Consider the following 72,089-nt stretch of genomic DNA (forward strand, 5'->3'; position numbering starts at 1 on the left):
CAAATTGAGGCTTTTTAGCTACTGTTTTTGGCAGTTTTTTGACAACAAATTGAAGTTGTTTTGTGCAGATTTTTGACACAAATTGAGGTTGTTTTGTTGCAGTTTTGTTTATAACAAATAGAAGCTATTCCTGTGCAGTTTTTTGACAGTTATTTTGCTTGTTTTTGACAGATTTTTCATGGATTATAATCAAAATTTATTGCTCCTTATTGTGGTGTTCTTATATCTTCGATACTTTTGGCCAAGAAATCCCAAAAGAAAAAGAGATAACACTTCGGTTATGTCTGGACACCATTTTACTTTAGAGTTGTTGCAAGGGAATTACACAATGCATTGAACTCCTACGCATGTCACGTGATTCATTTGTTCGACTTTGAACACATTTTAGAGTAAAAGGTTGGTTAAAAGATAGCAACACATCTCCCTTGAAGAAAAAATGGCTATGTTTTTGATGATGCTTGGTCACAATCAACGTTTTTCAATTATTAAGCATAGATTTCAACACTCGAAACAAACAATTCATAAGTATTTTCATGAAGTATTGACAACAATGATGGAATTTGCTAAAGAGGTTATAGTACCAACATCTTTTAATCCTAATCCAGATATTCCGGGGCGTAATAAGAGATTACAACGAGTTTTTAAGGTACATTATACAAGTTATATTGTGATTTCTTTCCATGTATATTATTAACAATTAAATTCTATATAGGGAGCGGTTGGTGCACTTGATGGAACTTTGATACATGCTATTATCCCTGTTAATAAACAACATTTGTATAGAGGAAGAGGAAAAGGCGAGTGTTATCAAAATGTTTTGGCCATATGTGATTTTAACATGGTATTTACTTTTCTCATGGCCGAATGGGAAGGAGTAGCACATGATTCTAGAATATTGTCTGAATCTTTAATAAATGATAATGCACCATTTCCACTTCCTCCTCCGGGTATATATTTACGATCTCAACTTTATTATTTATATTACATATATAGTTTTAAGATGATGCGTGTATTGTCTATTTTAGATAAATATTATCTATGCGATGCTGCGTATGCACACACTCGTGGATTTATGGCACCATATCGAAATGTGAGGCATTGGCTTGGAGATTTTCGCCGAAATCGTGCATTGACCGACAAAGAAAAATTCAACCACGCACATGCAAAACTTAGAAATGTTATTGAACGTTCTTACGGAGTATTAAAGGCGCGTTTTCCAATATTAAAAAAATGGCCCCCTTCTCATTGCTTACACAACGATATGTTACGATTGCATGTTTTGCGCTTCACAATTTTATATGGAAAGAGGCTTAAGTGATGACCTTTTTGATGAATATGATCAACCAAATGTACACCTTCAAGATGGAGAGGAAATTTCACAAGATGGTGGTGAAGAAGAAGTAGCTCGACATGGAAGTGCAGCGGACCGTGAATTCATGAGTCAACGTCGAGATAAGATAGCACAAGAATTAATGCAAAACAGTGTACTTTGAGTTTATTTCACTATGTTTTGCGTTTTTAAACTTGGTTTTATTATTATATTTTTTTATGTAACTTGAATGTTAAATGACTTCTTTCCAACGAGATAAGTTTGGCAGTTACATATTTTCAATTTATGCAGACAATGCCAACTTATAAAAACAAACAGTCTTATATTTTCAGCTTGCAGAGCTTCAGATCACATCTTCAGTTGCAGACATGAAAATAGATGAAATCAGCTTGCAGACAGTTTATGTCTGCAAAAACAAACAACACCTTAGTCAACTTAAAAAAATGAAAATTTTTTTGAATTTTGAATTCTAAAAAAATATTTAATGAGGTTGATTATAGAAATTAATTCAGATTCCTTAATAAGTTATGAAATTTGACTATCAATTTAGTCTTAAGTATAACAAATTTAGATCCTATTAAATATAAAAATTGACAAATTTAAAATATTTTTTATAGTTTCTAATCCCAACTATCAATATTAATGTCTTGAATCTCAATAAACTTTTAATCGTATATATTTGACAAATTGTTAATTAGACATAAATGTCAAAACTTATGTATAAAATTGAAAAAAAATAAATATAATGAAATTGATTGTTAAAGAAGGTACTAATCATCATTATTTATTTTTAATATTAGCAAACATTATTTCACTAATCTCAACGAAAGTTAAAAGATTTTTATACTTTATAAGGGGGTGTTTGGGATTGCTTATTTTCACTAACTTATAACTTATAAACTTTTTGAAAAGGAATAAGGTGTTTGGGATTGCTTTTGATGTGAGAGGAAAAGTTCCATAAGTTACAATGTTGTAACTTATTAACTTAATGAAAAGTCAAAAGGAGGTAAAATAAGGAATCCCAAACACCCCCTAAATCAGTTGTTGTCATTTTCCATATTATTTGTTCGATATATTTTCAAAAACCGCCACAATTAACATTATATTATGATCATATTACCAAAAATTAAATTATTTAAATATTAATGATTTCCAAAATAGTTATGAATCTAATGGTTTTGACTATTAACGCTTTCCAAAACATCCGGGTAATTAAGGAAGTCAAATTAAATCATTTAAACTCTAATTTATTTTAATTCACACTAATAATATTGTTACAAAGATTTTTGTATTTTAAGAATGATTTCAAATATTATAACAACTAACTACCATTTGACCAAAATGATATAATCACAATTAATGATATTATATTTTGCCAACTTCAAAACAATTTATACTTTTTATATATGTAAATCGTTTGTTTTTAAGCTTTTACAATATATTAGGGGTGCAAACGAGCCGAGCTGCTCGTGAGCTACTCGGGATCGGCTCGTTAAAAAGCTCGAACGAGCCGAGCTTAATCGAGCCCGAGCTCAAGCCTAAAAGTAAGCTCGTTTAATAAACGAGCCCAAGCTCGAGCTTCACCTATCAAGCTCGAGCCGGCTCGCGAGCCTAAACGAGTCTGCCATTTATACAATTTTTTAAAATATATATTTAATAATTATTAATTAATATATATATATATATATATTGTTATAAAAAATAAATAAAAGTAACTAAATAATATATATATATATATATATATATATATTATTTTATACAGAAAATTATAATAGAAAATAATATATAAAAATAATTATATTATTTAAAAAATAACTAATAAATGGTAAACGAGCAGAGCCGAGCCGAGCTAGAGCTTGAAAAACTACTCACGAGCCGAGCTCGAGCTTTGGAAATAGAGCTCGAAACGAGCCAAGCTCGAGCTCGAGCTCTGTGTAAGTTAAACGAGCCGAGCTCGAGCCTGGTCGAGCTCGGGCTCGGCTTGGCTCGTTTGCACCCCTCAATATATGTTGACCACTAATTAATTTATTAGTTATGAGTTATGACGTTTCTTTAAAATCAATTTTGGAGAGCATTTATGACACAATTAGACGTTTTACCTTTTCAATAATTCTTAAAACGGACATTTTTTCAGATTTTTCAAACGTTTACGTACTACATATAATAATTTTTAACTTTTATTATATTTTTCATTCGTAGAGAAAGTTTATGTCTCAAATTCCTATGGCTCAGCTGTCGGTCGTGTGTTTATCTATGATTATTTGTTTGAAATTGAAGATTACAAAAACCGGTATCATAAAAACTATGATACTCATTAATTACACACACACATTGTTTATATTTTTTGTCAAATTAGTTATGCAAAATGTGTATAAGACAATACATTTTTATGTTGATTTCATTAGAGTATTATGTTTTAATTAACATGTGTTATTTGTACTCATGGTATAATTTATAAACATGTTTTAAATTTTCATTTATCTTTGATTGTTTTTGTATGTTTTTGTATTTGAATTAAATAACAATGCTACGTCTTGTAATTAATGTAAAATGATCTTTTTTTTAATTTGACATCTACAATTATAATAGATACATATATATAATTTTATAGTTTCTAATATCATCAAACGTTACATTTTATTTATGTGTAAATGTAAATAATGTCTAAATTTCAAGAATTATGCCTTAAATAAAACCCTCATATTTTCAATAACCAATTCTAAATATATATGTTTGAATTCACATTACAAATTATTATCATTATTATTTTTGGTTTGAATTAGCAAGTTGTAACAATCCCAAAAATATGGTCAAATTTTTTTTTAAGAAAACTTATCGCCAATGTGATGTTAGTCGAATTGTCGAATCGAACCGTACGTTAAAGGTCTTGGCCCGAACCGTCAATATAATAACTAATGGGCACAACCCAATGTTTAGGTAGAACCGGATAGAGCTAGAGATAAGCTCAATAATGGTACCATAATATGTAACACGGGCTCAACCAAAATTAATCAAATGAAACCGAAACTCGGTTAACCCGAATGAACCCGATAACTCCAAACATTATACGAACTACTCTATAATTATTTAAATCATACCGGGTATCCAAAATATTTGACCCAAGCGAACCCAAACTTGATAACTCCAACAGATTATATGAACCATCTCATAATTATTTAACACCACTGAGTATTCAAGATATAAAAAAAAACTCAAACATCAAACGATCTCTTATCTTACAACACGGTCACCAAACCAAACGAAACGAGAACCAATTAACGAGATTGATGACATACTATATATTACCCACCCACAACATATAAACTGATGTTTATATAAATTAACCACTTTATTAAATTAATTATTCAAGTTTATAAAAATAACTATAACTAAACAAATCTATAGGAAACCATAATAATATCTTCATATTAATCCATCAAATCCTACAAACACAATTGAACCCCCTGTCACCACCCCTTCCCTCCATTCACATTCCATCTTTTCAAGAGCCAACCAAATCCCTTGCATGGCCTCTTCTCCCAAGAAAATCTCTGCTTCAATATCTTTCATCATATCCTCATAGTCGGTGTTATCTTTCATGTAGCCATCCTCAAAACTCTCTCTCTAAATCTCTGGAAGAGTTCAAGCCAGCCAAGAACACCAAGAAATCTGGCCCGAAACTTCCTGCTATATGTTTGCGAAATCAGTTCAAGAATCGGGTAATTCATTATCATATTATCCAACCTCTATTCAATTCGATTGTAATCTTGTTTGGAAATCCAGCCCTAATCTACCCACTGTTGCTCACGAACTTCTTCCAAGAAACCGACGGACTACTCCCTGTGAACCTTCCAATCGCCTAAGGTATCTATCTACAATCGTGTATTTATCAATCTATTTGTTTTCACTTTATATCATGAACCCTCGCCCTAACCCTATAAATGACCAGACCTACACATGAATAAACACATTCATGTGCAGGCAATAACATCAACCACAAATCCTTACCTGTGATTGTATGTTAAACTCCTTGAAACTACTTTTATTAACTCATAAACGTAACCAGCAAACTAAACATTCGAGATACAAATCTAAAACATTCTTTTTATCTTATAAAGTTACAAGAATACATTCAGAGCCTGACCAGTTAGTAAAACCCAAAACGAACCAGAACTGGTGGTTCCGTATTACCCTAACCACCATGTTCACGTGTAAAATTAATAACGACCATGAAGTCAACTTATCCTCAAGTCATTTTATAACAAGGAACAACATATTAAAATGATCATGAAACTCTAAAAGCTACACAATGTGCAGCCCCCAAAACTGTGGCCAGTTTATAGCCATCTAATAACTCGTTTACGTGTAAACTAGTTCGAAAACAAAACTGATAGGTGACCGTATTAACTTCTGGACATTTTCCAGAAGTTAAACATATTATTTGAAGTCCTTAAACTTGGTGTAACGCAGCCCGGAAAGATACCCTCTAAACCGTGTGTCAAAAGTCCTCCGAACCAACACTTTTGTAACCCGTTTAATTGCGAAACAAACCCAGAAACCTAATTGATATTACAACTTATTTGTACAGCTCTAAACATATTATTTTGATAACTTATTACCTGACCCAAAACCGTGTTACATGAATTATTACTTTTAAAATAGAACTACAGCCCAAACGGGCCAAAACCGGGGCTGTACTCGTAAGAGCAGCCCTGAATACCTCTTTAAAACCTATGAAATGTTAAAACAACTCATTTTAATGTATTACAATAGTCCTAACATGTTTGATAACCAAAATTGAGTTTTGTTAAAAATCTAACATAAAGGTGCTAACGGGCCCAAAACCGAACCGAAGCCATATATAAGTTTTGATAACCAAAATTTGTTTCCCAACACCCTAACGTCAATATATAAGTTTTGGACAAGTCATTACCATAAATTGGAACAGGTTCAAACATGTTCTGTGATGATAAACGAGTCTTAGATGAATATTGGTGGCCAAGGGTATTCTTGGGATTTAACTTTAACCTAAATCAAGTAAGTTACAGGACAAAGAGTTAAGAACAATATATAAAGGAAACTGATATTAATGACTATGAACTTAAAATTTCACAATATGCATCCCTTAAAAACGGAGCCGACTTGTAGGCATTCAGTAACTCGTTTAAGAGGAAACTAACTTGAAAACCAACCCGACATGCAACCTTATTAACTTCTACATAACTAACGAAATTTACAGAAGTTAAGTTTACATATATCTGAGGCCTTAAACTTGGTAAAGACCAGCCCAAAAAAAATTAATAATAAACCGAATACCAGAAATCAACCGAACCGGCATTTTGGTGACACGTTCAATAAGTAATAAGCCGTGCAACCAAAGTAATCATATGATATATCTTTGCAGTGCTAAATATAATATTTTAATGCTATGTAATCTGATTGGAAACATTTTTCATAAATCGTCGCTTTTAAAACCAAACTAAACCCTAAACGGGCCAAAACCGTGTCCGTTAAAGAAACCGCAGCTATGAACAACCTTTCAAAACCCATGAAATGCCAAAACAACCTATTTATATGTATTATGGCAGGTTCTAACTTGTTAGATGACAAAAAGTGAATTTTTGTTAAAAACATACGAAAGGGCATTTTCGGAAACGAGTTATGTCTCAAATTCTGAAAGTATAAAAATAAGTTTATAAAAGAGAAACTTACAAATTAAAATGTCTCAGCGTAAGTTATAAAATGTTTAAGGATAAGTGGATTTAGAAAATGGCCCATTTACAAGCTTAAACTCGTTGTTTCGTTTAAAACCGAACAGGCCGGCTTTTAATGACTAAAATGCATCAAAAATATAAAATAGATATTTTCTCAGAAAGTTATATTTAAAACACTTTATCATAATGGTATAAAACATTTTTGGTAGATACAACATTTCTTTTGTCAAGGATGGTTGTTTAAACGCGGGTTACGGTTGAACCGACATAAACCGAACAAGCATTTTGAAAAAAATACTAGAATATGAGGTCCTGATTTTCAACAGCAAGTATAAGTGTATAAAACCTTAATTTGAGTATTTACTTAATTTACAAAAACTAGCCGAGTCTTTAACTTGATTTTTTTTTGCTAAAATGACGGTAAACGAACGTACGGGGACTAAGACCGTCAAACCCAAACTTTCTGAAACATCGGGCCTGCAAATAACTTATTTTTATAACATATATAGTTTTGGAAAATGATAAGTTTTGATTTCCAGAGTATCCACTTTTATAAACTATTCATTCGAGACATATCATTAAAAATTGACAACACTGGTGATAACCGGTATTGTTAACTTTTCTAATCCCATGACCTTATATTTCAAACAAAAAAATCATTAAGCTACTGGTATAAATAAATTGTATAGCTTTGATGGTCATACGGTAACCCGAAAGCAAACCGAAGGCCCGGACATTCCGAAAATGAAAACTTTATCGAAACCCAACAACTAAATTGAGCTAACTAAAACTACCAGAAGATGAACAATATGTCCAAACACACAACACCTTTATTGTTAAGTTATTTAAGTATAAACTTCTATTAAGGCAACTTTATTCATAGGGAACCAAGTGGCCAACACTAAAAATGAACCGATACATAATACCAATAACGAATTTTACATTGCTGACCAATAATTTATTGTTGATTAATATATATTAGGCGTACTTGGTGATTTCTAGCGTAGTAGCAAGCTCATACGTTGATACTCATATTCATTATTGCATACGGACTGAGGTAAGTTTCGTGCTGCCCTTTTTACTTAAACTTTTTGGGCTGGATGCATGCTGGTTTTACTTATGGTGTGATATTTATCAAGAGGTATTTTACTGCTAAATTTTGTCCCAACTTTTACACAATCATTAGCCCGAGGGAATGGGCCGGATGCTTGTATGGGTAGTACTATTTTGGAGACCCCCACGCAAAGTGACCCTATGTTGGGTAAACCACACTGAGATCTGCGGATCGTTGCGGCATATAACCTACGTGTTTGATTATTGCTTTTAGCAGGGTGATAATCCGGGACGGTTTAACTTCTAGTATGAGTTGGGGATACTTATGCTAGTTGCATGTTTGATTGTGTACTTGATTGATGTGCACCATGCTTTATACTTACATACACGCAAACTTGCGCGCTTTTATAAATGAACTGTTTTGTGTGTATGTGAGCTAAACTCACGAACTCACCAACTTTTTAGTTGACACCTTTTTAGCATGTATTCAGGTACTATGGAGATTAGAAATTTGGTTTAGCTTTGTAATGAGAATGCTTAAGGATAGAGGCGTATGCCGAACATGAATTATGAAGATTAGATGCCAAGAAGATTAGTAGAACCAACCTCGTGATTGTAGCAGTGTCAGAGAAGAGATAGTGGTGTAGTTACACCTTGTCATAAAATACTTAGTGCAAACGTTATAACTTATTTTTATCAATAATATTCCGCTGCTTACACTTGGTACCAATTTGTCCATAAAACTCCCATGCCACCATGGCAGGGTGTGACACAAGTAACTAATGTAACCACAAAACATCTTTGTTTCTATTCGTTTGCTTTCTATGGTAATAATGAAGTTATTTGCCGTCCGGTAACTATTTTTCATTTAATATTACAGTATGACCGGGTAATATTATCATTTATTTATAAATGCAACATTTGCATGGTAACTATTTGTTAGTGTTTGTATTTTTTTTGTACTTGATTCAAATAAGTTATGATATCTTATAATTCATATAAAATTATCATTTATTTATAGATACAACATTTGTATTTCATTAAATTTATATGATGTTATGTATATATTATATTTTTAAATATGTTCTATCCGTGTGTAACACATGTATTATCCTATTATTAAATATGTTCTGATTTTAACTATATGGGTATATTTAATTAGGATGCTATTGTTTTTTATTATTATTTTCAGGTGGTGAATCAAAATTAGTTTCTTTTGATAGAATGTTGAAGAACTTGATGGTGGGTTAATATGAAAGAACAAGATTAGTCTTTGTGAATGTTTTTTTTGGGTTCGGTGTACATTAAGTTATTTTAACTTTGAACTTTTAATATCTAGACAATCTAAATGTTTAACTTTTTAGTCAAAAACTTGTGTATCATATTTGTGTTGCTTGAATATGTTATGTATAATTATTAGGTTTGTTGATATGTTTTTCCACCCGTGTATATTAAACATCGAAGAAGTTGATGGTTGGCTAATATGATGATAACATGTTCATGTATTCGTTTGGTTTTTAAATTTATATGTATAGTAAGTTTGTGTAAGTATTAAGTTTTTATGTACACAATCTAAAGGTTTAATATTTTGGTTACAAACTTATGTTAAATATTTGTGTTGGTTTAATATGTTAGTTATGAAATTTTATGGTTGTCTATATTTATATGGTTGTTTCTATGTTTTCAACCCATGTGTAACTTGGGTTACTATTATAGAAATATATTGGTGGGTTAGATACTTTTACATAAATGAATTTCTGATCATTTATGTCGATTCAAGTTAGCCGATAGTCTTCATATCCAGTTGAGTAAGTTGTGTTATTGTTGTTTCCTGTGTAATATTTCTATTTTTCATGTCTTTAATATCTCGGTAAACACCAAATATAAATAACCTACAATAACAACTTATGTTATCATTATAAATAACATGTATACACGGGTTAATAACCTGGTATAATAATAAAATAAAATAAAGGAAGGGGGCTCCCCCCTCCCCCCCCACAAAACAAATCGTCCCATTTGTAGACCAGAGGGCGGTGTTGTAGCCCCTTTATCGCACCAAAACCATCAAATTTGTCGCTCACTACGTTCGGCCTAAGAGAAACTCTTTGAGAGTTCTACACCGGGGTTAGCAATCTGCGACCACCTAATCATATCAAATACTGTCGTCGTTCTTAGAAAAAAAAATTATTAGTTATTGTTGACCCGTTCGGTATTCCCAATAAAAATACTATTTTGAATCTTGATTTATATGATATTCTTGATCCCGTAAGTCTATCAACATCAACAACCCACACTTCTTTCTTCTAAAACAAACCAACTGTTTGTTGTCAAACAACGCGTGCCACTCATACTCTCAAACTCATACTCTCAGCAATGCAAAACATGATGATGATCATCACCTCCTCAAACTCATACTCTCGTTGACTTCACCAACCATAACCATCTTCTTGAATTATTATTATTACTATTATTTGCATGCAATTGAAGATGTCTTCGATCGATCTGGAATCAATCTCAGAGGCAACATCAGGAGCAATTGGGGCTGTTTTGAGCACAACTATCTTGTACCCTCTTGACACCTGTAAAGCCAAGTACCAGGCTGAAGTTCGTTCCCATGGTCGCCAGAAATACAGGTTTGTTTATAAATTTAGATTTGATTTCTAGATGCTTTGGATCGAAAATGAAATAACTTTTTTGGGATTTAAAATATGTATATATCTGTATCAATTTTAGGTTTGATAGTGTTCTTTGTCTTCAATACTTGTATATATGATTTGGAAGGTGTTTGGATGTCATTTCTAAGATTATTGCTGCTTTAAAATTATAATTATAATCAAATAATCAGTTTTCTTGTAGCTATATTGTTAAACCCCCTGTTGTAATAATCGAGATTATTCGGTGATTAATTTCTAATCGGTACTCTGCTGATGCGATTTCATATAACCGGACCCAAAAATCAGTAGGAAGTCAAAGTCGGTCCAAATTCATTTTTTGGTTTCAACCTGTTAATCCGAGCTTGAAGCATCGACATCAACCTATTCAGGTTTAAGCAACAAGAGATGGTCAAACGAGGGTTTGAAATGATGAGGCTTGTAGAATAGCAACAAAAAATTATCAAACGATTTGAGAAATTACACATAAAATGTGTGTGTGTAAATTAACATATAAATATTTCAATCCGGTTAATCCCTATTGATTGCTAGTTGGTACCCCACTGCCCTACTAGTACCTAGCTAGTTTTACAACTTGGTTATCCATAACTCTGATCGTTTTGACCCTATAAAAATACTTGCAGAGTTGCAGCCTAAAGATTATATTATATGAAGAATTGTAATTAGAGTGTGTACGATATTTGAAAAGAAACTAGTTCACAAATATTTGTGTACACTGATATACCATCAGTCAAATTTAGCTATTTGTTGGTATATTAATATTGAGAATTAGAGTTTAATAAGGTTCTTATGTGGACCCATGCAGGAACCTATCAGACGTGTTGTGGGAGGCCGTTTCCACGGGTCAATTTGTATCGCTATACCAGGGTCTTGGAACAAAGAATTTGCAATCATTTATTGCACAATTTGTGTACTTTTACGGGTATAGCTATTTTAAAAGGTTGTACCAAGTAAAATACGGTACAAAATCAATTGGAACAAAAGCAAACTTGATTCTTGCTGCTTCTGCCGGGGCCTGTACTGCCATCATAACTCAGGTTAGAAATTATCACCTTTTTTCCTTTAATATTTGGGCCAATAACCATTTGCTTTGGATGTGTGGTTTCAAATTGATTATGTGATATTAGATAACGAGTTTAATAAATCTGTTTCTGGTATTATGATACAGCCTCTAGATACAGCATCATCACGTATGCAAACAAGCGCGTTTGGGAGATCAAAAGGGCTTTGGGCTATGCTTACAGAAGGCAGTTGGAGTGAAGCATTTGATGGGCTTGGCATATCTTTACTTTTAACTTCCAACCCTGCAATTCAGGTACGTTAACCGTCTTCTCATAACTCATCATGCGGATCGGGTAACAGGTCAAAACGGGTAAAATTTTTGGGTGACCCATAACATGTGGGTTTTTTTTTTAAGTTATAGTAGTAATCAATATATTATATATAATAATAACAATAAATATTGTTACATTTATGATCAGTTGCTTTTTGTAAAACAATTTAGGAAGGGGGATGAACGATTGATATTGTCACGGGCTACTTTTAAGTTTTAACCCATTTCCCTTTTGAGTTTGGATTTTGAGTTTTACCCATTTGACCCACTAGCACTTTTAAATAGGTAAATTGGTTTGAGTTGACCCATCAAAACTTTAGTTTCTCAAATAGTTAACGTATTAATATAGTTACATAAAGTTAATCCACATAATGATTCAACTTTTTGAAAAAATCAATGTATGAGGTGAGAGTTGGGCTTAACTCAGTCTAGTTATTTTCTTTTAAGATTAATTTTGGATTTGGCCCATTTTGACCGGTTGTAACTAAAATATAAACTTAAATTGGCCTGTTTATAATGTATATATGCAGTACACAGTATTTGATCAGCTGAAGCAAAAACTTTTAGACGGGAAACTAAAAAAAGCAGGAAACGGGACTTCACCCGAGTCACTTTCTGCCTTCTCTGCATTTTTGCTGGGTGCAATATCTAAAAGTATTGCAACGGTTCTTACATATCCTGCTATCAGGTTTGTGAATTATAACATATTTTTGTTGAAAATAATATATTTGTTTATCATTTGTAAACATTTTATATCAATGTTATGCAGGTGCAAAGTCATGATTCAGGCTGCAGACTCAAGTGATGATGAAACCAAGGAAAATAAAAAGAAACCGCGCAAAACATTAATGGGTGTTCTTGATGCGATTTGGAAACGAGAAGGGGTATTTGGGTTTTTTAAGGGATTGCAGGCACAAATATTGAAGACGGTTTTAAGCTCGGCTTTACTTTTGATGATAAAAGAGAAAATAGCTGCTACCACATGGGTATTCATTCTTGCAGTTAGAAGTCATCTTGCGGTCTCACAAGGAAAGTTAAAGGGGTCAGTAAAAAGGTTAAAATAGTTCTCTTTGAAAAGAAAATAAGATTAGAACGCGTATTATTTCACTTGTATAACAAGAATAACAAGTGATGTATGATGATGTACTTGAAGAAGTATTCTTTTAGGGGCTGGATCGTGCGACAATTCACAACTATGAGACATTTTGATTTTTATAAGATTTACGATCATGAATAAAGTTATATTCTTGAGCCTATTCTGGTTATTTTTTTTATTGTTTGCTACTTTGTTATCATCAATAGAAAGTTTGTAAGTAGATCAAAGATTTTAAACCAGCTATTAATTACTACTAGAAAAACATAATTCTAATATGTATTATTGTAACTTGGTTTGTTAGCTTGTTGGAAAATTGACACAACTCTGTTACTCGGGTTGGTAATTTTGGTTTAGAGTTTGAGACGAGATGTAAAACCAAACCATGCGTCTTTTTGTTTTTGGTATTTGGGGTTATAGATGGTAAATAAAAAATGACAATCGAAGGTTCGAAACTACAAGTCTACAATCTAAGTTTTGAGACGAGTGGCGTCTATCTTTAAAACAATGCTTTAGGTTTGTGGTGAATCGTTTCCCAAGATATAGTGAAGCAATGGTTGATATATTTTATCGGCACTATACTGGTAGTGATAAACCGATCAAACTTAAATAAGTTTTCAAAGATTTCAAGTAACTAGAAATTACGTACGGTGCGTATATATTTCGTAACCCCTTGTTAAGTGCGACCGATCCGAACAAGTGTGTTCCATTGATTCAACTAACACAGATTAGTTATATGTTTCATTTTAGGAATTGTTAGGTTGGAAATTTGGTTGTGAAATCGTTAGGTTTAGTGAGCTTAAGTTGACAGAAAATTGTTAGGTCATACCGGACACATATTGATTGGGCCAAAAACAATATATCATTTAAATTCACGTGTTCCATGGTCCATGGACACCACCCCATTATTTGCTTATTACTTGTTACTTGTTAGTCACTTATAAATCATTAATGTTATCACATGTAAATATCACAAAAATATGAACATAAGGTATTCACATGTAACTGATATTCAGTTTAATCACATCACACGTGAATATTCAATATAGTGACATCTGAATACGTTTCGTTCATATGTGAAAGCGATAAACAATTAATGAATTCACTTGGATTAGTACTTAAGGGTACAGAAACACTTAGGTGTTGTTTGTTTTTTTAAAAAGATGTCTGCACATCCTCTTTTTCATTTGCATACTGTTTGTTTTTTCAAAAACGTTTCATTAGAAAACGTCTGCGCAAGCTCTTATTGGTGCAGACTTGGCTCATCCACTTTTGAAATCTTATAAGATCCGCAGAAGGTTAGAACACCACACTCTACCAACACCCACTGTCCACCATCACCAACACCAACACCCACAGTTGACCACCACCACCACCTACCACTACCACTATCACCATCCAACACCACCACCACCCACCACCACTATCCGATGACACCACCGTCTACCACCATAGTCCACCACCGCCTTCTACCACCACCACCATCCACCACCCACAACTACCAATATCACCATCCAACACCACCACCACCTACTATCACAGTTCGTACACCACCACCGATTTATTTTAGCAATCTACAGATGTGGTCTCTCCCTATTACAAATGGTCATGTATTTCCGATAAAGAAATAATGTTATGAGATTTGACGAGAATGAACCAAGGACTATAGGATTGGACATTAGGCTTTAAAATAGGATGAATTGGGCTTGAGTTTTGTTGACATCTAATAATATGTTTGAATATAATATTTCACCCTAAAGCAAGTTTCTTTGTATTTTCATCTTTGTTGTATATTTTTATATGTTAGCAAAAGAAAGAATAGATACAAAAGAGGAATGTTCTCAACTTTCACAATTCACATTCAACATTGTTTTAAGCACAATATCTATGAAATAAGATTGTTTATGCAATGTATAAAACAAGTGATTTAAAAAAAATGTTATTTTGATTTTATAAATATTATTTAAGTGTTATTTGACTATTGTTTAAATTTTATATGTTGAAGGAATCTTTTATTTAAATTTAAGCTAATTTAAAATTTTCTGTTTGATTTTAGCAGTCTGCAGACGTTAAAAAACAAACACTCTTCTTTTTGCAGACTGCAGATGTTTGGTCCACCTCTTCTGCTACAAGTGCTTGCAGATGTGGTCCGCAGATTGCAGACAGTTTACATCTAAAAAAACAAACAACACCTTAGAGCATTCTCAATCCATCCCCTATAATTATATGAGGGCAATTTGCAAATTATAGGGTGGAGTTGTGAGAGCATTCTCATTCAACCCCCCATATTATGTGAATGTGTGTTTTTATAATTTGGAGAGTGATTTAGGGTGTTGTGAGTGAAAAATTTTTATATTTTAGAAAACATAGTGATTGTAAATGGAATTTGCCCTGATTGTTTTAATGTAATTTTGAATTTAGGGATAAAGTGTTGGATGAGAATGCTCTAATTGGTTGTGAACGTAAATTATAGGATAGATGGATAAATGTGGTTGTAAATGGAATTTGCCCATATCTACTATATAATAAAAAAATACCATATTCATCAAAGCTTTTCACTTTTTCTTACCCGTTTTCTAGTATCACTAGGTATACCCGACCCATGTAAAATTATCAGCCCAAACTGTTTTTTCAGCACAATGAACCCCAGCTCTCTCTCTCTGACTGAACGTTTACAAGACCAATAACTCAACTCAGGCATCATCAATTCATCATCCTTCATATTCGATTCCCACCGCCACTACCGATTTGGATCAACACCTCACCGGGACGTTGTCAGTGTTGAAGAACCTGATTGCTATTTGCCTCCTTTGTTCTCCGATACACGCGCGATACCGTTCATCCCCACGCCCGCTGCTGATTTAGATCATGCTTTGTTCTCCAATTGCATCACATCATGGTTAGTAGTTAATTTGATTTGATTATTTTGTTCATTACAAAAACTGTTTACTTTAGGTCTTTTGATTTGCTTTTATGAAACTGTTGATTTATGTGAATTTAGTTACCTTCTTAATTTGAGAACATACTTATATTACGTAGATTGAAATAAATGAGTTTGGAGGATTAAACCTTTGTTTTTACCCGCAAAATTAGAAGTCTTAAATTACATGCACATAAGATGCTCGATGAAATGCCTCAACTAAGTTTTTATGATAAAGTTTAGGATAATTCATGTAGCGAGTAAAACTAATATGAGTTTTTGTATCCTTTAATTTACATTTAGTAGCCCATTTGCAATATGAAGATGTGAGAAAAATGATATTTATTTGAGATTTATTATTATAACGGGCCAAAACTTCATATGACTCGTATGGTGAATGAAAAAGAATTTACCAAGGCATAGTGCATCTAAAAGATGTACCAACTCCCAAAAGAGATTTTGATTTGATTATGAAAAATATTTTGATTCAGTTATGAAAAGATTGTGTTATAAACTAATTTAGTGATGTAGATCAATATTTTGAATTCTACTTTAAGGTTTTAGTCATGTATGTACTATTTTGTTTTATAAAAAAAAAAATTGGGACCTAAATTCTGCATTGATCTTTGTTCAAAAATGCATATCAAGACTTGGTAATTTCATTGATGGGGAGCCCGGCTTTGTCAATCGACTAGAACTGATTTTAAACTGGCCATTCTTAAAAGACTTATTTATTTATGGGTCAACTATAAAGACAAAACCTTCATCTTGAATCCATTTACAAAACACAAAAATTTTATTAAAAACACAGTTAAAACCTTTATCAAGATTGACACCTTACTTATTATTTTGTTTCTGGAAAAATAATCTAACTGATAGTATGTATTTTTAACAGATTCTCTTCGATGACGCTGCATTGAGACGATTTCGCGGTCATATATGGTCTCGGGGTGGGCTTATCGATTACTTTCTTTGATTTCACATGCTTTTTCATTTGTTTTTTATGGTCTAGAGTCTAGACCAAAATTCTTGTGTATAAAAATTGTGGGTGAGCCTACCTATTGACTTTCTTTATTAATTGTGAAATCGTGTGTATAAAAAGTTATATAGACCAACAATTACCTACAATATGGTTTGGTTTTACATCCTTTAGATGTAACGGTTGTGTTTTTTGCGAGTCATGTGATTGAATGTTCTTGCTACCAGTTTTGATTGTATTTTATTTTTTTGGTTTGTAGGATGATGAAGATGACTTTGAGGGCACATCCTTTGCTGCAAAAAGTAAGATCAATCTACGTACTATAATTTGGACATTTGAATGTTCATATACTTTGTATGTCAATCTTGAGTAGTGTCAAACTTTAGTTTAGAATTTTTTTAATATTAAGAATTTAAGATACTTTTTATGTCAATCTTGTGACATTAATATGACTTAAATGAAGGGTTGCGACATGTGAATGATTCTTCAGTCATTTGCAAGAAAGAATAAATTTCACACTGTAAGGTTCTGTTCATTGATGCATGTCATCATTCTTTTGTTTTGTTTTGTTTTTTTTTTTTAATTTATTTTTTCATGTCTAGACGACTTTGTAAAAGATGCAGTGCTAACTATGACCAGATGGATCATTAACGGATAATCGTATATATTGCTTATGTGCTAGACATGTCTTAAAAGTTTATATTTTTATATCATTGTGTATTTTTTTCCATGTTAAATAATAATATTAATAATGTTATAGTGCTTGTGTAGGTTTTGGTAGACAATGGTGATGATGAATTTGCTGATGAATCTGCATTTAAAGACACTGTTGAACCCAATGAAGGCCCGAAACCAGTTGACAAGAAAGTGATCGATCATTATGTTTATTTTCTCATATGTGGGAAAACTTTAATTTGCTTTGTTTGATATTTTCCAAGTGCTCTTTACTTCGTTTGATGTTTTGAATTTGCTATGTTATGTGTTTGTCAAGTTGGCTGTTTGGATTTGCAAGTGTTTTCAGTCATTATTTTTTCTTATCGCTTTATATTGTGTTTGGGTTTTGATTATTTAGTAATTCTTGTGAAAGTAATTCAAAAATAATTTGATTGCTGTTTCACTATGTAGTAATATCCAAATTACCTTCCTAACTTGACTATATCATCTTTCATACCAGTTTAGACCAGCCCATTTAAATACCAACACTATTCAAAGTACATAAACATTGATACTTTGAAATTTCTTATATGGGGCTTGACACGTGAAATTTCTGGAGAGTCATACACTCATCCTTTATCTGATCTCTATAGTCTATTTGTCCTTAATATAATCATCTTTCCTTTCGATTTGGTTTTGAATTAGTTAATATGACATGCAAATAGCATTAAATTGTTGTCATTTTTTCCCACGTTGTCTATTTTAAAACCGTGTTTATTTTTGCACCAATGACGAGTGTATCTGCTTTTTTGCTTACTAAAAGTTATTTAATGATTTGTTTTACCAGTGTATGTGAAGATAATTGATGTTAAGTTTAGCTTTTTTATACCCAACCCCGTGTATCACACGGGTTTATAACCTAGTTTTTTTTAATATTTATTGAATTGGTGAGTAGAGGAAAGAGAAAACTATAATGATAAAGATATACAAAAATATTATTTAATTAAACATGAGAATGAAATATAGTGTTTTTTTAGTATAATTTATAACGATATTGATAGAGGACGGGCTATGAATAAGTAGTTGAGTTGAGTCAATATCAAGTTATCAACTCAAAACCTGAGTTTATAATAGTGTATGAGTTACCTCTGTTTATAACCTTGAAGTTGAATTCATATTCGACTCAATATAGCTCGTGAATTGATGAGGTTATAGACAGTTTGTTCATGTTTAATTGTAGTAATATAACAAATTTATTAATCTAGTAGAAGTAAAATAACATTTCATTAATTGTTTCACTCTTTTATAGATCAAATTTTGTTTCTAATATAAACAAAATAATATGTAAAATACCATGCACGTATTAATAATATTAATTTTATAATATGAATGATTTTAATTAATGTTTGTAATCACGCGTGCCGACACTTGCTCCGCGACTTCATGACCCTTTTTCTACTTCTATGGCACTCAATTCTAATATTTAATTATTGTTACATCAATTCACATGTCACGTTAGTTAGGTTCTTTTTACGAAACAGATCGATCGGAGTTATGTTGATATTAAGGTGTGTACATATTTATTTTCATCCTTACATGTTAAGGTTCCAGTTTTACGATAGATACATGTGTATGTTTATTAAAAAAGATTGGTTGTTTTAAACAAAATAGTTAGGTATTCCCACTAGTATTTTTAAATAAAACATATTATTTTCTATTATTTATTCTTTAAAAAATATATTTTTGCAATATTTGACAAATACTCATACGTATAAAATTAGCTCAATTTGTTTTCAATAATCAATCAATTAGTAATGATATAGTGAGTTGTAATGGGCATAGTAGTTAGATAACTGAATGTTGAGTGGTTTAGTGTCAATTTTTTCATCGATGACTAAAGTGATAAAAGAACATTAAGACCGTTAATGAAAAAACGAGACATGTTTGTGAAATGTAAAGAAATGTTTGATAATAAGTTAAAGTGAATGGGAAAATGCATAATTAATTATAGTTAACTTTTGTGACAAGCAAGATATATATACACTATTTAACCCACAAGTAATCCTATGGTTAGGCTAAATATAAACGTAATTAATCAGTAGTAGTCTTCTGGTCGATGTCATGGTTCCAGTTCCATCTATCATCCATCATTTAAACAAATTTGAAGAGTAAAACAAAACGACAAATTCAAGTTTACCTCAACAACAACTGAAGACGAACACAAATCTTTAAAATAATAAAGTGAAAAATGAAATAATCACTCTCAAAGCAATCTTATAAAACCCTGTAATTAAAACTTTTAAATGACTAAATCTTATAAACGTAAGGTTTATAAAAAAAATAAGTCAAAAGAGTTTTTGAATAATCTTCTTCAAAAAGTTTTTAAATTACAAACTAAATTACGTCACGTTGATTCAGGGGCGTAGCTTTACTTGGGCCAAGGCCACCCCTCCGTTTTTTCGCTCGGTAGTGTAAAGTTATCATTTTCGGCCGAAAATTTGTATATATAGTGTAAATTTACCCATTTTCGACCGAAATTTTGAGCCCGGCCCCCTCGGTTTTTTGCTCGGTAGTGTAAATTCATCCACTTTTTGCCCGAATTTTTATACATAATGTAAATTTTACCCGTTTCCGATCGAAATTTTGAGCCCGACCTCATTTTTTTCACTCGGCGGTGCAGATTTATCCTTTTTTAGCTGAAATTTTTTATACATTGTATAAATTCACCCGTTTCCGACCGACATTTTGAGCCCGCCCCCCTCTAGTCTATGAATTTTTTTTATACATATTGAGTCTGCCCCCTCGACGTGTATGTCCAAGCTTCGCCACTGCGTTGATTTGACCAAATGATAACGTAACCAATTTCTATGAGAGTATAGTCAAATTCATTTTTGACTAACTGTAACAAACAAAGTTACATGGGAGAGAAAGTCGAAGGTCATCTGTAGTTAAGAGGCTACATCTGAATCGATAAAATGTGCAGCGCGTTTGATTTATTAAAAATGCATTTTTTAATAGTTCATAGAGTCACTTAATGAGCTGTTTTGGTAGCCTCTTACATTAAGAGGCTATCTTTGAACCAATAAGAGGTTCAACTGTATTGTTTAATGATTCCTCTTGAATGATTCTTTGGTAGAACATTAAACTAAGATCTCATATGAAAAGATAGAGTAACCTAAGCTATAATGCTCATATCTGATCACACAGTCCATCTTAAAGATGATAACTTTCATAACACTAAGAAACTAGTTGTTATTCCTTTCATATTTTAAAAATATAGTGAAGTAGCAATTATACTATAGAGAAGTTATGATGTAATTTACCATCATAAAGAGAATTGTGTACATAAGTTTACTATTTAGGAAGAAGATCAGTGAATAACTACTCCTGATGGAAGGCTAAAAAGTGGGTGTAAGGTAGATATGTTAACTAGATTTGCTATCATCCATCCATATCAACTTATTAACTATACATTGTCAAGTTTGTATGGTGATACTTTTTATCCCATGCTCATTTTAATTGATAACAGGCTAAGAAGTGGGTGTAAAGTCGGGCCTTATGTTTTTGCTCGATTATAAGCCAAAGCCCAAACAATGATCCAAACTTAGGCATGTTTTATTATACTTTTAAATTGCATTGTTTTTTATAATCACGAGTCTTGAACCCTTATCATCTAACAAAAAAAAACTTTATCCAACATCTTGTTATCGTAGATGAAAAACCCTTTAGCGGCTATATAACTATTTGAAGAAATAAAAATAAATAAATAATATTAAGCTAGTAAGATAATTTATACTAGTAACGTTTTAAAGAATATAAAGTTATATTTCAGGAAAAAAATTAATATAGGCATTTTCGAACTATATTTATCAAAAATTAGTTAGGAAATTAAAAACTAACAAACATAGGCAAAACCAATTGAACAATGACACCTAACTCACTTATGTACTATCAGACACCACTCTAACCCCCAACATAATTCAATTAAAAATGAGATGGTCAACACCTTATCTTGCCATGTATCTAAAATGGGCTACGAATATGCCAAGACGTGAATGCAAAGGCTACAAACATAACTTGTCTGCCAAGGCTCGAGAGATGCCTAATAAGCCCTGCCAAGACACCTCGCTATCCTTGTCTGCTTAGGCAAGAAATGTTGTAACATAGCAAGTCAGATACCTCTAGAGTCGTTACAGACAAAACACATATGTAGCTCCTTTATTCACTTTTAACCTAAGCGAGATGCATGTCAGGCTACGGTGTTGCCAACTCATTTTTACATAAAATTTCGTTCAGGCTATGTTAGTTCCTAATAATATCTAAAAAGGGGTTATATGTCATTGCTTTATTGATTTTTACCTATTTTGATTAGTCTTTGGCAATTTAGACCCGGACACCTTATCGGGTCAAAGGTCGAACCGACCCGAGAGGGCGGACCGGTGACCCTAATGACGTCATAAATAAGTTAAAAATATATTCACACACACACACACACACACATATATATATATATATATATTTCATATACATATAGAAAATAATAATAACCAAAAATAATAATAATAACAAACTTTAATGTTTATCTATGTTTTATACATTGTTTTAATATATATATATATATATATAATTTATGTTTGATCAAAAGAGACATCAATGAAACTTGGTTGGTTGGCTTATGAGTAATTATTAAAGCTTCTATCTTCGAAATGACCCAAGTTCGAATCCCAGCATGCACATATCATTTTGGATTTAATGAAAAAATGGGTTTTACCGGTTCACCTGCTCGGTCAACCGGTCCAAGCCGACTGCCCACTCGCAAAACCGGCCGGGTTTTTCAAAACGACCCAAATACACTATCACGACCCGGTATAGAAACTGGGTCCCGGTCGGACAGGGTTTGAAAACACTAGTCATTAGTTCAATGTGTTAATCTTAGGTAAATATTGGTCAAACATCACTATATTTTGGTAATTTTTCCATCATATTTCCCTAATACATCAAAATACAATTACTTTAAAATAAATTGTTATAAAAAATAATATTAAAATTATACGCTTATGAACATGAAAAAAGTTAGTCCACTTAACTTGATAAGACTGAGGGGTGTGGGGCTTCAACGGGGGCGCTAGAGCCCCTCCGCTCGCGCCCTCAGGCACTAACACCACACCACCAGGCGCTAGCGGGGGCGCTAACGGGGCGCTAACGAGAAAAAAAATGCAGGCGTGAGCCGGTTAGCGGGAGAAGAGAGGGATGCACGGGATTTGAGGGTTTTTTGACCGTTGGGAGCCGAACAAACCCAAAAAAAAATTATTTTTCCTATATAATTATACCCCATTTCACCCATTTTTATACCAAAACTTCAAATCTTCACTCAAAATCAATTCATCTTCTCAATTTTTTTTAAAAAAAATGGCTGGAAATTGGTACCCAAACCTTGATTCAGATTATCTTGACGATGATTTATGGTCGTCACCGCACCAACCGATGTTTTATTCGGAGCCGCAAGAATCATCCGGCTTTCAACCATCCAACACACAACCGTCTCCTAACTTTGTTGTTCCGGAGACACAAGAATCACACGGTGAAGCTACGAGACCAAAAAGACGCGTCCACCGGAAAAAACAAGTTGCAACGGACGGGTCGGGACCGGCTTCGACTCCGAGGACGAAACGGAAAGCCACTCCGTGGTCATCGGATGAGAAGGAAGCCTTGTGTCGGGCTTGGATAGTCATTTCTGAGGATCGGCGTTGCGGTAATTGTTTTAACGTTTTTAAAAATGATTTTTAATAAAAAAGTTAAATAAAAAAGTTAAATGGAAATCTAATTTATTTATTCATTTTGCAGCCGACTACCAAAAGAGCAAGATTTTTTGGACAAAGGTTATGGAGACGTTCTACATGCTCGTTGGGAGTACAGAGCGGAACGCCGATATGATTTCGGGTCGGTGGTCCGAAATCAGAAAATTTGTCGGCTTGTTTACTAATCTTTTCAACAGGAACAGCGGTCGTATGAGAACAAGTGGCAGTGATGATTTGGCGGTTTACAATTTCACGGTCGAAGAGTGGAAGCAGGAGTGTTTGCGGAGGTATGGGATGGTGAAGACGTGGGACGATTTATTGTTGTGGGAGAGGTTGAAAAGGTGTTCCAAGTGGGTTGAGCTGGTGGCGCCGGACTTTGATGCGGAAGTAAGGGCGAAACGGACTAAAACTAGTTCGTCTGGAGCGTATAGCACTTCAACCGGGTCGGATTACCGCGTTGGATTCGACCTAAACATTGCGGAGGATGAAACGCTTTCACCGCCGAGGAGGCGGCCATTGGGAAGGGACGCCAAGGGGAAAAAACCGGCTGAGGGGGAAGCCGTAAACATCGCCAATCTTGTTGAATCCCTCAATAAATTCAACAAAACCATAGAGGTGGTCTCTAATGACAAAAAGGAAAAAAGTCGAATGAGAGATTTGGACTTTCTTACTAGAGACTTCAGTAACCTAAATCCGGTCGATCAAATGCTAATGGAAAAGCAAAAGGAACGTATCCGAAAGAGGTTGATCGAAGAAGACCAAGCCGAAGAATAAGAATAATGTTTTTTTTAGTACTTTAATTTTTATTTTATTTTTAGATATTAATGTGTTTTTTTATTAATGTGTGTTTTTTTAATAATTTATGAGTTTTTTTAATAATACGTTGTTTGAATATATTTATAAAAAAATAAAAAAAAAATTCGCTGGAGCCCCTGCTGGAGCCCCTCCACACCAGGGCCAGGGGCTCCAACACCCCCCTTATCCAGTTTCTCTCTCTGCCACACGTCATAATATTATTGGTTGGAGCCCCCATTAAAGCCCTCATTAAAGCCCCCCACATCCCTCAGCCTAAGGCTGAGGGGTGTGGAGCGCGACAGGGGGCGCGTGAGCCCATCCGCTCGCGCCCCGGGGCGCGAGCACCACACCACCGAGGCGCGAGAGGGGCGCGAGCGCGGAAAAAGAGGCAGGCGCAAGAGGGGTAGCGGCTGGGAATAGGCGTGAAGGGGTCTTGGGTTGCGTAAATAGAGCCGTTGGGCTCTTTGTTTATTAAAAAAAAAATTTTAATTCTCTATAAAACCAATATCACATATCACATACCAATATCACATACCATCAACCCATTTTAACCATATCAAACACAACTTCAATCTCCAAACTCATATATAATATCCAAAAACCAATTTTTTTTTAAAAAATAATGTCGTCGTACTCGTCTGATTCCGACTCCTCCGAAGAGGATGATTTGCTTCTTCATGTAGGGGGAGTTTTGACCGCAACCGTGGTCAATCTCTTGCAAAATCAAGCCCATCAACCCCGACTCCCGAGGGTTAGAGCACCACCTCGTGATCGTGATCGATCGGGTGCTAACGATACTTTGATGAGGCATTATTTTAGCCCTCAACCGGTATACGCGGAGTCGGATTTTCGAACTCGTTTTCGAATGAGCAGGCAATTGTTCACGCGTATAGCGAGTGATTTAGAGGCACGGTATCCCTTTTTTCAACAAAGGGAGGATGCTAGGGGTCTTCCCGGTTTTACCCCTCTTCAAACATGCACGACTGCTATCCGTCAATTAGCGTACGGCATCTCGTCGGACGCTTTGAATGAGTATTTACAGATGTCGAAAAGGGTTGCACGTGAATCCCTTCATTTTTTCTGCCAAGGTAAAAAACATTAATTTTACTTTTTATTAAATATTTATTACATTTTGTAATATATATTGTACGTAGGAGTCATATCGACTTACGCTCGGAGATATCTGCGTAAACCTACAACGTATGACATCCAACGCATATGTGAGGTGCACGCAGAAAAACATGGTTTTCCTGGGATGCTAGGTAGCATCGATTGTACGCATGTTGGATGGGCTATGTGTCCAACGGCCTGGCGAGGTCAGTTCCACCGTGGTGATCATGAAGGGCCGACCCTCATACTTGAGGCGGCGGTGTCACAGGATCTTTGGTTTTGGCATGCTTTTTTTGGTGTTGCTGGGTCAAATAACGACCTTAATGTTATCGATCAGTCACATTTGATCAACGACCTTATAAACGGGGTTGAACCACCTCAATCTTTTCTTGCAAATGAAGAACTCTTCAAGTACGGGTACTATCTGGTCGATGGTATTTACAACGAATGGGCTGTGTTAGTTCAAGCTTTTACAGATCCAATCGCCGACAAACGGAAGTATTTTACGAAGAAGCAAGAGTCTGCTAGAAAAGATATTGAAAGAGCTTTTGGAGCTATAAAAAAACAATATTATGTTCTGGCGAATCCGATACGTTATTGGACTCGGGAGAGGATAATGGACGTCGTCTATACGTGTCTTATCCTACACAACATGACGTTAGAAGACGAGGGCAAAGCTATATGCCAAAACTACCAAGGTGACATTCCGCCACAACCGTCCACAATCAGTGATCAACAAAAACTTCATAACATAGCAAATATCAAGAGCCGTGAGATACACGGGGGTCTTCGACATGAGTTGGTTGAACATTTGTGGGCGAGGCGACCAGATGATCTTGTATTAGATTAGTTTTATTATTAAATATTATTGTTTGTTTAATTTTTAGTATGTTTTTTTTTATTATGAATTTTCAAAAAAATGTGTGTTTTTTTAAATAATTTCTTGTTTTTTTAATAATACGTTTTTTTAATACATTTTTAAAAAAATAAAAAAATAAACCGCTCGCGCCCCCTCTCGCGCCCCTCCACACCATGCCCCGGGGCGCGAGCACCACAACCAACACCCATCTTATCAAGTTTCTCTCTCTGCCACACGTCACAATATTATTGGCTGGAGCCCCCACTCGCGCCCCCTCTCGCGCCCCCCACACCCCTCAGCCTAATGATTAGCCAAAATACTCGGTTCATTGACAACACTTAAGACAAAAGAATATATAATACTTAAGTTAACTAATCACATATAAATTAAAAAAAATTAAATTTAGATAAACAAATAAATTTCCTTAAGAAAACTACAAAAGTGAGAGAAATAATGTATAAATAATTATGATCATGTTTTTTTATTACTCTTGGATAGAAGCAATCAATAAAAAATCTAAAGAAGCAATAATGCATGACCTGTACATCATGCTTGAAAACTTGTACGACACAGATACGACAGAGCAGACACATAGTCTGCAATGCTCCCTCAGTCAACACTTGATTGCAAAATGTCAGCCTTCAGATTTCACTTTCTCTATCTCCGATGCAACTATTAATCTTCATCTTCACACTTCAGTCGTAATTATTATTTTTTACTTCAGTTCAGTTACTGTAACGGCATTTGAAGCTCGGTTTCGGTACGATTTACGGTGCATTTTGTAGTTTTTTATCTCGCATTTGTTGATTTAGGTTTAATTGAGCTTAATTATTGCTTCGATTTGTTGTAAATGAAGTTTTGTGATGTTATTTGTGTAATTCAGTTACTGTAAGTGCAATTGGAGGTGTTTTCGGTACGATTTACGATGCGTTTGGACTTGTTTATCTGATTATCTCGATTTTCGCCTCGCATTTGTTGATTTAGCTTTAATTGAGCTTAGTTTTGCTTCGATGTGTTACGTTATGAAGTTATTTGATCTTATTTGTGTAATTCAGTTACTGTAACTGCTTTTGAAGGTGTTTTCGGTACGATTTACAGTGCATTTGAACTTCTTTATCTGATTTTCTCGATTTGTGTCTCGCATTTGTTTATTTAGCTTTAATTAAGCTTAATTTGACATTAGAAGCTGTTTTCGGTACGATTTACGATGCGTTTGAAGTTGTGTATCTGATTCGTGTTTTTTTGCTTTTATCGAGCTGCATATTTGCGCGTTAATTGTCTCACATTTTTATAGCTTCGATTGAGCCTAAATATTGCTTCGATGTGTTATAAATGAAGTTATGTGATCTTATTTGTTTAGTTTACCTTGGATCTCTCATTGTTAGAGTCAAATTAGTATCTCATTGTGTGATTCATTCATTTAATTGCAATTTTGCTACATGAATTTGCAAATGTGGATACCTTGTGGCTTAAATCAGGCATTTTGTGTATAAAGTGGAGTGTTATAGTCTAATAGAGGAACCGTGTGTGAGTTCCTGCTATAATATCCTTAATTACTAGGTCTTCACATCTAGACTATTGTAATTGATGGTTTAGAGGCACATTATGGCTGTAGATTTGAGTATTAACTGTCTTTTGTTGATCCATAGGACTAGGAGTCCAGAGGAAGTATGTCAAACTGTCATATATTCCTTATGATTGTTTGGTTTGTTCATTTTGATTTTATAGATAGTGGATGAAGGGACACATTGTTGCAGGCTAGTTCTCAGTGATACTTGATATTGTCTGAGTTAGGTACTTGATGACTAAATGCGGATGCAGTATATGAATTGTTGAATATGTTCATGTTACTTTTCCTTAGGGACTTATTTTTACATTTCTGTGTTTGAAAATTGATTAGGCATTAGTCTTGCAGCTTACTACAACTCAATTTAGTTCATGCATTGTGATCATTGTGCTTTGTGTGTTCAGATATACAATGTTGTCTTTGTTTTGTAAGTCTGATCTTTCTATATTTGTACTGAGTGTAAGTTAATTGGCATGCCACATTTGTGTCTTAAGTGGCTTGTGCTACCATGTTTTTATGCCTTCATTGTTCTCTTTGATGGAATTTTCTTCTAGTATCTTAATTGTTTCATGTTCAAAAGCTGTTATTTATTGGATATGTAACAGAACGAAGAAACTTGTAGCTCCATAAGTCTAATGCGTTGCTAGCTACATGGACCAATACGAAGTGCTTGAGCAAATTGGAAAAGGGGCATTTGGTGCCGCCCTTCTCGTACGTCATAAACATGAAAGAAAAAAGTGAGTATGAAATCTGAAATTACCAACTTTTTATTTTGTTTCGATGCCTTCATTAATGTATTTCTGCACTTGCTGCATTTTCATAACTTGTTGCATGTTTATCGATGATGATGATAAGTTGCATTTTCATTGACACATATTGACTGTTTCTCCCATTCCATGTAATTCTGTATATAAGGTATGTGTTGAAAAAGATTCGCCTTGCCCGCCAAACTGATAGAACACGTAGGTCTGCACATCAGGAGGTTGGTATCCTTTACTTTGAACATCCTACAATCTTTTCTTAAATCTACTTTTTAGGGCATACACCCTGAACTCACCTAAGTTGATTATTTTTCGCTTTTTCTTTGATAATGAGCTTCATGTTCTCTTTAGGTTAGCTGTTCTTTAATTTTAGTTTTGTTTAGCTGTATTATAATGGCTGTTCTGGGGTAGTTGTCACCTGAGCATATAACATTTGCTATTTATGTCTCGTTTTGCTTGTGATTAATTGCATTTTAACAATATTTATTGATGTCTTTAGATAAGGTTTAACTTTCAAATATTTAGCAGCTAATCTTCTCTCTACTTGTAGATGGAGCTCATTTCTAGAATGCGAAATCCCTTTATTGTGGAGTATAAAGATTCCTGGGTGGAAAAGGTAAGAAGATGACATTTTGATCTTTCTACTATATTCTATGTTCACTATTTCATATTGATTCAATTTGCACTCACCATAAATCATAACAAATGTATATGTGAAAAAGAAACATGTGTGAAAGGTTTGTATGTAGTTGAATGAAACAAACTGCAACTTTTATATGCCTAGCGCCCCAAGGTGGAAAATAAATCTCTTATCATGCACAAACTTGCTATTTTTCTAATTCATGCCTGGGTTCTTTTTTTTTTCTTGAATTCATGTCATGTTGCTACAATAATCTCAACTTTACCCATATTATTGGTACCATTTTTATTTTTTTCTATATGTGCTTATTTTATGTATTTTCTTTCGACAGGGATGCTATGTGTGCATTATTATAGGATATTGTGAAAATGGAGACATGTCAGTACTTTGTAACCCTTCCTCTCAAATTCTAATGATGTGTTAAATAGAGAAATAATGGTCATTGGCATGATTTTTTCAATTGTCTCCTTTTTGCAGGGCAGGAGCTATTAAAAAAGCCAATGGCATGCTGTTTTCAGAAGAGGTACTTATTCTCTCTCTCTCTCTGTATATATATATGTGTGTGTGTGTGTCTGTGTGCCCGCGCGCGCGCAATCTGTTTCTCTTCCCTGTTGCTTATTATACAACCAAAAGGCCTATCCAACAATGAAGATTACTTGGGTTGTCTACAAGAAACAATATTGCTTGGGTACCTAATACTATGAACGTATACAGAATAAATAATAGCTAATACTTTCGATTATTTTGCTCTAACAACAAACTATCATGCAGAAATTGTGTAAATGGCTTGTACAACTCTTAATGGCGCTCGATTACTTACACTTAAATCATGTTCTTCACCGGGATGTTAAGGTTAGCTTAAAAGATTAAATTGCTTTTTGCTGTATTATCAGTCATGTTTGGAATTATTGTGAACCTTCATTTGCTGATCATTATCCTTTCACAGTGTTCAAATATATTCTTGACAAAAGATCAGGATATACGTCTTGGTAAGAAAAAAAATTCTGAATCTTTTCTTGTGTTGAAAGAAAGGGATGATCAATCATCTATAATGCATCTTTCAGGTGATTTTGGACTGGCCAAGATGTTGACTTCAGATGACCTTGCCTCATCCGTCAGTGATCTATTTCTTTAAGATTGCCTTCAAATTTAATTTTAATTATATATAATTTGTGGATATATCTTATTGTTTCTTGTGGTTAATATATTATTCAGGTGGTAGGAACTCCTAGCTATATGTGCCCTGAGCTTCTTGCAGATATACCATATGGTTCAAAATCAGATATTTGGTCTCTTGGTAAGAAATAAATGAAGTATGGTGAATGATCTTTGATATTTTCTTGCATAAGATATATTGTATCTTTCCCCATCGATTTCTTAATATGAACATGCATTAATGATCTCCACTTTCTGTTTCTAGGATGCTGTATGTATGAAATGACTTCCCATAAGGCTGCATTTAAAGCTTTTGTAAGTATTCTCATATGCCTCTTTCAATTACTGTGTGATATGTTCACATCATATGCTACCCAAAGTTGATTTGCTCATGGTTTTCTGGTTTATTTTTTAATATAGTACATGCTTATGATTCATTATATTCACAGAGGATAAGTATCTTCTAAGTGCGAACATTCTATGTGATTAAGGATGTAAAAAAAGTGGCTCTTTCAGAGACGAAATATGCAAATACATATGCAATTTTACTATAATAATCTTTGATAATATTCCTATCAAGATCGTTGAGATGGAAAAAACTTTTACATTTAAAAATACTTTAGCGTGCTGGGAGAAAAGTTATAGTCATTTGTAAATACCAGAACAAAGTTGAAAAGCAAAGTATACTAGATTTTGCACATACAAAATGCATTCTTTGTTACTGCAAAGTATGTTAGATTTTGCACATACAAAATGCATTCTTTGTTTTGCAAAGTATATGAAGTTGCCCCCCTTTTTATTATCATTACCCTTGCAATAGACAATTCCCCAGCATTTTCTGTGTTTATTATCATGATAAACGGTTTCATTTCATTTAAGGGTATATATGTAATTAATCCTTGTTGTAACTTCTTACACAGGACATGCAAGCACTAATAAACAAGATTAACAGGTCAATTGTGGCACCACTTCCAACCAAATACACCGGTGCCTTGTGAGTCATTTTCTTTTCTACTTAAAAAATTTCCTAATAGTTACTTAAGCAATTACAAGTTAATTGTGAAATCTAAGCATTTTGCTCATGTTTGTTTCAGTCGGGGCCTCATTAAAAGCATGCTACGGAAGAATCCGGAACTAAGGCCAAGTGTACATATACTTCTCTTTTATCATATACATTATACTGATCACTCCTACAAAATCAAATCTTGCATCTTATAGATTGGATTCGCTATGTTATAGTCACTCATTCGTTCTTACTTTCCAATGTCACATCATATCAAACCGTCACATATAATTCCTTCATCATAGCTATCACTTATATAAATGGCAAAATGGTTCAAACCATTTCCTTTATAACTATCACTTTTTATTTAAATCATTGAAGTGTATGTTTACTTTGTCAGGCAGGAGAGCTACTGAGGCATCAACACCTCCAGCCATATGTACTTAAGATCAACCTTAAACTGAATAGCCCCAAATCTAGCAGTTTATCAACGCATTGGCCTGAACCTGATTACATGAAGAAAACAAGATTTGTGGAGCCCGTTTATCTTCGTCCAAGATCACGGGACAGGCGGATGTCATATGGAAATGACAGAACTTTGAATCCAAGCATATCTTTAGGTGACCAAGGTACTCCTTGTTCAACCAAGCGGTGTCAAGATTCCCCTCATTATTTGCATAGAAGAGTGGAAAGGATGTCTATTGGAAGCACCTGTGATGAGTCACCAGTTAGTAAGAATGTTTCTTCCAAACCTTCCAATTCTACCAAGAATCTTAGGTTTACTTCATCAAAGACGTCCTCTGCTGTTAGCAAACGAACCGGGTTTTCAAAGGTAACGGTGAGATCCTTATTATTGACCATTACTAGTCACCGTTAACTGTTTGTCATCTAGAGTAGGCCTAGGGGTGAGCAAGGATCGCTTCAGTTATGGGTTAAACCCCAACCTATAACTAGGGCTGTAAAACGAACCGAACCGGACAAGGCCTTGTTCATGTTCGTCCGTTAAGCTTATATTGGACAAACGAACACCTTACTGAACGAAATTCCTTGTTCGTGTTCGTTTAGTAAGAGAATAAACTTTTTCGTGAACGGTTAAAGAACATAAAAGTTGTTTTATTTGTTTTTGCTAACCGATAATGGTTAGTGTCAACGGTTTGATCCGATTACCAAGTTGGGTTGGTGTTTTTTTTAACACTCATACCTATTGTTAATGTACATATAAGTTAATCACATAATACCCATTTATTTGTGTTTTATAGTTAATAATTTTGCTTAGATCTATATGATAAGAATAGAAAAGAAATAAAAAATATATAAAAAAAACATTTAATGAACAAACATCAGCGAACATAAACGGACGTAAACGAAAGTTAACGAACACCTTAATGGAACATACACAAACACAAATTGAACAGACATGTCCTTTGGCCGTGTTCGTTCATTTAGCTAATCGAACAAAATTCCTTGTTCATGTTCGTTTATTTATTAAATGAACGGACATAAACGAACTTCCTGCTGAACAGTTCATGAAAAGTTTGCCGAACGTTGGGTTTGTTTACAGTCTTACCTATAACCGATATTTTGGTTTTTATATTTTGATAACCAATCGCGTTCGTCTATAAACGGTCCGGTTAATTCGGTTAACCACGGACTTTAGAGGTGGGTAGAATGGAGAGTAATAAACACAGTTATGTCAAGTAATAAACACAGTTATGTCTCGAGTAAAATAAAATAGTAGCAATCCTTTTAAAATTTATAAAGGAGAGTAAACAATAACTTTATGTTATTTAAAGAAAAAAATTTACAAAATTTCCCTCATATAACATATTATTTATAAAACTTTAAAAATTTAAAGGTCCGTTTACATGTTGGTTCGGTTCTTTTTAGAGAGTAAACAATAACTTTATGTTATTTAAAGAAAAAAATTTACAAAATTTCCCTCATATAACATATTATTTATAAAACTTTAAAAATTTAAAGGTCCGTTTACATGTTGGTTCGGTTCTTTTTATTTCGGTTATTTATACACATATGACCATAACCGAACCTTAAAAGTCAGCTACCAAAAAAATCATAAACATACCATCGATTTCTCAAATTGATTTGGTTGTTTCAGCTATTTGGTTTTTATGCTTGCCCTATGACTGTTAAAAAAACGACTTATCGGTGCAGAGAACCCGAGATTTGTGCAAAGAGGATATATATATCACTTGGAGTGGCAAAATGGGCGGGTCTAGCTAATGGGTTAAACGGGTCGGGTTGGATCAGACCGGGCATTAATATGTTTAGTATTTGCATTCTTTTTAGTTTCTTATGAAACCGTGCTTGACAGGTGCATGATTCAGTAAAACAATCAGGCCCAACAAGCAGAAAAGCATCCTTACCACTTCCCAAAAAACCAACGATTGAAGATTCCTTATGCAGAAAAAGCACAGGTTTCCTCGATAGCATCAACTCCATGGACGTATCGGTCAACGCCCCACGGATTGACAAAATGGTTGAATTCCCTCCAAATAACGACTTCGTGGTCCCCACCCGTAGAACCTCAATAACCTCTGCACAAGGGTCAACATCCCCGCCATGTGACCGTTCTATTATGAAAGACAAATGCATGGTTCAAACAGCCGATACAACATCTGGCAAGCAGAACTCAAACTCCCCAACCGAATGGCACGGTTCAGGCAGTGACTGCTCAGACCAAAACGTGACTGCAGGTGCGTCTAGCCGGACCTCATCAGACCTAAGGCGGAGGCGGTTTGACACGTCATCACAGAAACAACGAGCCGAGGCGTTAGAAGGGCTTCTTGAGTTTAGTGCAAGGTTGTTGCAAGAGGAAAGGTTTGAAGAGCTTGGAGTGCTGTTGAAGCCTTTTGGGCCAGGGAAGGTGTCTCCTAGAGAGACTGCAATATGGTTGACTAAAAGCTTGAAGGAGAATAAGTTGAAGCAAGAAGAGCAGTTTTAATGGTGGAATTAAATGCTTATGTTTTAATTACACTCTTATTTATATTTGATGTGCAACTATGCATGGAGATGTTTTTAGTTGTAGGAACGGGAACGGGTATGGGTATGGATATAGATACAATTATGATAGATGAGGGTTTTAGGTATTATTTCTCGAATCTCTTGTAACAGATACGGATGCCGGCATGTAGCTTAATGACCTTAGTTTAATTCCTCGTATGAATCTTTGTTTAGACTCGTCACCTATTTTCGTAATCTTGTGATGTGTACTGGACTCGTCACATTCTTGAGACTGAAACTTGTAACCTTGATAACTGTTGTTCGTGTTCGGCCACTAAATTCAGACACCATTTCACTCGTCTTGATTAGAACTGCAGTCCACAAAGGGGGTTTACCGAATATCACATTTCTTTCTTTACCCAAACCTCACTCAACAGTCACAAATCACATATCAAAAAATCATATTTTTAATCCAACATTTTAAATTGAAACAAACTGTCATTAGAACCTAGCTTCTTTGTTATAAACAATATGGTTCATGTGCCATGTTTGATCCTTAAGTCTTCAAAATGACATATAGTTCCAACTACTTACGGCACACGGATGGTCCTCAACATTTAACACTTAACAGTCTTAACAAACGTTAGCCAATATATTTGTATAAGTTGTATTCTATTTCTTAAATAATATATGAAAAAACAAGAATTAGGTAATGTATCTGACTTATATTCCCTTCTTGGTCAATAACCAGAAGCAGAACAACCAAAATCACCACATGCTTCACCTGTCAACAAGCCAAACTTTAGTAATAAAAACTACCATATACACCAACTATTCCAATATGTACAAAAACAGCACCAGCAAACAAAACCAAGATAACCATACGACCAACTTATAACATAATAACCATTTGACATATAAACCAAACAAAACACTCAAAACTGTCATGCATATGAGTCTAGGGCTTGCCTGATTGCTTTAGCAACACTTGTTTCACATCCACATACCCTTTGAGCTCCTCTAATGCGTCAGATGTGGTCTTCGTCCCCGAAACACTAGAAAAAGATGACATATTTGAAGAAGCACGAGGCGTGTGATCTTGAATCTGATTGGATGGCTTTTCAGGTATTGAGGCTTTAGACACGTATTGTGACCGATTTAAATCTTGTTGAAGAGGTGGTGCTTTTTTTAGCATCTGAACAAGAGCACCCACTGCAGCGTCCTGTGACTTTACACGTTCATGTTGCTCATGTTGCGTGCCTAGGTTACCTGATTGATCAGATGAGCCAGGTCTGCAACATCACAGGGTGTCAAAATTACTAAAATTGGTATACAGATCTTCCAAATGTGACCAAAATATAACAAGTTAACAAATCAACACAATATCTTAGCACAACACAAGAAACAGGATCTAATCTTATGTTTGCATACCTGCTACCAGGATCAATAATGTCATCATCATCCACCACAAAGGGACATGAAAACTCTGAGTCATCATAACTATCTTCAAATGACAACCTACTTAAGCTTCTAAAAGAAGATTTATGTGGAGAGCTGTCGGTCAAAATCTTCACACCAGATGGCCCTGCAGTATCTTCTTCCCTTAAAGATAACAGCTATAACAACCAAAAAACCTAATAAGCTCCATTGATGCATAATCACAAATTATAACAACATACTATTCTCCTAAACATATAGCCTACACAAATTCACTTTATAATACTTTTTGGGGACTTTTCTTTCAAACTCTGTTTATGCAACTTTAAAGTAGAATAAAAAAAATCCTAGCTTTAGAAATTAAAACAAGCAAAATATAAATTTGAAACACACTTGCAGTATTTTGATCACATATCATTCGTTTGAGCACGAATTGAGGCGATTCAAAATCTCCAAAAAAAAAAAGTAATAAAAACCTTTTACATAAGATTTGCATTATAAAGTACCTTTAAAGAACTTGTGGGAATACTCAAGCTTCTCTCGACTAAAGAAACACTCGGTCTAGTAACTTTGGGAGGAGGAGAAAAGGGCACAATCGTCTTATTTGAATATAAAGCAGGTATGTAAACAGGAGCGCTATCAGACCGTAAAAGAACCTTCAACATATCATCCCTAACAGGTGGTGATGGTGACGGAGATAGTGAAAAGTTAGGCGAAGGCAAATACTCATCATAACCAATATCTTTAGTATGCACTTGAACTGGTTCCAATGAAGGATATCTTGAACCTATAGGCGGTCTACGAGTACCAAATTTAGAGTACAAAGTTCTTGATTCTGAATAAGTCGGTGAAGGAGACGGGAATGCTGATGGCGGTGATACCATACACGTGTCATAACTCCAACTGTGTCGCCTTCCAAACGGCGAAGATGATGCTGAAGGTAGTCTTTTCAAAGGATCTGCTAACGGGCTACCAACATAATCCGTAATAAACTGTGGGGACATAGGGGTAGACGACTCTGAACTCGTATCAGTAATCGAGGGAAGGTATAACAACGAAATGCAAAGTTTACCACACGAAGTATCCACTGGAGTAAACACAAACTGCTGCATTTCACCTTCCTCTCTACAAACAAGCGGCTCAACTGACGAATAAACCCTACGAACCAAACTAAACGACCGAATCTGACCACACGAGTTAACCTCACGGAAAATCTTGTAACCAGGTAAAAGCCTAACCGTTACATACAACGATCTCAATAGCAAAATCGATTTCTTGTATAACGCGTGTGAGGTAATCGTGTTTAACAACCTTTTGTTACCCAAACACCCTTCTTTGCAGCCCTTTTTCGACTCGTACCGCATAATCCATCTCTCGATAACCTTCTCACCGTTTCCATCACCACATCCAAATTCATCCGAATCCGACTTCCAAGGTCTCTGAACCAAAACCACGTCCACGACCATCGGCTTGAGGTTGCTTTGACGCCAGAAATCGATGTTTTCGAGGGCTGCAGGGCAGTCTCTGAGTGCCAAGTTGAACCATTTATCCCTAGGTCTAATACTGGAAGAAGAGGAGGCAGATGACGAAGGGGAATCGCAGTTATAATTACGAGAAGAGACGAGAGGGCATCTGGATTGGAGTATTATGTGTAAGCTTTTGGCGAAGAATTCGGTAATAATATGTTCCATTTTAGCAGGTTCAGAGTGAGGATTAACTGCCATGATCGATGGCTAGGGTTTGTTTGTTATTATTATTATTATTATAAATGTTTAAAGGCTAAATACAGTGTTATCTAATGTTTGTTTATCATCCTCAATGAATTAATAATAATATGATAAGGGAAGATAATAAACACAAAATTATAGAAATAAATGAATCGTGGAAGTTAGTGGTGAGTGGTACCGTAGGATGAAAGGTTTGGCATGTATGTGGTGGTTTGTAAGATAAGAACCCTAGATAGATAAATAGTAGAGTGAAAGTGAGTGATGTTAATAATAATAATAATAATAATAATATATACAGTTGAAGAAAGTGTTAGTTATGAGTGATGTGATGCAGGATCCGCTGATTCGTCTGAAGAAGAAGACGATTACTCCATTGGAGAAGAAGAAGAAGATCGGATTTGAGGGGTTAATTGGGCCCACGTGTTATGTTATGTTTAAAATATGGGAAAATTCCCAAAATATCAAAGGAGGTGAGAGAAAAAAAAAATACTAATTTTAATTTTGTACACATTCTAAAAATAACCCATAAAATATGTAGTGAGGTGACGCATTAGTAAAATAAACGACGAGATTTTTAAACCAATCAAAAAATGACATGTGGAAAGAATCTGACTTACCCGATGAGATTTTTAAAAATTTCGAGGTTTCCGTCCAAATTTTGTAGTTAAGTCACTTTTTAAAAAATAGTCTATTCAGACGGTTTTTTTATGTATTTTGTCTGGTTCGTTCATATTTATTTTTTCTTGAAAAAATAGCTTTCTGAATCTCACTTTTCAAGACACATTTAGATTAAATTTCAACTTTCAAATTCATATTCTAAAGTTTCTTTATCTGACAAGTTCAAATTCTATTTTTATTTTCTTATCTATATCTTCTCAAGTGATCCAATGTTATTATTATTATTGTTATTACTGCTGCTATTTAAGTCGGTGGTGTCTCCAAAACTTATCAAACATGATGAAGTACCACCTCCATCTCTCTCTGAAACTTTTTTTTTGGGGGACTAAACTTACTGTTTGTAAAGATATGTATCACAAGTATGGGGAAGTACGTGTATATGTATGTATATTCGAGAGAGAGAGAGATATGAGGTTTGGCTTACATGATGAGAGAGAGAGAGAGAGAGAGAGAGAGAGAGATTTAAGCTTACAATAGTGGTGTTTTTAACCTTTTTTTACTGAAAATCCAAAATAAACATAAGGCCAACTATTGATCTTTTAAAAAGTAGATAAAACTGTGTAATAAAAAGTGTATTACATGGAAATGTACCTATCATATATATGTATTGTGTTGCATATTGAGAAATCAGTTTGGTTCTGATATGGTAGCAGGCTTTTTTTATAAACTTGAGAATTATGAACTTGGAAGACGAAATTCAATCTAAATGCGTCCTGAAAGACGAGATTCAGAAAGCTCTTTTTTCAAAAAAAAAAATATGAACGGACCAGACAAGAAACATAAAAAAACCATCTGGAAATACTGTTTTTTAAAAAGTGACTTAACTACAAAATTTGGACGGAAACCTTGAGTTTTTTAAAAATCTCGTCGGGTAAGTCAGATTCTTTCCAAATGTCATCTTTTGATTGGTATAAAAATCTCGTCGTTTATTTTACCAATGTGTCGCCTTATTACATATTTTGTGGGTTGTTTTGAGAATGTGGACATAATTATGATTTTTTTTTTCTCTCTCTCCTCATTTGAATCATTTTGGCAATTTTTTCCTTAAAATATGGAATACAAACATAATGTTTATGTTTATTTTATCAATCCCCATTCCCCCTCATATATCAAATTACTGAATTAGCGAATAATTGGGGGAATATTATAAACTAGAGCCGGGATGATATAAATAATTAAAGTATAAATAAAGTAATGTGTATGAAAAATGTATTATATCTATGTTTGTATCGTTATACATAAATTGTTGATTTTATTTATATCACAAAATGGCTTTATTAAGAAAAAAAAACTTAATAAAAAAAATTATGTGCGTAAAAACATAGTTAAGAAAACTCCATCAATTGAAAATTTATTATCAGTATCATATATGGTTAATTTAAAGAAATTTGGTTATGAACCAATTTCGGAGAATGCTTCTCATATAATAATAGTTTTGAGCTAGACCATAAAAAATATTTTGATAAGATTGAGGGGCTTCTCGACTTGCCAATTGAAAAAACAGATTAACCCGTTTAATTTTGTGAATATTTTGCTTCATTTGAGCATAATTTTATACGTCATGCTTCATATACAACATTAGGATCACTATTCAAAGAAAAGTTAATGCCGACCTGGAGGTGGCATGTGGGAATGTTTGTCATTTTTTCTTAAATTTTAATAGTCATAGGAAAAATATTCAATGTGCAAAATCCAGAATCTTTTGATTGTTTCCAAAAATGTCCTTAAAATAAATTCGAAACTCAGGCACATTTAAAATTCTAACTTTCATTTGTTTTACATTTTCAAGTCAAAACTTTGGACACGTTAAATTTTGATGATAAATCTATTTGCATTCTTAAATTTTTTAAAATATTCAGATTACCCAATTTTTACTCGTAAAAAAATTGAGCAAAATGTAGTTAATTTGTAACAGACGATCTATTTACCAACTTTTAACCCGTAACAATCAAATTTATGTTCCGCAAAAAATCCGAAGCAATCCCTGATAAAAAAAAATTCAAAAAACTAAATTTGATAAACTTTATTATATTTTAAAATGATTTGTATATAATATCATTACAATTTAACACATATATGTATAGTTTATTAAATAAACTGAAAAAATAAATAGATGGATTTATAATTTGTAAATTTATATGACGTTGTACAAAAACAACATATAAATAAATGGATTTATTTTTAAAAAATGAATCTACTTTTAAGGATGTATTTATAATTTAATGATTAAAAATATTACTTCTTAAATTGAAAGCATATTAGAGGTTTTTTTTATCTATTTACAATCTTCAACAATATACATATTATAATATATAATGACGATAGGTGTCAAATGGAAGTGCAGTGATGTATGCAGCTGAGGCATCCTAACAGACCGGTAGACTTGAACCTTGTTCCTACATGACCCGATCAATTCGATCGGGCACTCGCCATCTGTTTTCATTGTTCAATTCTTTGACAACATGAAAAACCAAAAGCTCTGCCCTCCCTCTCTATCTATCCAAGGGATGGAAGGGCAGAGTCCTTTGGTGCCCCCCCCCCCCCCCCCCAAGTCAAGAATTGGGGCCTCGCAATGACTATTTTATCTCATACCTTTCTTCGTTCATGGTTCGATATTCTGGTGTCCTAGGCGTAGAGGAACCACACCAACCCATCCCGAACTTGGTGGTTAAACTCTACTGCGGTGACGATACTGTAGGGGAGGTCCTGCGGAAAAATAGCTCGACGCCAGGATGATAAAAAACTTCACACCTCCCGTTCTTCATACTTTTTCAACTTCATACTTTTTCAATATGAAAAAAAAAATAATAATAAAAAGGTCGTCTTATTCAAAACCCCAATTATGACATCCCTTCTCTCCCACTTCACACCCCGGAACGCGTCGTTCTTATAGAGATAAAGTAGAGATAAATAGAGATAAAGGCGCTTTGACATCTTCTTAACCCGAAATGGCTGGGGAGAGCAAAGGTTCCTTTTTTTAGGGTACTTCCGGGAACAGATCCAGCGGAGATGCAGTGGGGCCTGTAGCTCAGAGGATTAGAGCACGTGGCTACGAACCACGGTGTTGGGGGTTCGAATCCCTCCTCGCCCACAACCAGCCCAAAAGGGAAGGGCCTAACATTAAAAGTTATATTATTTTCAATAGTTAACAAACACGACTTGTTTTTGATTTTTGGATTTCACAAAGTATATTGAGAAATATATTCTAACAATGTATAGTATTGGTCAAGTTATTCTATAAAGGGGAACAAAAATGAAAAGGATAAAAAAGATTTGTAGCCATACAATAAAACCTCTCAATGTTTTTATAAATAAATAAAAATATCATAACTCAAAATTTAATAAAATAACGAAAAAAGTAAACACAAAAATATGTTTCCACCGTATTTCTCATTCTCATATAAAAAACACAGTGGTAAATGAAAAAAGTCGTTGTGTCTTTTTGTTTATCATTGTGTTTTGTGTTTGTTTTCATCATTGATTGTGTATTTTTTTCCTTAACATTTCTTTTCTCTTTATATTGTGTTATATTACTCAACATTGTGCTATATTTTGTTCGGCATTGTGTTATATTTTTGCGATCAATTGTGTCTTTTTTTAGTTATAATTGTGTCTTTTGTTCATTTTCGTCATTGTGTCTTTTAGTCAATTTTTTTTTTGAATGCGAATAATGACGGAAACATTTTAGTTTTTATTTTTTTTCGTTTTTATTAATATTTTAAGTTACGATTTTTTATTATTTTTTTAATTTATTTTTAAGGTGTTTTTTGTGTGGTCACAAATCCTTCTCACACTTCTCATTTTATCTCCTTTTGTATTTTAATTTAACCCTGTATAGTAATATAATATGTAAATATTTATTTTTATAAAAATGTATAAATATAATTTAAATAGAGTTTAAAGAATAGTGAATAATTTAATCATGTTGTAGATATAATATAAATGAAGTGTAATAGAAAAGTTAATAATTATTGATCTATGACATATATTAGTTTTGAATGGAAAAAAATTGTGATGGTTAACCACAAAATAACATGTGTCAACAATTAATTTACTTTTTTAGAATATGTAGATGTAGTTGTGAGTTATGGGTCAAATAAAATTAAACTATCCCATATAAATAAATGAAGAAAATATGTTAAAATGAATCACACTAAAAACACTTAGTAATATTGCTTAGTTCGACTAGCTAAACTAACACTCACGGTCATTTTTTGTTGTAAGTTGCCACCATCTATCGGGAGTTGCCACCAACATCTAACATTGTTTTTTTGTCACGACCATTGTTTGTTGCGGTCTCTTTTGCCAGCCGACATCTGATTAATACTCGTTGCTACTAGCCATCATAAAAATAATTAAATCCGGTGAATTTATGTTAATATTTTATTTCTTTCTTAAATGACTTATTTTCATCTGAGCTCATTTTAGTCTGGCCATTCTTTCACCAAACTAAGGTGATATTTTTTATAATGGGTTTTTTATGTCTCGAACTCATTTTCACTAATACATGTTCTGTCTTAACTCTTAAGCCATATGTGAACGAACCCTTTATGAATTAATAAGATAAGTTATTTAGAGTGAGTAAAATATTGATATAGTTTGAATAATATAAAAAAACCTAGACCAATATGTTCACAAAAGAGGTATACCAAATTCTGTTTCTTTAACTTTATCTTGTTAAATCATCTAGCAAACCTTATCAACTTTTAACAAAGGAAATTCAAAACTTGAGAAGATCTAGTTGTCTGAGTTTGCTTGGTAACATTATTGTCAGTGTCACTAAAAGGATAAGGAAAAAAGGCAACTGGTTACACTTATAAGTTCATATGTGAACCAACTAAAAGGAGACAAGAACTGCAAACAGAAAGAAAATCAACACTCAGTCAATATTTTCTTAAGAAAGAAAAGGCCCAACGTTTATAAAACTATGAAAGTTTTTTATGTAACGGTTACCTACGGATAGTTAATGCGTTAATCGAGATTGCACGATATGATTTTCGTTTTTGGACTATCTTTAACTACATGTAATCATGTAATAACACCAGTCGGACATAATCGTTTTGTGACAGTGGAGTTACATTGTTACAATCACTATATCTAATGCCTTTATATCTACAAAACATGTATTGAAATTTTGATTGATTGTAATTTTAAATTGTTATTACATGTGATTAGATAATTTATATAATTAGTTGATGATCTCTTATAATTTATTTTTAAAAACAGCTTTATGTAAATAATTAGTCGATGATCTCTTATAATTTATATTTAAAAACAGCTTTATGTAAATTTAATCTAAACATATTCTTATATAGGGTGTCTCCAAATACAAGGAAATCGTTAAAAAAATCAAACACAAAAGACAATAAAACAAAAAATAAGGAAATAAATTAATGTAAATTTTAGAATTATATTATTTGGATGAGACTGAAAAACCCAACCCTCTTCAATCAATCCTTTTTTTTATATTCATTTTTAGTGTGAGATGCTAATATGCAATACAATTCATCATTCATCATTCATCATTTAATACATAAAAGCTTTTGTGACCTTTTTATCATGTTCACGAATATTTCCATCAATTATCAAACCAAGAAAGAATACGCCACTTAAATACCCCCATTAATTAAACATATCTTAAGTGGAGAAAGTTAAATGATTGTTATATATAACTTTAAAAATTCAAATACTAAACATTATCCATAATGTTTTGTTTTATCATAGGAAAATTGGTTTTAAATACTCCCAACTATAGTCTATTGATAAATAACGGTCTCAACTAAGCATTTGGCTGGTGGCCTTCTAAACTAAAGATGTATTTGTTACTCATGATTAATTTTTGTTACTTTTTTAATAACGACGAACATTTTATTTATTTAAAAAATAACTATTACAAACATTATTAAAACATAAACGATACTAAACATAATAACTAAAACATAAAAAACAAAGTCCGTCGTTTTAATCCGGGAATACTTATTTTTGGGTTGTAGAGCCGGACGACTCTCCCACTTCCGTTTTTTTAGCTTCCAACCTTCTTTTCTCTCGACAATACTTATTCGTATGTTTTCGTAATGTCGAGTTGGACCCTGCTTTAAGAAACTTCGAGCAATATTTGCAACGTGCCAACTCATGTGAGTCGGTCATGAGACACAAATCGTAATGAACCCAAACATCGGGGCATCTTGTTGTTTCGATCACCATAACAACGTCATCATTAGTTGCCATTTGTTGTCGGTTTAAGGTTAATTGTGGTTTGGAGTATGTTTTATAGTTTTGGAATTGGTTTAACAAGTACACAAACAAACCTTGCTATTTATAGTAAGAAAATAACCTATTTGTAGTTAAAAAACCGGTTCCAACGGTTCCTAACGGCTATATAGCCGTTGGAACCGGTTCCTAACGGCTATATAGCCGTTGGAACCGGTTCCTAACGGCTATATAGCCGTTGGAACCAGTTCCTAACGGCTATAATATTTAAATTTCAAAAAAAACCGGTGGAACCGGTTTCTACGTAAAAACCGGTTCCGGTTCATACCCTACCCGGTTCTTAAAAGTTAGCATATCTGGGCATCGGTTCGGGTCGGAAACCGAACCGGTTCTTGATTGGAACCGGTTCCATTTTACAACCCGGTGTGAAAAAACCGGTTTCGAACCGGTTCGGGTTTTCCAGTTAAACCCGATTTGTGCACGTCTACTTCTGACGAATAATTTTTATCAGTATTATATGAATTGCTAGTGGTCTTTTACGTGGGGACTGGGGACGACTCTATGGAAGCAAAAGTTTTAAGCCAGAAACTGGAGAGCTATTTCTGGCATACTTTCATCAGTTCAAATAACTTATAAATAAAGAGCTTAAAAACTAGATTACTAAGAACTGACTAGGTCGTAAACAAGCCTGCTCAGCTTGGTTTATATGCGAACAAAGTATCATTAGCCAACTCTGATTTGGCTCGGTTTGGCTTGTGAACAACGCTGGTAAGAGAGTTGAACGTCAACAAAAATAATTCAAATAATCAAAAGATTTCATCTAATTAAATATTAAACCTTAAACATAAAATGCATCAACATTAGATGTTATACCATAAATTTCATACAATGAAAAAACTAAAAACAAGATAGCTGGTAATGAGATTGCAGCTCAATTTATCTGATCAACATCTTCAAACTACGCCTTTAAACTTGGCATCATACTCGTACGGTTGCTGAAATTCATACCAATAAGTTAATGTCAGAACTGATTACAAAATCAAAATTAGCATAGTAACAAACACAAACAACTTCATGTCCTTGATAAATGAACACAAACAAAAAAAATATGTTGGTTTGCGTGTTCGTGTTAATTCATTTGTACGGTTAACGTTAAATATACGAACATATTATTTTGCAGCACACATTAAGAGGCTAGCTTCTCATAAGACTATGATCAAAAATCAAACTTTTAGCAGATTGTTTGGGTTTTAATTTCTAAAAGATAGATGCAAGTTAGCATCCTATTAACAAAAAGATGTCAGCAGACCATTCTACCAACACTCGACTTAGCAAGTAAGCGCAAAGATTTTAAAAATTGAACACAATCAGCTTTACCAGAATATTATGATCCTTTGATTAAACAAATAACCGTACACAAATTATAGAGTTACTTACCAAGAAAATGGCTGATATCATTTTGCCAGCAAACCATCTCTTATGCATACCCTGTTGAGCTCGTGAGGCCGCCTCAACACTTTCAAACCGCAGATATACATAACCCGCACTCTGCCTGTTAGTCAAATGTAGATTAATAGTAAATAATAACAAGCTAACTTTTGACCAACAACATAATAAGGGGGTGTTTGGGTGACCAACAACATAAGAAGCTTTTCAAACTTGCTTATTTGAGTTTTGTAAAGCAAAAGTGTTTAACAAAACTCCTCCAAAAGCTTCAAAGTTCAAAATGAAGCTTTTCAAAAGTGCTTTTGCTTTTCAAAAAGTTAAATAAGCAAAATTTAAAAAGCTAACCCAAACACCCCCCTAAGTAACAAACAAGGTCATAAAAAACAAGATAATGAGAGCACACATACTTGTCAACATAAATATGCTTCACTCTTCCAAATTTAGAACATTCTTCACCAACATCTTCTTTTATGTCCAAATCAAAGTCGGGTTCAGTCTGCAAAAAGTACATAAAGAGTACAGCACTAAATAAATGGAGGAATAATATAAAATCGAGTGTCGTCTAAGGTAAGGGTTGCTTTGGGTTTATGTTTCATGACTTTCATCTCTAGCCAATGAAACAAGTAAGAAAAATTACTTAAAAAGAACAAGTAGAGTTTTAATTCATCTAGTTTAAAATTTAGGGATGAGAAAATTACATCAGGTACCGGTACCGACTTTTTGAGGTTTCGGGATCGGTGTGGTATGGGTATTTTCCCAAATTATTGCCTTCGGCGGCGGGGTACCGAGCTCATCCCTAGTTTAAATAAATATGAGTAAACATAAACTTTGTACACAAGTGTATCTTCAAGTGTATTTTAGACAAAATTTTGGGTCAACCAATCCAGCCGACCTTTAGCCATTAACTGCCCCACCCTTTTTGCCAAATCTATGGTCACATATTGTATTCAAGAACAAAGATTATAAACAAACCTCTGTAGCAGGATCAAATGGAGGAATAATATAAAATCGAGTGTCGTCTAAGGTAAGGGTTGCTTTGGGTTTATGTTTCATGACTTTCATCTCTAGCCAATGAAACAAATAAGAAAAATTACTTAAAAAGAACAAGTAGAGTTTTAATTCATCTAGTTTAAAATTTAGGGATGAGAAAATTACATCAGGTACCGGTACCGACTTTTTGAGGTTTCGGGATCGGTGTGGTATGGGTATTTTCCCAAATTATTGCCTTCGGCGGCGGGTACCGAGCTCATCCCTAGTTTAAATAAATATGAGTAAACATAAACTTTGTACACAAGTGTATCTTCAAGTGTATTTTAGACAAAATTTTGGGTCAACCAATCCAGCCGACCTTTAGCCATTAACTGCCCCACCCTTTTTGCCAAATCTATGGTCACATATTGTATTCAAGAACAAAGATTATAAACAAACCTCTGTAGCAGGATCAAACATATTCTTCAAAAGGAGACACTCGCTTGGGGTCCCAATAGGCTCTAAAGCAGTGACTGGAACCATTTGGGCTAAACCTGGAACAGGGACTGCAGGTAGACCAGTACTCGGTAAACCACCAGCTAGAATTGAACCTGATCCGTTCACTAAAGGTGCCCCAACTCCAAGAGTCCCAGGTAGACTGCAAGGATAATCAACATATATATATAAAAAAATGTAACATTGAGATGCAATATAGTTGTTAAATTAAGTGCACAGTACACAACACTAAAGCCTGAACCTACCCTGAAGCAATACCACTGCGATCTAACTTCGCCATAAGCTGAACTCTTGATTGAGCATTTAAAGCCTGCAAAAACAAAACAAAAACAGTTAACATCCTTTGCATGCATACATATATATATATATATACATACACACACATAAAGACAGTGGACTCACCAGATAACCACCGTCATCGTCATCAAAATCTGATGCTTTAGTTCCCGAGTCTTGTGTCACAACGTGGTCAGTAACTGAAGATACCTACATAAAACAGACAACAAATTGTATCACGGATATTGAAAATTAGATGCAAAGCTTGTATAAACCTCAAAAAGTCGAATGTTTACATATAGCAGTCAAGAAAGACAACATAAGCATAAAGTTTCACCTTAATTGTCCGCCCAGCAATCTCAAGTTTCCCATTCAGGCTAACGGCTGCCTTTGCATGCTCCAGTTGTGAAAACTTGAATAACAAATGAACAGGTTAAGGTTATGTGTTAATGTTGTTGAATATAAACATAAGCCAGTAAGTAAAAACAAAATAGTTTAAAACTGAAACACCCACTTGAACAAACCCGAAACCTTTACATTGTCCAGTCTCAAGATCCGTTGGCAATTGAACCAGCTCTACCGGGCCAAAGGATTCAAAAATCTAAATATCATAATAAATATTCAAGAATTAAATTCTATAGGCAACAATAAATACATAAATAACAGCAAAAAATATTAACCGAATGAAAGGGCTAAAAATTGCACCTCTTTAAGTTGCTGTTCAGTCATGTTGAAATGCAAATTTCCAACATAAAGCTTGCGCTCAACTGCACCATAAGGTCCAGCAATACCACCTGCTCCACCAGTTGAAGCATTGGACTGCACAAGATTCTTTTCAGCCTCCGAAGGTTTGACCATTACAGGCTGTCCAAGAAGCAGTTGACCAGACATAGCAATTGCCATTGGCACAGACATTGCATCATAAAATTCGATATACCTGCAGTTTTAAATAATCACACAAACTGAATAAGAGGGACAAAGATTAAACATAACTTCTTCAAAGAATATTATGATTATTGCCTTATGGGACTACAGAGAAACTTTGTAGAAAGTTATCAATCAATCAATCAATCAATCATACCTAGTGAAGTCCCACCAACAGCAAAGCTGTGAGTAGGGTCTGGGGAGGGTGGGATGTAGGCACACCGTACCTCTATCCAAAGGGATAAAGAGGTGGCTTCCAGAGAGACCCTAAGCTCTAAAGTTACAAAACCAAAAAAGTAAATAAATTGCCTTCCGTGTATATATTGGCATACTGCAGAATACAGATGCTCTAAAAACTTATGATGTGTTTCAGAAAGCCCGCGGCACTCTAATGGCGAAAGACGAAGGTGCACAAATCACTTATGTGAGGATCACCCGTTTGCAAAAAATAGTTTTCGAGTTTTAAACAAAAACAAATATACTAAGACACTGAATAAACCATTCCATTAATAAATTAGATGAAGTGATGTTTGCTTAGCTTTGCTGCACTTCAGGCGTGCTTTTTTCACACAGATTTACCTGCATGAAATAATAATAATAATAATAATAGCCTAAAAAGGTAAAACAGAGGCACTAACCCAACTCCTTTTGACCTTCGTGAATTCCTATCCATGATGAGACGCACATCTCTCACCTGCCGAGAAAAAAACAATGGACATCATAACATAGTTCAAGAAAACACTACTCATAACATACCATCATGGACAACCACAGTATATATATTTTTACCACACACTTAGGGGTGCTCACAAGATCATCAACTAACATGTCCATAAAAATTCACTCACCCCACTATAATAGAATGTTGGAACAGATGTAAAGTCAATATACTAGTTGAACTGAAGTCAGAGGAGCATTTACTGCAACAGGAAGGAGACGTATCTCAATAAAAGTAATCAAAATGTGTAAAATCAATCAGGTGATAGAGCTAGAATTGCAACCTACAATGGTTATTTATGAGGATTATGTAACTTGGTTAATATATAGATTTACCATTCAATAAATCATGTAAAACCTAGTGTGGAAACTTGATAATGACATTTGCAGTGTAACAAGAAACAAACAAAAACATGCCAACAAGTTAATCTCGATATTGTGGTTACCTTTCCTGCTTTTGAGAAAAACTCATAAACATCCCATTCGGTTGCTTTCAGTGGCATCTGCAGACAACAGGTTTACAGGATGATTAATATTTTAAAGTGTAAAATAGTTCATATCAGATATAATTTATCTACCTGGTAAGCAAAAACTGTCCTTTGGTCTCTTTCTGGATCAGCTTCAGGTTCAGCCAATTCTTTCTTATCTTTCAATCTCCTGCAATGTAAACAACTTACATCAATCACAGTGAAAAAAACAACAATGGTGTTAACAGATTCATATTGCATATTTTTATCCATATTTCAAAGCCAGGAACTAATAATGGAGTTATATCAATAATGTCTTCGTAGAGAACCAAAACTTTATAAGCAGACACAGCACCATATGCATTGCCCACCTAAACACACAATACATCAATTGTTAACATCTCAGCTTACAAGTAACCTTAATGCCATTAATCTTGGATGCCAAATATATATGAAAAACCGACAGACCTTATGAGACTCAAATTGTGGGAAAGCACTTTCTTCAATGAAGCCATGAAGAGGTTTCCGCAATGTCATTAGTATGTGCAAATACTCCATCTACGATTTCAACCCAAGTTAGATGCTACATACTTGGATTGGATTGCTAACTAGCTAAACTACATAGTTTTTACCATAGTCATCAAAGGCGCTAGACACACAGGCCTCACCAAGGGCCTGAGTGCAAAAAAAGTGAGAGCCTAAGAAGAAAAAAGTGCACTTAAATAAAAACGTTAAAATATATTATGTGTTAGAAAAGTATAATACTATTCTTCATATAAAATAAGCAAAAATTATTATATACTAACATTTAAGATCATCTAATTAGTACCAGAAGTTCTAAAAGAGACAAGATTCAGATGCAATTCCAAAATTTGAATAACAAAACGTTCAAAACATGTTTAAAATTTTAAAAAGTAATAAACAGTAAAGGTTCATATGATCATTGTTCATCACCGTCATCAATCCCAATAGAGATTTCGTCAACTTCAAGAAGCGAGAGCCTAGCGATTAGAAGCACCTGGAAAATGGGCCCAGGCGCAAGAAGCGATGGTTTTAATAACCATGGTTTTTAAACAACCTCTTATTTTCTATAAACTGAACAATTTTTCATTCATCAATAAACTGAGCATAAACATTATAACCCTAACATTGAATGCACAGATATATATGATGCAATGGCATACTAACTACTAATGGAGGACTCCTTAACTCTCAATATATCAATCTGTGAGGCAATTATGCATATAAATCCATAAAACACTACTGAAAAATATGCAATATGAAAGCTGAATCAGTTATAAATTATAAATAAATAAACAAACATTTGGTCACCTGGTGTTTTCCCTAGCTTCAAGTTCCCTTTCCTGTTCCCTAAGCAACTCCTTCTCGCGCTCTCGCTCGAGCCTCGAGTGACTCCGGCTCCTTCTAGACCTCTCCCTCTCCTCTCTTTCTCTCTCCCTCTTCTCTCTGTCTCTGGAACTCCTATCTCTCTCCCTGTCTCTGCTGCTTCTCCTTCGATCTCTATCTCTATCTCTATCCTCATCATCTCTACCGCTACTTCTGTGACGCTCAGACCTCTTATCCTCACGCTCACGGTCACGTCTGCTGCGGCCGTTGTTGTCTTCGTCGTCTCTGGATTTTTTAGATTTGCGAGTTTCTTCAACGATTCGTTCGTCTTCTTCGACGGCTTCTGTGTCTCTTTCCTTACGGCGGTAAGCCTTCTCGGTCTTATCGGATTTGAGCGGAGAGTCGTTGTTGCCGTTGGGAGGAGCGGCGACGGTCTTCTCCAGGTACTCGTACTCGTCGAAATCCATGGCGATTGTTGGGATCGAATTTCGTCGGAGTCTAAATTAGGGTTTGGAATGGAGGTTACATGGATTCGGTGACGGATTTTATAGAGCTGCGAAAGTTAATTCGGTAGGGTCGGTTAGGTTACGTTTGTTAGATTAACGTGTATTCGGTTAGTAAAACCCACACATTACGAGCACAATACGATATGTGAATTTAGTGAGCTAGGGGTGTACCCGTACCGATTTAGCTTATACGGTACGGGTATTGGTACTCAATTTTGTTGAGTTTCGATACATGTACAGTCGGTACACGTATGCGTACGGTACAGTACGGGTACGTTTAGTATTTTGTATATGTTTGGAATATATGAGGGTTTAATTGAGATCCTTCATATTTAATATAAAAAATAAACTCTCCAATCATGTTATTATTGAACAAGATCCAAACCCAAACGTTTCCTCAATATTAAATAATATAACATCCAAGACTCGAACAAACAAACAAATCACTTAAAACGGTGACTTAATTAGAGTTCTTCAATACTATAGTATCAATCTGTAAGGCCCCGAACCCGGTGACCCTACTTTAGCGTCGGATTTACTCATAAACACAGTTCTTCAAATCAGAGTTTATTAAAACTTTTCGCGGAATAATAAACATCAATCATTTGTTACAAAACATTAATTCTTTTCTTTGATACCATAACACAAAACTTTATATTTAAAACATCTTTACTTCTTTCTTCAGATGCCAGCCGTTCAATCCATGCCGTGTGTCATCCTCATGCTAACTCTATAATCAGCTCACCTGCGTGCATACTAAAAGTCAGCTACGCTGAGTGAGTTCTAGTTAATCGAACGCCATACAATACATACACATACATACATATCTGTAGATACATATCCATACTTCACTAGTTACCCTTCTGTTCTACATACATACTTGCTACCATACATACATACATATCTACAATCACTAACCTCAGTCTACCGAGAGTACGTTCATAGTTCACCGTCTATACCTGTACTCAAGGTCGTGAACACGTACAAGGTTCGCAGTCCTTACCTATGTTCACCATTTATGGTACGTACAAGGATCGTGGTCCTTCCCTATACCATAGTACATCCACAACACGTACAAGGTTCGCAGTCCTTCCCTATGTTGCAACCTAATTCATAGCACGTACGAGGTTCGCAGTCCTCCCCTATGCTACAAATACAGCACGTATAAGGTTCACAGTCCTTTCCTATGCTGACGCCTATCTACATTACGTATAAGGTTCGCAGTCCTTATCTACGTTTACATATATCATCTACTTCACGTATAAGGCTCGCAGTCCTTAACTACGTCATTACCAGCCGAGTCTATGTCCGACAGAAGCTAGAGGGATTTGCCATCCTAACTTACTATGTCGAACGTAGAACTCACATGCCATTCGTGTACCTATATACACATACTTACATTATAACATAAGAACACTCTAGGCATTCTTTACCTCATTCATTTAACAACCATACCCCTTGTCGTTACGTGCAATATCCGAAGATCGTTCACGCCCCGACAAGTATTCATTTGAAATATTCATACATCTTCGATATATAATATTCGTACATTTATTTTTAACCTGACAGTACGCGCAATATCCGAAGATCGTTCGCGTACCGACAAACAATCATTCATATCTATCACACATATCACATATGACATACACTTATCACTTAGGATAAATGTATTAACAACACATCGAGTATGCACACAGCCCCGAAAACATAACAAGGAATGGGGCTAGAAACTCACCTGAACACGGTTACGTTCACCGTTAATCGTAATCCCTTTCTTCAGCTGTGCACGGCTGACTGTATAACAAGTACACGTATCAAACAACTATCACTACTCATATCATCTTTCCAGTCTTAACTACTACCCACAACGAACGGGGGTCCGGGGGCAGCGCCCCTGGCAGCGGGGTCTAGGGGCGGCAGCCCCTAGCAGGGTCCAAGGGGCAGAGCCCCTGGCTGGGGTCGAGCTGCCAGGTCAACTTGGAAAAATTTTATTTCCATTAACTGTCTTAACACATTTTTCATTAGATTTTTAATTTAGTTTCTAAACGAACTTGACTTTAGGCGAAGTTAACCCTCGGGCGAACTTAGCTCTAGGCGAAGTTAACCTTAGGCGAACTTAGCCTTAGGCGAAGTTACCAGCTAGGCGAACTTAGCTTTACAGCGAAGTTGCCATCAGGCGAACTTGGCTTCAGGCGAAGTTGTCATCAGACGAACTTGGCCTCAGGCGAAGTTACCAGTTAGGCGAACTTAACTTTACAACGAAGTTGCCATCAGGCGAACTTAGCTTGCAGGCGAAGTTCATCAGGCGAACTTAGCTTGCAGGCGAAGTTCATCGCTTTGAAGGCGAAGTTGCCCAGTTGCAGGCGAAGTTGTCCAGATCAGCCGCTGTTCGGTTTCTGTCCAGCATTTTGAGCGATTTTAACACCCTTGCTATGGTTCAATATCACCCACTACGCTTCCCGACCATTTTCGGTCGCTTATACACTAAAAAGCTTGGATCTTTAAACTTCAAATATCAAGAATCATACATTTTTGAGCTTGTTTGGATCTCGTTTAACTTGTTAACACACTAATCGCTCTCTCTCTCTCTCGGAACTGCCCGTTCCTCTCCTCGGCCCGGCGGCGGTGTAGATGGTGTGTGTGTTTTTGGAGTGTGTGTGTAGAAAGTAAGGAAATGAATATATTTTTGGGTTTAGGGGATATTTATATCCCTGAAATCCCATGGACCTAAGGCCCATTCTCATTTAACCCGTCTCCATTAATCCAACACTAGCCCGACTCATACCAACTCCTACTCTATTATTTATTTCGTGACAACCCGAGTAAACTTTCCCTCTATTAGTAAGTAATATAATTAATATCACTTTGAAATTTCGGGATGTTACACAATCGGATACCAATTTGGTACTTGTAATTTGGTACCCGTCACGTACTAGTGCAAGTACCGATACTCGAACTAATTTAGATTGTTTGTAACTCTGGTACCGGTTTCAAGATCTTCGAAGACTTGGAAATAAAAATGCAAAGTGGTACAAAAACGGGTATAATACCAATACCCATACCATACCGAAAATTTTGGTACGAGTATTCGTACATGTTTTTATTGATTTTTGGTACAGGTACAATTACTGTCCCAAGCTCATCGCTAGTCTGGTGGTTAAGGCTCACGCCTGCTAAAGTTGCTACACGGGTTCGAAACTTGTAGAAAGCGAAACTTTTCATATCTTTACCAAGTTTTGCTAAGTTGAGAATTTCACTCACCTAACAAATCAAGTCATGCCCTCAGTTAACAATTTGATTAAAAAATAATAAGAATTTAAATTAATTTTGGTAAATTTGGGCGTTCAGAGAATATTTTTATCAACATTTCGATATAAAATTATTTAAGTCGTTTTTGTTTATTTACGCACATCGGTTTACCATGGTGAGTGAACCAAACTTGTTTAGTGAGTTCATTATTTAACTAAATTATTTACAAAAATGTAGAGTTTTAGTCGGAGTGTTCTTGAAATGCTAAACTAAACATGTTACACACATCGTTTACTACAGGAGTGACAGTAACATAACGAACCAAATTAATACCAACTGAGTTTCAATGTGTTTCCGCCGCAACGTACGAGTTTAAAGAACCATTTACATGTTAAACATTGGGTATATTGAGTGAAGAGGTAGGTCCCCGCAAAGCCCAGTTGGACCCGCAAGACACACCTTGATGGGGTACGTCTGCGCAAAGACTAACTGGTTCCGCAAGACCCACCATGCTCAGAGAGATGAAGACCTTACACGCAGTAAGCCAGCTGTTCCCGCAGGAAAGCCTCCCTTGTTACAGTACCCTGCCTGTTCCCGCAGCTATGGGTACAAGCTGAGAAGGAAGGCTACCCGCACTAACAGTAAAGTTACACGCATAAGGCACTAACTCTTAATACTTCAGTAATGTCACCTGAAGAAGGAATGAGCAAGGCGGGAATATTCCCGCCAAAAGAGCCAGTCCGTATGCTTCTGGAAGATCTTTTGTACTATACCTGCCAAGGTATGGACAAAATAGACAAGATCTGACCAAAGCAGCCCATGAACCAATCACAGGGTGACAGCTCACCGACAATAGTACGAGGAGGAGCATGCTCCAGTACAAAATGTCACTATCAGCCGCTGCCTACCCACCAACCCTCATCGTGGCACGTACATAGCCTGTAGTTGGTGGAAAAGGAATAGTACACAGCCGGCCATGTCACTATCAGCCGCTGCCTACCCACCAACCACCACCATGGCACGTACGTAGCCCACAGTTGGTGGAAAAGGAATATTATACAGCTGGCTGTACCTGCTTGGAAACCTACTTTCGGCTATAAATACTCCAACACATTGGAACGGTATCAGGACAGATCATCTGATATTATCTTATCGTCTCTAGCTATTTCTCTTAATATACACTTATATTCAAAGTAATCTAGTCTGATTCTCACGCTGGATGGTGGTCACAAGGAGGAACCCCCCCTTCTCAGTGACGAGCTCACGGTGTCTGTTTTGCAAGTTGAGAAGAATAACCATCTTTGCCGGACCTAACCCTCGTGGGAAACATCTACTTAACCCTAAGATTATCCTTAATCTGCCGGGGTCACTTAGTGTTTCTTCATTGAGAAAATAGTGTATCCGAAGACAAAAACAATAAATTGCACGTGGGTAACTAATTTGATGTGTTTTACACTTTTTATGTGCAACATGAAACATGTTTATACTTCAGTTTGACTTTGATGTTAAGTTTATATATTTGTGACTTATAAAGGCGAGATTGTTTAATGTTTATCACGACGACCATTTCTGCTAATTTTACTCAATCGGAACAAATAAATACTACCTTAGTAGTTAGTACACGATTGTTGTATTCTTATGCATAACCCTTACATGTCACATATGTTTTAATGAAATATTTATTACATTAAATCACGATACAAATTTATATAAAAAAACAAGTATTTATATCTTTATGTTGCAGCGGAGAGGGTTAAATGCATTAAATGGTCGAAAGCTATCGTGTATTGAGGCAGTGGCAAAAGGAGAACTCGGTCGGTATCTGTTCGGTTCATTGTGGTAAATTTGTAACAAAAGTTGAAAATCTAATAGTTTATAAAACTTTTGTGATCAAAGTTGAAAGTCTAAAAGTTTTACAGTAAAAGTGTGAAATTTTTGTAGCCAAAATTGAAAGTCTAAAAGTTTACAGTAAAAAATGTAAAATTTTTGTGGCTAAAATTGAAAGTCTAAAAGTTTACAGTAAAAGTTTAAAATTTTGCGGCCTAAGTTGAAAAGCTAAAGTTTGTGACAGAAGTTTATGTTATCAAAATTGAAGGGCCAACAGGTAAATATGTAAAACTTTGGTGAGAAAAGTTAAAAAAAAAAAACAAAAGTTTAAGGAACCAACATGAAGATATGAGGGATGACCTGACTTGTCAGGGTTCGAGTCCTGATCTCACCCGGTTTTACCGGCTCCTCGCTGTCGTGCCATTTGGCGGGCGTGGGGGTCGGGTTTTATCTGGTGAATCCCTCATTAGGTGGACCGCTAGAGGCTCCGCCCGTCCGGACTAGTGGCCGGCTCGGGCTACCTTTTGCCAATGGAGGCCGCGTACGAAGTACCCGACGTTACTTAGTTGGTCGTTAAAAAAAAAAGTAATGAAACTTTTACGGCCAAAGTCCAAATAGATAAGTACGTAATACATTTAGAACTTGTAATAGGTTGTTTATTGGATTATGTTGTCTTTGATGTTGTAAAAAAATAACACACAAAAATCAAAATAATACACTAGGTACATTATATGTGATCTATATAGTTAAGAAGTTTGATGTCAGATTTTTTTTTTTTATTAGTTTTGTTTTGTGATTATAAATATTATTTTAATGGATAAACAATTGTGATGTCTTGAATTGTGATGTCTTGATGAGTTGGTTAGTGTTAACTTTGTTGATGGTTGGGAGGAATTTGAATGGAAGAGGCAATCCACTCAAGTTCAATATCTTAATTTCAACGATTTTTTTTCCATTTTGATTTGAGCAGATTTTTTTTTCTTTTATTATTTTGTGTTTTTTTAAATATGTTAACATAAATAAGGGTTTTGGAACCGCAAGTACCCCCATTGGACCACTTGACGGCATCTTATTGGCGCAAACCATTTTTTTGGTTTTGTTTTAGTTTGGTACCATAACGAACGTGACAGAAATCGACCAAGTTCTCGTAGGCTCATCAGTATCCTAACGTACATAACGAAAAAGACCAAATGCCGACTTTTTTCAGTATCGCTACGAACGTGACAGATCCCAACCAAAATTGCGTAGACTCACGGCCATAACACACGAGATCGACAACGGTCGAGTTTTACCAATGCTCGAGTTTTACCAATCGAAGTCACCTATTGGTCCACCACAATTTTTATAATTTTGTTTTATTTTTGGTTTTAGTTTGAGTACAGTAAAACACGTAACCAAAACCAACCGAAATAGCGTCAACTTAGCACCTCAACGCTTGAAACCGATAACACTTCGGTTTTACCACCGTCCGAGTTTTACCGACCTGCCAGGCGCAACGCGCCGGGTAAAACTCTAGTTATATCTATACTATATATAAAGCATGAGTGAGGGACCTCTTAATTTTTAAGAGGTACCAAACTTGTTGCTTTTAATACAAACCATAATGCATAAAATTAAACATTTTAGGGACAATTTTGTCTTTTAATAATTTTGTCTTTTAGTAAAAGCAAAATTATGTTACGGTTTATTTTTTATATATTCAAAAATAATTACAAGTTTGGTCCTTTAACTTTAATCACATTTTCTTAATTTATATAATACTTACATATATACCCCTTATTTTAAACCAACTACCCCGACGGCGTTTAAACGTTTATAACTTTTTCACAGGCTAATATTTTTTAAAAACATTATATCATAAAAACGAGTATTTTATTCTCTTTAATTTGAGTATGGTATTGTTATACTTTTTTCATATTAAAAACTTAACGTGTCGTGATTACCATTAAAAACCGGCAAACGAATCGGGCGAGTTCGGCCGTTCGGGTCGTGGGTCTAAAAAGTTAAGGTTGGAATGAGTTGATATAAAAATGTTAATTTGGTTTGGGTTGAAAGGGGTCAAGTCATAACGAATTTCGGTTAGAACATTGTCAAGCGGAACGGGTTGCGGGTCAAGACAAGTTCAATGTAGCGTTACGTGCGCACCGACACCTGACTGAGCGTGCACCGCCGTTGTGTGACGTGCTTACTAACACTGATTAAGATTTCAATGCCGCAATACGAGCATACTATCGCCGGGTTACGCTCGTACTATTGTGAAGTCACGCACATACAGAGACAGTAACACCGGTTACGCATCTGATGTCATGTTTGTGTGCATACCTCGCCGCATCGCGCGGGCACGCAACTAGTACTAAGATAAAGATCGACAGTCGATGCCACAAAAATGTTCAACTACTTTTTCTTTAATGTATTTAGGATATGTATGTGGTTAAAATAACTAAATTGTTTCTTGGTAAGTTGGCTAAATTGTGATTTTTTAGTCCTCTTCTTTCCTTATTATCTATGGGGTGCACAAGATTAATCATTGCTTATTGCAATTATTTTTAATCTTTTTTTTTCCTGTTTTATAAACTAGAGCTCTCTACTCCTCTAGACATTTAAGTGATTTACAGATCACAAAATGTAATAACAAAATGTGAAACATCAAAACTTTCATCCGTAAAAGTTTGTTATTGTGTTGTTTTAATTCTTTTGACTTCAACACCGATGTCGTAACGAACGAACCAAACCAATATCAACTGAATTTGTGTCTTTTTTATCATAAGTTGTACGTGTGACGATACCATTTTAATTTTTTCCTTATTTATTTTTTGAACCTAGTGTCAGATACGTAACAAGTTTAATTGATGCCGATCAAATTCGTGTCGATGCGTTGCCGCAACGCAATGGTTGTTACCTAGTTACTTATAAAAATCACTTTAATTGTCATCTCGATAAATGATTTAAGTATGCTTACATGCTTCATGAATATCCGTTATGTAGTTACCTCGAATGACCATCATATATATAATATATCTAAGGCTATTTAAGGATCTCTGCTGACATGTCTTTATAGATCAGATGCACTTTATTATGAAGAGACACTAATCAAGAATTAGAACTCATATAATTATGTTAGTAAACTTAACCTACATGCTTGCTCCTATATGTAACAGCACTTATACAGTTAGTATACTACGAGTGATAAAACACAGGAGGAAGATTTATTAGTTGATCACAAAATAATGAAACATTTGTTTCTTGAATCCCTCTATTATGTTTAATTCTTAATGACTTGATTTATTTGTTTGCTTTGAACACACTATGTGTATATCAGTAGTATATGAGCTGTTTGAATGCCCTGATTGGTATTTACGCATTATTAACATATATATACATCTCTTTCCTTGTATGCTAGCCGGTTGCCGACTTGCCGATACTCGGCTTCTACCTTAACGCGAGGGGTTTGGTTCTGGAAGACAAAAACTTAGGCATGTTTAGTAAACGGGTTGGGGATTTCGTACAGAGCAATACGCTCTCTAATGTAGGCTAATTAAGCCTTTTGTTGGTTTAAAGAAACACAGATCTAAACCTGGGTAGGCTAGATCAAAGGTTCCACATAATACGGGTCAAATAACGAATAACACAACAATATAAGCAAAGTTCAACAAGTCCGGTGACGGAAACCTGCAAAACAGAACACCGTGAGCTCGTTAAGGGAAGGAAAAGAGGGGGGGGGGGGTTCTTCACTTAATGCAATATGTGAAGTGTGAATGAATACCTCATGACGATGGAGATGGTATTTATATCCGGTGGAAAAGTAAATATTATTGATGCAGCTGTCCCCTTCTAGAAGATGCTTCTTGTAACAAACTGGACACGTGTCCACATGTGATTGAACGAGACAACTGGCCATGTGCACGGTTATAACAAACTTGTCAGTTGTCTCTCCCTAATTGGTTGTTACATCACGTGCTTTCCAAGAAAGAATATTCGCGTAAATGTTTTAGAAAGAAGTTGGTTACAACTGATTTGCTGACGTCATCATTCTGTCATCTCGCTCATGAGTGTAACGTACTGCGGATGACTTCTGAGGGAGTCCTAAATGACCCGCGAATAGCCTCTAGAATTATTCTTTAGTCTTCCTCCGGTTTAAGTTATGCGGGTGACTTCTGAGAACGTCATGGATGACCCGCAACTGATCTTATGCGGATATTTGGATCTTTTTACTACCATACCTCTATAGAGCTAAAATAAAAGTCCATAAATATTTGGTGCTCCAAGTCCAAATCATTGGTCGATGAAGTCGACTTGTTCATATCTTTTCTAGTTTTCGGTTTCTTTTGTTCAACAGATTGGAGTTGGGAAGGACAACTGGTTGAACACTTGATTCGGTTTGATGGAACTGTTTAGTTTATTTTACTCTTTTTTTATTTTTTATTTTTTATTTTTATATTTTGAGTTATGTTTTTTTTTCCTTTTTTTATATATTTTTCTCTTATGGCCACAAATCTTTCACACACTTCTCATATTTGTCCCCCTTTGTAGTCTAACCTTTACCGCGAAAGAATATACCAAATAGCTAACGGGTAATTAGTAATAGGATACCTTACGGGTATCAGGAGGGTATGAGACATGGTTTAACAAATGGATATAAAACGGAGATTAACAAGCCTCATCAATTGCCATCTTGTATGCTCTTTAAAGATTGCTTATTGAGTTATCATCAATGGAAGGTACAAGGTTAGGTGTGATCAGGAGTCTGGGCTCTTGATATTGAAATTGTCTAATATTTCACCGAGGCCAAGCCTTTAGCGATATTGACCTTCTGCTAGATTTATTGATGTTTATTTTCATGGCTCTAGCGAGAGTGAATAATTTTAAGGGTGACAAATTCTCCAAGCAACAATAAACAGATGCGCACAAGGTTTGAAGATGTGGTTTGTTTAATATTGGAGAAGTAAGATTGTTCAAGCGTCTCATGACAAGACAACCATTGTTATAATAATCTTACGGGTCATCGACAACCATTGTTATAATAATCTTACGGGAGGAGGATTTATAAGCATAATTGTTGAAGAATATATCATTTTCAAAGTTTATACAAGCAAAATAGCAACAAAACTAGGGGTGTCAACCGTGATGGGTTGGTGCGTTAACGGTTGGCGGGTTGAACTGTGCCTGAACCCAACCCGATCCATATTTATCATTCGTGTCAAAGATTTCAACCCTAACCCACACACATAAATTCGGGTTGACCTGAACACAACACGTTTAACCCATTTACAGGAAAAAAAAACTGACATAATTTAGAGTTAGATGAGTAAATGAGTATTATGAATATTTTCTTTTGAAAATTATTAAAAAATCTTGAACATGAATCTTTCAGAAAAATGGAAAACATGAAAAACAGAATTGAAAATATAATTGTAGAAGTAAATACTTAAACAGGTTAACCCATTTAACCTGTTTGTTAAACGGGTCACTAAAAACCTGTTTTTCTTTGTGTCGTGTCACCAATTACCGCCCCTAAATAACATCGTCATTGAAAAAGTGCAAATAAGATCAAATACAACACAGGCATGTCAGATGCATTTTGTAAGTGGACTAATGGGACATAGAAAAAAAAAACCAAAAAAGATAACACAAATAATATGAACCATCATTTAACAAATGCAAATAAGACCAAATACAACACAGACATGTCTGATGCAGTTTTAAGTCCAAGACCCAGTTAGTTGGTGGTGATAATGGGACATAGAATGAAAAACCAGAAAAAATAAATATACAAACAATATGAACCACATAACAAGTCAACTCATATCCAGTATCTTCAAGAAGGATGAAATCCTGATGATATTATGATATTATCTTCCTAAACTTTATTCATAATAATCCTACCCAGGCATCCATTTATATGTCAAATGACTAGTATATGCACAAAGCTGATTATAAAGTTAGCCACGAAACGGTAAAAGCATAGTCATAATTATTCAAACAACAAGCCTCAAATGTAAAAGACAGTAAATTCCTAAACAGACTAAATCCCCTACTGCAGTATGCACTAATGATCACCCGACCGTTAACTTATGACCTTAAATATCAATAAACAAGAACTCGCAGAACTTCAAGAATTTACTCACCGATTACATACACCAAATTAATTACCTCCTCGTCAACTTCAACTCCTCCAACTGCAACTTTATTTGTTCCTGCACCAACTCCAATCTCTTCGAAAAAACCTCCAATTCCAATATTCGTTGTTTCCTCCACTCTTCATCAGTCACATCCCCAAATGGCAAATTCATCAACCCACCGAAACTAGTAAACGGGTCCAAACCCATCCCTCCTAACCCGAATCCCCTAAAACCACAGCCTGCCCCGTTAACCGAACCTTCAAGCAACTCCTTGAATAATGGCAATAAACAACTCTTCACAGTTTCTTCAACCAAATTAGGGACCGGGCCCGGGGCAGGGACCTTATTCGGCATTACCGATGCAGCAGGCGGAGAAAAGTGGTGCGGGTTGACTTTTTCCTCAATTTTGACTCCACCCGACCTTGATCGCTTACGCGATCCAGACACTTTCTTATCCGAATTATTAACATAACCGACACCGTGACCATTTTGGTCATTCAAACTGAAACCAACATTAAGGTTTGGGTTCGGGTTATGGTTGGGGTTATTAACATCTTCATCGTCGAATCGATCCACTGCAGCCAGAGTGGAAACCGAAACCGCAGCGGCTTCGTTAGTCCAAATCTTAGAGGATAAATCAAAGGTTATCTGATCATGAGCAGTTTTGAACACATACTCCTTACCGGAACTAATCTTACTTAAAACATTACGGTACTTCTTTTTCAACCGTCTCAGCTTCTCAACAAGCTGGTTCCTATTAAACTCGAGCTGCAACTTATCCTTGATCTGGTCATAAAACGCCGTCGTATCATGGTGATGGTGATGATGAAACGGATTAATAGCCAACCGCTGGTTGTTGTAGTCCAGAAACCCTTGCAACAGCTCAATCTCGTCTTCGTCTGTCCATAGCCGTTGGAATAACCGTCGAGAGTCGTCTAACGGTATGATTTTCTTCTGATCGGGAATAATAATATTAGTGGTTGGTGGTGGTGGAGGTAACTTCGGCGACGGCGATGGTGACTTCGCCGGCGCCGGAGGAGGTGTCGTAGTCGTCGACGGGGTGGTTAGGTAGGGTTTGATCGTCGTCTTCGGTGTCGTCGTCTTCATCTTCTTCTTCTTCTTCTTCGGGATAAAGAGTGGTGAGGTGATCGTTGTCTTGTTGGGAAGCCATTGATCAAATTGAGTGGTTATGGTTATGGTTAGATCTAGGGCTGGTGGGTGCGTAAGAAAGAGGATGGGTTGGGTTAGGTTAGGTTAGGTTAGGTTAGGTTGGGTTGGGTGCGTGGGTTAGGCCAGGTGAGGGTGAGTGGAGGGCGTGGCGTGGCGTGGCGTGGCGTCTCTCACTTGTTTTTCTCTCTCACCAATATTACAATATTATAACGTCACCCTTTGTTTTCTATTATTAACTGAATTTATAAAATAAATAATTTGTAAATAATAATAATAATAATAGTTAAGTAAATTTATAAAGGAATATTGGTTTGTAATACTCTTAACCTTCATCAGTTGGTTAATATCACTCTCAACTTTCGATTTGTTACCCACCACTCTCAACTTACACTTTATTTGTTTCTGGCACTCCCGAACTTAACGGGCCCTAACTCCGTTAGTTTTTTTGCTGATGCGGCATTATTTTTGTTGACATGTCACTGATCTTGCCTACGTGGCTCTTTCTAATAAAATTATGACTCATAATAACAATATCTCACCCCCTCTTCTTCATCATCTTCCCTACCCAACCACCTCCCTCAATACAAACAGCCTCCACCAACACACCAACAAGATACCACCCTGAATACACACAGACTACCACCATCGATCAACTCCTCATATACACCGGCACGACCGCACAATTCGTCATATTTGTTATTGTTCAATCGGTGCTCAATCGATGTTCAAGAAGACAAGACTTGAAAACTTAAAGGTCGTCTCGACTTGGGAAAACCGTAGCCGGAGCCTCCGTGGTGCCTTTCCGACTCGAATTAACCGATCCTAAAGCTACCGAACTTGTTCCTAATCCACCGCCATGGTTTCCGGTAACCGAACCTGAGATATTAACATTCTGAGCTTCATTTGGTGAAATTAAAGTGATATTTGACATATGCTTGACTTGAGCTTGACGAAACGAAGAGCCGATTGGCGATGATGATGTTCGTATTTTGAAGCGGATGGTTTAGGTTTTGTTTTGTTATCGTATTTGATGCATCAAGTTGTTACTAGAACTGGTGGATCTGGGATTGTTGGATCCGTCAGGAGATGAGGTATCGGATGATGATTGTATGGTGGTGCCGGTGTCTGCGAGGAGTTGTACGGTGGTGGCGGTGGCGGTGGCGGTGTGTATTAAGGGGGTGGGGGTGGTTGGGGACATGGGGTGATAGAGACGATGAAGAAGACAGATTATAATAATAATAATAATAATTATTATTATTATTATTATTATTATTAGAAAGAGCCACGTCAGCAATAACAATGACATGTCAGCAAGAATAATGCCACGTCAGCAAAAAAACTAACGGAGTTAGGGTCCGTTAAGTTTGGGAGTGCCGTAAACAAATAGAGTGAAAGTTGGGAGTGATGGACAACAAATCGAAAGTTGGGAGTGATATTAACCAACGGGTGAAAGTTGAGAGTATTAAAAACCAATATCCCATTTATAAAGTATGGGTGTATTAAGATACAAACAAAACCAAAGGGATTATTTTATATATTTATACTAATACAAAACTATGTGTAGTGTTTAACTAAAAAGTGAATAACGTCTCGTCATGTCACTGCCACACAAGACTATTAATAACTTTTTCATAAATAACGCGTAGAGGTTTTACAAATCACTAATACCCTAGTTATTATTTAACTTCTTTTCACTAAAACGACCCAAAGTGTTTTGTATTTTTAAAGTCTCTCAACTTTTAAAACGAGTTTCAGTTATATAAAAAGCTTTATAAGCTATAGAAAATACATATAATGATGAAGTTTATAGGTATTGAATTTAGTTCAAATTAAATCACTAAATTGTAATATATTTCGCTTAATTTTTTAAAATTTTGATCATTGATAAAAATATCGTACAAAGCTGAAACACGTAATAAAAATTGAGTGATTTTTGAGATGCAAAAGGTTTTTAGTGATTTTAGTGGTGCATTCGAGAATTTGTTCATTATTTAAATATTTATTGTATTAAATAAATGTGTTAATTCAATGAAATGAGTTTGTTACATGTCAAACTCATTATCTATTTATGGTCGATTTGATAAACCTAAAGAATCAAAACTGTATGCTTAAGAATGGAGTTTCTTTCGTATATAATTCAAACATATAACGTTACTTATTTCATATAAACATTTAGTTAAACGTTAACATCTACAACTAACACTTGGATGGTTTAAAACATCACGTAAATAAAGTTTGCAAAATAATTATTAAACCAATTTATAAAAAATATTAAGAATAAAGAAAAATGGTTTGCTACAAGTGGCCTAATATCAAACACGTTTTCTTCTCTCGGGAGCAGCTCTTTAACTCTTGATACGAGTGTTCAGAAAGTACACAAACTACTGTTGAAACTGACTGAACTGTTTAAATCGAAACATATCGGTTGGTTCGAGATCTAATGGTTCACTTTTAAAGGTTCGGAGTTTAAGTGTAACAGTTCAGTCAAGTTTAAAACTTGAACCGACCAAGTAAACCGAACCGCCAGTAAAACCTTTATTATTGATATTTTTCTGATTTTGGAGAGATGTATTTATGTATATGTAGTATATGAATCTTCCAACACTTTCAAAGTTTTTGTACAAACTAATGACTTTGAGAAAAAGAAATTCAGTTCAAATCGCAATTGTTAAACCATCAAACTACTATAAACGATGGTCCGGCCAACCCTCCAGCCCAGCTGGTTTGGTTTGTTGTTTCAAAATCGGAACATGCACACCAATGGCTTGATATAACCGTTCGTCTTAGTCATGTAGGACATAGCCTTGCGTGCATTTTTCTTAACCAATATAAAGAACATTAATAGTTTTAGGAAAAAAACAGTTTTCTTGTGTAACCAAATCAGTGAAACATGGGGGGCCCTAACAGCTAGACAGGGGCCTGGCTTTTATGTAGCTATAAGTGCCAAGTGTTTTAACCATCATTCAATTAATTAACCAAAACTTGGCAAAATGTTACCAAACTGAAAAACATATTTTAAAAAATTACATTACTTTTGTAAGTTTACAAAATTCAGATTTAGATCATCCAAATACAAATAGTCAGATATAATTGGTCTAATGATATGCCTGATAAATCCCAAGTAGTCTTACAGAGGATCTTTGATAAGATAACATGTACTGAAGAAAATAAAATATTTTGACATTTTCGGTGATGTCCACAACTCTGAGGTTTGCTTCTTGTGCTACCTTATGAAAATAATTGTAAGTGTTGATATTCCTAACCACTGAAGCAATATATGCAACGGGTTGCCTCTTTGATGCAAGAACAAACTCTTCATAACCGTTTGATAGATCATCGGGCACTATTGACACCTGCGATCTCTCTTTATGTAGGGAGTTTGACTTTTTTGTGGTCAAAAGAGTGGTGATAACATTAACTAGGTGTGGAATGCATTGTGGATCATAGATGACGTCAGCACCCAGCCTGCATGAATATTATTAACGAAATTGGCCAAAATGAGTAGGTCATCTGAAGTGTATAATGTATTTATAATGCACAAAGACCTCGTAAATCATTTTATTCGAAACGTTAGATAATTATTGATATAAAATCATTCTTGTAGTTATATTTGACACACTAACTTTTTACATATATGAAGTGCTTACACTATATCTGGCATCAGGTCTTGAAGATCACTCTCAACTGCAGATTCCCAAGGCAGATGTAAGCATTTGATCTGTAGTCAACAGCATGGTCAGAAACACACGGGCGCACATGACATGTTTTCTACAAGATATAAGCATGCATGATATATCACGTTTTCTAGTTGGTTACATATATTGATAATCCATGTGTGGATGTTACTTTATTGAACTTTTAATTTTCATTTATTCGTACTACAATGATTGAGTTGTGGCAGTGTGGTGCAACAATAATAAAAAAAAAGATGTTTCTGATGCAACTCACCTTGCATGGATCCTCGAGAATGCTTTCACTTGAACCAAATTTAGTATTCATGTGATTTAGCTCCAAGTTAAGTTTCAAATTGGCTAAAGTTGATAGGTCACCGTCACTTAAAATCACCTGCATTGCATGAATTAGTTTAACTAGTAGCATAAAAAGTCATAATGTAAACATATTCTTTATATCTTTATACCAAGATTGTAATGAGATATCAAGAACTAGAAAGTAGAAACCACAAGCAAACACGACAAACATTTAACAGGATAAAAGATGACGATGATTTGAGAGAGAGAGAGAGAGACTTGCCTTTGAAGGTTTCACATGTGCCAAGCATATGCCAACCAAACCAACACCGGAACCAAGCTGCTCTCATGGATCAAGACATACACAGAAAGAAAAAAATCACTGTAGGTAGCATTTTTTTTAATCATTAATGTAGAGTAGCCAGTAGCCTCAAATAGATATTTAAACAAACAAACGTACTCAGTAAAATTCCACTATTTAGAAAACATAAAACATGCAACAACCTAAGATTGTTTTTCCTAATTCACACATTTCATCTTCCATTACTACTTGCAAGAATACTTGAAACATGGTTGTCCTGCACAATTACTTCCATGAAGTCAAGAGTTCTTGCATGATATTAACTATTAAGACATAAATGCCCACATGCTATATGTTTTTAAGTTTTTCTGAATTATTTTGCTAGCCATATCCAGACAAAAAAAACTTTATACATTTGTTGCAATTCCTAAAATTGTGTAGTCACAACTATGTGCAATATCCCTTTAGTTCCTGGTTGGATAAATATGCTCATATTAAGTTCAACTCAGTACATGTATTACAGCACATAAGATCCCAGCTTGGCATGTGAGCTATCAAGTGAGGAAAAAAACAACTTTCATTAATTACAACTGTTATTGCACTTAGAGATGTATATTTACCTCAAAACATGACTTCATTGAGAATAGTTCAGGACACGAAAGGATGAACTCTGATAAGAACAGGCTTGAGGGCCATATGGAACACCTGATCACAAATTCAGAACATACCACCGTTAAATATTTTAATTGTTACAAATGCAAATTGCAATACACATAATGCATATATAATTTAGAAACCAACAAAAATAGAATCACTCATTGTCTTTGTCTCTATTGAAGATTATCAAATCAAGTTCACTGATAGAACCCAATTAGTTTTAATGAATAAAACGTAGTATCACTAATAACAATACGCACCCGGTATCTCCTTCAAGCATGTTGAGTGAACAATTAAGAGGTACAACGACTTTCCTTGGACTTTGGGAGACTCGATCTTCAACATTATCTTCACAAAAACCAAAATGAAAATGAAAGATTGAAAATAAAATCCTAAAACAATGAATTAATGTTTCATTGTTGACATACACTAACCTGTTGGATAAAGAAATGAAATTTCCCTAATTACCCTTGAGGCTCCCTTTGCTAAATCATCTCTCTTTTATACATAGTACAAAGCATATATGCATGAACCTTTTCTTTATATTTTTTCTAATATAACAGAATAAATGAAAGAAAAGGGCAGTGTGTATACCTTCGATGACGTCATGTAAAGTGATAGTTGTTCATAAAGTTCATCAATGACAACACCAGCTGCAGATTCAACTTCAAGTATAACTTTTTTTAAGAAAGATTGTATGTAAGGTGTGTGGCCTTTTCCATCCTGCAAAGTGACATTAAAACAGAAACAAAGAGTTACTAAATCATACTTGAAGGTAGTTGGTCATTCAAAGAGTGTGCTGCTAATCATCAACAAATTCTTCATACAGTCAATAGTGAAATTGGAATCAACCCGTGCTACGGCTGTTGTAATGTAAAAACTGCACAGTAGTACCATCCAGGTTTAGAACAGTGAATTAAGAAAACTATGTCATCAAACACAAGAATGAAAAACACTATGTGATAAGCAACAATCAGCCAACCACCATATAAAAGTATTAAACAACTTAAACATCTTAATCAAAATTGTTTTTAATTTCAAAATTATGCTTGTTATAACGGAGAACTGCAAGTTGTAGTACCGTATAGGTTTAAACATCGGGTTGTTCTTTAACAACAAAAACGAGAAAAGGCTAAATTTTATTAAAAACGAAATTAAGAAAAGAGCAAAAGATAGATAAATTAACGACTTATAAAGCAAAGATGAATTTCACAATTGTCGTTAAGTTTATTTATCTTTCATTTTCTCTTAAATTTTATCTAATGATTTAATTTTTTTTTTATATATATTTATCGTTAAAAAAACAACCCGAAGCTGACCAATGCAATTTGGAACCAGGAAAGCGCTACAATGTGAAATTCTCCATTACAACAACACATGAAAAAATTGAAATTAAATACAATTTCAATAAAGATCTTTAACTTGGTCAATACTTAACTGTGGTGGTTGACTATTTGTTGCATATCATCACATTGTTCGTTTGTTTGATATTTCACTGTTGTGTTTGATAATACAGTTTTCTTATGTAATATGCAAGAAATCCAATTTCTTTACCAGATTCATATATGATATTATAAATAAAAGAAATGCGAGGTCGCTGATTTGTGGTTTATTCTTATTCTGTTATCTTAATATATACGAATCCACAAATAACACTAGTATTATAATTGGGGCGATCAATGGCTCAAGACACACAATTTATCAATGTTGTATATATAATATATAAAACTGAAACAAAAAGTAATAAGAAGGTCACTGACTGTTTTGGTGATACAGTGGTCCCAAATGAAGTGCTGAACATCCTCCGTGATTGCACCTCCACCGCACTCCCTGGAAATGGAGATCAAGGAATGAGTTGCTTTCATGGCGAGATACCAGGTGGGCCCATGCTGGACGGATTTCATCACCACAGCCTCGACAGTCGGTAAAACCGGGTCGGAATCAAGAATCGAACCTGGGACACCCAGGTCTTCTATCCTCTTCCTGGCCATTGGGGCAAGCACTGAGGATGTGTTTGGGATTCCTTATTTTTCGTTCCTTATGATTTATATAGGATAAATAGGTCATTTTTATGTTTATATAGGGGGTGTTTGTTTTTTCTTCAAACATCTTCAAGGGAGCTAATGTCTGCAGGCGCGCAGACATTACCCTTGAAGACTGTTTGTTTTTTTTCTTAAAACAGATCTGAAGTTATCTTCTTTCATCTTAAAAGAAAAGCAAGGAAATCTTGCTTAAAACATCTTCACAAAAAAACCCTACTCTTCTCCCTTTGCAGCCACCCTCTCATCCACTGCTCCTACCACCGTCCGCCAACACCACCACCCACCGTACGCCGCCACCACCACCCCCGTACCCCGCCGCCACCGTCCACCACCATCCACCGCCACCACCACCGTCCACCACCCACCATCCATCACCACCACCGTCCACCACCCACCATCCATCACCACCACCGTCCGCCACCACCACCACCATCCATCACCGCCACCACCACCATCCATCACCCACCACCACCACCATCCATCACCGCCACCACCACCGTCCACCACCCACCATCCATCACCACCACCGTCCACCACCCACCATCCATCACCACCACCGTCCGCCACCACCACCACCATCCATCACCACCACCGTCCACCACCCACCATCCATCACCACCACCATCCATCACCACCACCACCATCCATCACCGCCACCACCACCATCCATCACCCACCACCACCACCATCCATCACCACCACCGTCCACCACCAACCAAAACCATCCATCACCACCACCCATTGTCCACCACCACCATCCACCGCCACTACCCACCGTCCGCCGCCACTACCACCATCCACCACCACCACCTTCCACCACCCACCAAAACCAAATCGGCATGGCAAGCAAAGACTAAAAACTAGATGTAACTTAAATAAATGACTTCTATCTTGTGAGATAAGTTTGACAGTTATGCAGACAGTATCAGCTTATAAAAACAAACAGTCTTATATTTTCAGCTTGCAGATCTTCAGACCACATCTTCAGTTGCAGACATGAAAACAGATGAAATCAGCTTGCAGACAGTTTATGTCTGCAAAAACAAACAGCACCATAGTGTTTGGGAATTAATAAGTTCTTTTTACTTTCTTCTTATTCATAAGGCTAAAAAATGAGTTTTAACTAAGTTGGGATA

General features: G+C 35.2%; 5 protein-coding genes and 1 pseudogene across 10 annotated transcripts; 2 read left to right on the forward strand and 4 right to left on the reverse strand.

The window, feature by feature from the left end:
• Nucleotides 1–10,500: 10,500 nt before the first annotated feature.
• On the forward strand, nt 10,501–13,342 carry LOC143570403 (peroxisomal adenine nucleotide carrier 1-like). The gene is made up of 5 exons (XM_077056057.1): nt 10,501–10,733; nt 11,578–11,809; nt 11,941–12,087; nt 12,636–12,793; nt 12,875–13,342. The coding sequence occupies exons 1-5, from the start codon at nt 10,576–10,578 to the stop codon at nt 13,167–13,169; spliced, it is 990 nt and encodes a 329-aa protein (XP_076912172.1). The 5' UTR covers nt 10,501–10,575; the 3' UTR covers nt 13,170–13,342.
• Nucleotides 13,343–26,907: 13,565 nt separating this feature from the next.
• LOC143570409 (serine/threonine-protein kinase Nek2-like) lies at nt 26,908–34,599 on the forward strand. 3 transcript variants are annotated; one of them, XM_077056063.1, is made up of 15 exons: nt 26,908–27,073; nt 28,486–28,617; nt 28,796–28,862; nt 29,192–29,257; nt 29,613–29,659; nt 29,759–29,804; nt 30,053–30,133; nt 30,228–30,270; nt 30,346–30,395; nt 30,497–30,578; nt 30,702–30,751; nt 31,357–31,430; nt 31,531–31,582; nt 31,840–32,277; nt 33,772–34,599. In XM_077056063.1, the coding sequence occupies exons 2-15, from the start codon at nt 28,532–28,534 to the stop codon at nt 34,399–34,401; spliced, it is 1,812 nt and encodes a 603-aa protein (XP_076912178.1). In that variant the 5' UTR covers nt 26,908–27,073; nt 28,486–28,531; the 3' UTR covers nt 34,402–34,599. The 3 variants fall into 3 exon arrangements, with proteins under 3 accessions (XP_076912178.1, XP_076912180.1, XP_076912179.1); XM_077056065.1 differs by having other exon boundaries at nt 31,840–32,271; nt 33,772–34,597; XM_077056064.1 differs by lacking the exon at nt 26,908–27,073 and adding an exon at nt 27,374–27,398.
• Nucleotides 34,600–35,157: 558 nt separating this feature from the next.
• On the reverse strand, nt 35,158–37,578 carry LOC143570410 (autophagy-related protein 13b-like). The gene is made up of 3 exons (XM_077056066.1): nt 36,344–37,578; nt 35,832–36,016; nt 35,158–35,692 (listed from the first exon to the last, which is right to left on the reverse strand). Exons 1-3 carry the CDS (start codon nt 37,559–37,561, stop codon nt 35,359–35,361), a joined length of 1,737 nt encoding a protein of 578 aa, XP_076912181.1. The 5' UTR covers nt 37,562–37,578; the 3' UTR covers nt 35,158–35,358.
• Nucleotides 37,579–45,255: 7,677 nt separating this feature from the next.
• On the reverse strand, nt 45,256–51,642 carry LOC143570411 (uncharacterized). 4 transcript variants are annotated; one of them, XM_077056070.1, is made up of 14 exons: nt 51,100–51,259; nt 50,236–50,325; nt 49,879–49,957; nt 49,747–49,803; nt 49,222–49,277; nt 48,365–48,596; nt 48,174–48,260; nt 47,997–48,071; nt 47,786–47,869; nt 47,629–47,693; nt 47,327–47,525; nt 46,306–46,394; nt 45,890–46,004; nt 45,256–45,447 (listed from the first exon to the last, which is right to left on the reverse strand). In XM_077056070.1, the coding sequence occupies exons 2-14, from the start codon at nt 50,280–50,282 to the stop codon at nt 45,406–45,408; spliced, it is 1,227 nt and encodes a 408-aa protein (XP_076912185.1). In that variant the 5' UTR covers nt 50,283–50,325; nt 51,100–51,259; the 3' UTR covers nt 45,256–45,405. The 4 variants fall into 4 exon arrangements, with proteins under 4 accessions (XP_076912185.1, XP_076912183.1, XP_076912182.1 ...); XM_077056068.1 differs by lacking the exon at nt 50,236–50,325 and having other exon boundaries at nt 49,879–49,954; nt 51,100–51,642; XM_077056067.1 differs by lacking the exon at nt 50,236–50,325 and having other exon boundaries at nt 51,100–51,642.
• Nucleotides 51,643–62,635: 10,993 nt separating this feature from the next.
• Nucleotides 62,636–63,986, reverse strand: LOC143570404 (putative transcription factor At5g28040; annotated as a pseudogene).
• Nucleotides 63,987–67,056: 3,070 nt separating this feature from the next.
• On the reverse strand, nt 67,057–70,902 carry LOC143570414 (uncharacterized). The gene is made up of 9 exons (XM_077056073.1): nt 70,672–70,902; nt 69,506–69,634; nt 69,346–69,409; nt 69,172–69,259; nt 68,875–68,959; nt 68,237–68,296; nt 67,934–68,050; nt 67,633–67,703; nt 67,057–67,450 (listed from the first exon to the last, which is right to left on the reverse strand). Exons 1-9 carry the CDS (start codon nt 70,900–70,902, stop codon nt 67,081–67,083), a joined length of 1,215 nt encoding a protein of 404 aa, XP_076912188.1. The 3' UTR covers nt 67,057–67,080.
• Nucleotides 70,903–72,089: the final 1,187 nt, after the last annotated feature.

Source organism: Bidens hawaiensis, unplaced genomic scaffold (assembly GCF_021521415.1).
Source record: "Bidens hawaiensis isolate Kalapana, Puna unplaced genomic scaffold, B.hawaiensis_p1.1 tig00024980_1, whole genome shotgun sequence".
NCBI classification, from domain to species: Eukaryota; Viridiplantae; Streptophyta; class Magnoliopsida; order Asterales; family Asteraceae; genus Bidens; species Bidens hawaiensis.

Bases quoted from the DNA above. Each gene is read 5' to 3' on its own strand.
- LOC143570411 (XM_077056067.1), bottom strand. From the start codon at position 51,581: ATGGATTTCGACGAGTACGAGTACCTGGAGAAGACCGTCGCCGCTCCT. The intron at 48,597-49,221 runs GTTAGTGCCTCT...TTAAAACTGCAG, and splicing joins CGAAGGTCAAAAGGAGTTGG to GTATATCGAATTTTATGATG. The intron at 48,072-48,173 runs GTGGGTGTTTCA...TTGTTATTCAAG, and splicing joins AAGGTTTCGGGTTTGTTCAA to TTTTCACAACTGGAGCATGC.
- LOC143570414 (XM_077056073.1), bottom strand. From the start codon at position 70,902: ATGGCCAGGAAGAGGATAGAAGACCTGGGTGTCCCAGGTTCGATTCTT. The intron at 69,410-69,505 runs GTATACACACTG...TATGTATAAAAG, and splicing joins TTTACATGACGTCATCGAAG to AGAGATGATTTAGCAAAGGG. The intron at 68,051-68,236 runs GCAAGTCTCTCT...CATGCAATGCAG, and splicing joins CACATGTGAAACCTTCAAAG to GTGATTTTAAGTGACGGTGA.
- LOC143570409 (XM_077056063.1), top strand. From the start codon at position 28,532: ATGGACCAATACGAAGTGCTTGAGCAAATTGGAAAAGGGGCATTTGGT. The intron at 30,271-30,345 runs GTAAGAAAAAAA...TGCATCTTTCAG, and splicing joins AGATCAGGATATACGTCTTG to GTGATTTTGGACTGGCCAAG. The intron at 30,752-31,356 runs GTAAGTATTCTC...CTTCTTACACAG, and splicing joins AGGCTGCATTTAAAGCTTTT to GACATGCAAGCACTAATAAA.
- LOC143570403 (XM_077056057.1), top strand. From the start codon at position 10,576: ATGCAATTGAAGATGTCTTCGATCGATCTGGAATCAATCTCAGAGGCA. The intron at 11,810-11,940 runs GTTAGAAATTAT...ATTATGATACAG, and splicing joins GTACTGCCATCATAACTCAG to CCTCTAGATACAGCATCATC. The intron at 12,088-12,635 runs GTACGTTAACCG...GTATATATGCAG, and splicing joins CTTCCAACCCTGCAATTCAG to TACACAGTATTTGATCAGCT.
- LOC143570410 (XM_077056066.1), bottom strand. From the start codon at position 37,561: ATGGCAGTTAATCCTCACTCTGAACCTGCTAAAATGGAACATATTATT. The intron at 36,017-36,343 runs GTACTTTATAAT...TGGTTGTTATAG, and splicing joins TTCCCACAAGTTCTTTAAAG to CTGTTATCTTTAAGGGAAGA. The intron at 35,693-35,831 runs GTATGCAAACAT...GTGATGTTGCAG, and splicing joins ATTATTGATCCTGGTAGCAG to ACCTGGCTCATCTGATCAAT.